General features: G+C 44.0%; 5 protein-coding genes across 5 annotated transcripts; 3 read left to right on the forward strand and 2 right to left on the reverse strand.

Moving 5' to 3' along the window:
• Positions 1-8,663: 8,663 nt before the first annotated feature.
• Positions 8,664-18,489, reverse strand: UTP15 (UTP15 small subunit processome component). The gene is made up of 12 exons (XM_035553530.2): positions 18,217-18,489; positions 17,708-17,800; positions 17,437-17,621; positions 16,107-16,285; positions 15,170-15,295; positions 14,413-14,548; positions 13,294-13,378; positions 11,053-11,202; positions 10,770-10,871; positions 10,414-10,547; positions 9,842-9,900; positions 8,664-9,326 (listed from the first exon to the last, which is right to left on the reverse strand). Exons 1-12 carry the CDS (start codon positions 18,304-18,306, stop codon positions 9,103-9,105), a joined length of 1,563 nt encoding a protein of 520 aa, XP_035409423.1. The 5' UTR covers positions 18,307-18,489; the 3' UTR covers positions 8,664-9,102.
• Positions 18,490-18,509: 20 nt separating this feature from the next.
• ANKRA2 (ankyrin repeat family A member 2) lies at positions 18,510-27,002 on the forward strand. Its single transcript, XM_035553529.1, has 9 exons — positions 18,510-18,686; positions 18,937-19,333; positions 21,425-21,583; positions 22,940-23,005; positions 24,349-24,446; positions 24,615-24,740; positions 25,117-25,183; positions 25,275-25,355; positions 26,441-27,002. The coding sequence occupies exons 2-9, from the start codon at positions 19,045-19,047 to the stop codon at positions 26,494-26,496; spliced, it is 942 nt and encodes a 313-aa protein (XP_035409422.1). The 5' UTR covers positions 18,510-18,686; positions 18,937-19,044; the 3' UTR covers positions 26,497-27,002.
• An 11,590-nt stretch (positions 27,003-38,592) lies between these two features.
• Positions 38,593-45,221, reverse strand: BTF3 (basic transcription factor 3). The gene is given in 7 exon segments (XM_035553643.2): positions 38,593-38,957; positions 39,495-39,551; positions 42,027-42,228; positions 42,440-42,498; positions 42,501-42,552; positions 44,842-44,910; positions 45,067-45,221. Coding segments are annotated over 7 exon segments (618 nt in total). The 5' UTR covers positions 45,199-45,221; the 3' UTR covers positions 38,593-38,910.
• A 9,161-nt stretch (positions 45,222-54,382) lies between these two features.
• Positions 54,383-55,786, forward strand: FOXD1 (forkhead box D1). The gene is made up of 2 exons (XM_035553600.1): positions 54,383-55,553; positions 55,638-55,786. Exons 1-2 carry the CDS (start codon positions 54,383-54,385, stop codon positions 55,784-55,786), a joined length of 1,320 nt encoding a protein of 439 aa, XP_035409493.1.
• A 3,623-nt stretch (positions 55,787-59,409) lies between these two features.
• LOC126913653 (translation initiation factor IF-2-like) lies at positions 59,410-60,693 on the forward strand. Its single transcript, XM_050716474.1, has 2 exons — positions 59,410-60,064; positions 60,428-60,693. Exons 1-2 carry the CDS (start codon positions 59,868-59,870, stop codon positions 60,672-60,674), a joined length of 444 nt encoding a protein of 147 aa, XP_050572431.1. The 5' UTR covers positions 59,410-59,867; the 3' UTR covers positions 60,675-60,693.
• The last annotated feature ends 9,642 nt before the right edge of the window (positions 60,694-70,335 follow it).

Below are 70,335 nucleotides of genomic sequence, written 5' to 3' on the forward strand. Positions count from 1 at the left end.
TTGAAAGTGAAAGAGATCATTGCCTGAAAATCTTAATAGGTTTATTCAAATTCACAAGCTCTGCAGAAATATTTTTCCTTCTAAAATCTTACTTCTTCCTTCATCTTTCAAAGTGTGTAGGTGAAAGCCTGAAGCTCAAACAAACAAGTTCCACTCTCCTACCAATAATATCTGCACATAAACCAAGAACACAATTTCATTTCCAAAGCTGACAGATTCAGCTGGGAAGTCTTCTCTCTGACTTCTCCAGAATACGGCCACATGCTGAGATGAGACATAAAACTGTCATGGTACAGCTCTGTGTTTACTGACTCTTTCCCAGACAAATTTAGTCAGCATATTGTTGCACAGAGCTTTCCAGCTGCTTCCCCTGCTAAATTAGCCTTATCTCCAGCAATCGAGGTACAATTTTCTTTACTTAGTCCATATCATAACTAGTGTGCAAACAATTCTGCTAGCAAAATTTATTCACATTATTATGTGGCTAAATGTGTTGCCTGTAGGTTGTGCAAAGCACAACAAAGTACAGCCATTAAAAAGAGAGAGGGAAGGAGAGAGAAATAAATTTTTGATGTCAACAGTCATTAGATATTCTGGTATTCAAAGAATTGGCTTCACCCTTCAGAAGGGTGACTACCCCACTTCCCAGCTCTCCTTTAACCATTAAGGTAGTTTAGCAGGACCCACTTGCTAACAGCATCCATCTTAATGATGCAGAGCCTTGGAGATACAAGTCACACACTTCAACTAGTCAATAGGACATCAATTAAAAAGCTGTAATTTCTGAAAAATTTCAGCAAACAGCATTGAGGAAAAATCCAAAAAGCATTCCCAAGAGGTGACAAGATGCTCTAGATACAGTATATTGATGCAGTAATACTCAAGGTGCTACAGAAGAGAACTCAGGCACTAACTTTCACTGTGATAAAACTTCTGCCTGCTGTTCTAGGTAGCGTGCTAGCATCTGAAACACTTGTAGGAGGCACAGAGAATGTATGTACCAGCTCTAAGATTACCATATCCCCCCCAGTCTATAAACTGAAAATTTAGATGTTCAGGTGCCAACTGACTGACACAAGGACATGCAGAGATCTGGCTTTCAGCTGGCAAAGCCAAAAATTGGAACTGGATCTTCTGAGTCACCATATTAGTCATAGGCTGTCCTTCCTATATCCTGGTACAAATTCTTGTTCAACATGTTATTCAGATCAAAAGAACGGTGAGCCATTTTACACACCATACCCTTCCGAAGCAGCCACACAAAGGAACTATTCTTGGGGGGAAACAATAGGAACTTCTCCTGAATAACAGCAGCAGCTTCAGACCGAGAAAAAGAATACTCCTGTGTGATATTACGTAACAAAATATTGGCAGAAATGCCCAATTTACACGTCAACTGAGAAGACCAGATGAGTTTCCTGGTAGCTATTATTAACGTGATCACTTACTTTATTGCATTCAATATTCAAACATTGTTGTGAAAAAAAGAAAAACACTAAACTACTGAGTCTTTTCACCAGATTTTGTCCTGACATTTTTTATACCAAATTTTCAGAACATAGTTCGTTTTTCAACGATGTGGAAAAGTCCCTTTTAATCAAATGCCTCCTGAAGTCCTATTTCTGTAAAGCACAGCAGAGAGTAAATTATTTCTATAAAAGAAAAAGAAATAAAGTATGTCATCTGCTGGGCTTCTTACCACGTTTGCATGTCTTATAACGATCTGTGAAAACTACCTCCATTTTTGTATAGCACCAAATGCAGATGTAGGAGTAAGTGCATAAGAATGCAGAAGGTTTTCAGAGACTTTTTTTTTTCATAAGAACTACCGTTCAGGTTGAAAATATATGCAGTTCTAAGCTGCACACACCAGTGCCATAGAACAAAAAACACTGCATATAAGCATTTCTAAATCTGTTTCTAGGAATGTTATTGTTAGAATAGCTTTCAATTCTTTTATTTATTTAGTTAAAACAGTTAAAAAAACCTCCTTTGCTCCTGCTCATGGAGGCTAAGGCTTTCGTCTTTAAAACAAGATACCTTGTTAGGGACAAGAGCTGAGAAAAAACAGCGGCTCTGCAGGCAAAATAAGGAACAAACAGAAACATAGATATAGATGTTATAGTTGTAGATACAGTTATAGCTATTGATAGTATAGACATAGATGTTATAGATACAGTTATTGCTATGGATAATATAGATGTTATAGAAACAGTTACAGATATGGATATCATTACGGATATAGCTTTGTACATAGTTACAGACACAGGCAGAGCTACAGATACAGTTAAAGTTAGTTATAGTTACGGGTATAAAAGCACCTCCGTCTCCCCCCCTGGGACTTCAGCAGCCCCCCTTTCCCACGGCACCGCGTCCCGGCTGCCAAACGCCGTCGCACCGGGGGACTGCCGGGGTTCGCCGCTCGGCAGGTGCCGCCGGGGGGCTGCCGACCCCGTCCCAGGGCTGGTGCCCCCCCTCTCGGCCTTACCTGCCCGCGGGGAGAGGGAAGGAAGCTCCGGGCAGGGAGGGGATGCCGATGCTGGTGCCGGTGCCGGTGCCCAGCCGCGCCCCGCGCGCACCGCCCAGTCGGGGACGAGCCCTGCGCGGCCCCGGCGGCCCCTGGGCGGCTCTCAGAGCGCAGCGCTGCCCTCTGCCGGCCTCGGAGCCCCCAGGGGCCCTGCCCCGGCCCGTGGGACCCTGCCACCCGCGCAGGGTTCGTGGTTTGAGCTGTGCTCGAAAAGGGGGCGGCGGCGCTGGCTCCCCGCTGCCTTCTCGCACAGCCCGGGCAGGGGCAGGATGGGGCGCGGAGTAGCCCAGGCTTGGGCTGGGGGTAGGACCGGATCGCAGTTTTCTCGTGCAGCTTAATAATTAGTTCACGCAGGGGGACAGCGTACTGCCTGTGCAACAGCAGCACTTTTGCACGGTGCTGTGGGGATGAAAAAGTTCATGCAAGTGCTGTCAGTAATGCAGGGGGAATTGTTTCGCTGTGAAGCATCGTCTGAAGCATCAGTTATACAAGTCCTCTGAGGGTATCACCTAAGATGAAAGTGTGCTCTTGCCGTGCTTGTTTTATATCCTGTACTCTTTTTCCACACCCAGAGGGACAATTGCAGGTCCTGACTTCTGAACTCTCCTTGGCCAAAGGCAATAATATGAGCACAAATATAAATCAAGCAATAAAAAAAACAAACAAAAAACAGCAATAACAACAACAAAAAAAAAAGTGTCATGATCTGCTGTTCTTCAGAGGTAAGGAAAAATAAATAAATAAATAAAATAAAAGCTGGCATTTCAACAAGGAGTAGAGTAAATGCTAAGAAAAGACAACAGTAGAAGATGGTTTGTTCCCCAAGATTCACTGGGTATAGAGGGTAAGGACTCCTTTCAGAGGTCTAAAGAAAAAGTTTGAGGTCAGATATGCAGTTCTACTCCGTGCTTCACTGCAGAGGGTGAAGCAAATAACCTACCTTTCTCTCTCTTGTGCATGCACACACACACACACACACGGAGTCTGTCTCAGACCAACATTTCCATTAATTTGATTTCCATTTAAAATAAAAACCATTTAAAATGAGAATATTAAACACATTAAACTATCAACACAGATTGGTACTGTAAAACAAACAAGCAAAAAAACATGCACAGGAAACAGCAACACAATTGAGGCTGACATTTTCCTCATCTGATGTTAGAAGGCTCACATGTTTCATGTTCAAATAAAAGAAAAGATGTACCCAGGCTGGTAAATACAGTGAAAGCTCCTAGTTAGCAGCACAAAATCACCACTAGACTCAAACTTCATAATAAAAAATTCAACTTTCTCATTATTATTTTTTTTGTCATTTTACCAGATGCCCTCATTGCAATTTTAGTTCTGTAATTCATTTTCATTCACTCATCTAAATGCATGATAGTCTCAGTAGGATTTTTTAAAAGGTAATATATTTGCTGCAACAGAGCATAGGTAGTGAAGATAGCCCCCTGAAAGAGACAAAGAAGCCAGTAAAATCTGGCTCATCCCTGTGTTTTAGGGACTTTCACAGCTTTACACAGTGTGTTTCCATCTTTAAAACTTGAAAGTTTTCATTTCCTTGCTCCATGTAGCTTATCATGCAAAGTTCTGCTCAGAGTACAAGGAAGCAGGAGCTTTCTGTGATGCACCTATTAAAACAAATCCACTACTGAAATTGCAAAGGTGATACATCCACTGGCTACAGGTTAGTGGTGTCTGGCAGCTAACTCACAGCACCTTTTCTCTACAGCCAGCCCCCAACATACTTTACTGGAAGCATCCAGCAAGCTGTCCACCTGTATATTACCCAAGAACAGAAGATAAGAACAAGTGCATTTGCAGCAGCTGTAGACCCTTAGGATTTCAACTTCCTATTTTCCACACTGAAAAAGTTACAAAAGTAACTAGTTAAGTCTTGTAATTTATTTTACATAATTTGCAACATAGCCTCATGCTAAGATACCAGCCTAGATCTCAGTTCCAGAGGAATCCTCTTGTGGATTTCCATCATGCAAACAAGCATCTAGGTAAGTTTGTCGTGTGTACATATATAGGTATGCAATATGACAAGTAGGTTTTTCTTGACCAACTCGAATATCAAAGCAAGGAAAACACATACACTTCAGAGACTGTCTTTGGATTATACTGAGCATCCTGACGTTAGAGTGACAGCCATTGCCCAGGAGATGTACATCATTGACTAACATTTACTCATTTCTTCTTGATGTGCAGACCTATTTCTGCTGCAGTAGTAAATGTGAAAAAGAAAAAAAAGAAAAAAGGTCAGTATTATCTGCACTTTGTAGAAGAAGTATTTGAAGACAAAGGCCTGCTTGAGAACAGTGACAAAGGAAACAAATTGGCACATTGCAATATTTGAATAGATGTGGGCAAGGGTTTTTGGCTCTTTTACAACTTAAGTTCAAGGTGAACTTTTTCATTTTGCTGTTTCCCATCATAGAATAACGTTCTTAATGCTAGCATTTCTGCATATCAGTTATTATATGGAGCTTAAAGCAAAAAAAAAAAAAACTTCTTAAAGCCAAGAATCTTTGCCATTACTTATTAATTAATATGAATGGAGATATTTAAATGAATGCCTAGAATTTAACACACATGCAACAAATAATGTTACAAAATGGAAAGCATAGTCAGAGAGGCAGTTTCTGGACCATATTGTACCATAACTACTAAATAATATCCTTCTTCTGCCTCCCAAGTAACATAGCTTGGAGAAACTTCTCCATGTGAACTTCTGATATTGTAGTATGAATAAATTCTTACAGAAATAAGAATGCTGAAATAATCCTCTCCTGTAGACTTGAAGAGGTGTTAGTTGTGGTACAGTAAGATCCAGAAAGCAAAGCTACTCAAAAATAAAATAAAATAAAATAAAATAATAACAATAATAATAATAATAATAATTCATTTTACATCACCTACCTTCAGAGCATGTCACAGAAACTACAAACAGCTATCTAGGCAAGGATTAAGACCAAGACATACACTCACATACTTTTACAACATAGCGTTCTTATACATCTCTCCCTTCATTTTTAAAGGGGATTTTAAATGAGAAATTTAAACCAAAAATTAAATAGGGGGCTTTTGTTTCTTTAGTGTTACTTTTCTTTCTCAAGTGTAAAATGTGTGAGATCTTCCCTGAAAATTTGCTCTGCAGGTACAAAATTTGTGTTTTAAATACTGAAATGCAATATCCTATAAAATCCAATGTCATTTTTTTTTTTCTGTAAAAACTTTTACTTGTTTTGCATTATTTCACTGGAGTGCATTACAGGCTCCAACCAAGGAATGCCAGTGAAAGGTAGACGATGATTATCCAAGGCAACCAGAAACATTGCAACCGTAACCTGCACAAACTCTGAGCTCAAGCAGGCATGCAAATCTATATCAAGTATTTGGCAAGAATTGCCAGCATTACACAAGCATCATTAGAGACATTTAAACTTTTTGTTTGTTTTTAGATGCAGAAACATGAAAGAGTCTGAAGACTAATGATGGCTATTTGCTGGCAACACCAATGCCAAATTCACCATCCAGATGTACTTCTGCAATCTACAAGAGGTTGCTCCCTCTGAGCAGGGTCAAAAGATATTTTCGGAATCTATGAAGAGGTGAGTTATATTTTAAGTAAGATATGGCTCAAGCCTGCTTTAATGCACTTAAAATTTTTCCTGACACAATCCTGTCTTTTCTGCTCTTAGTGAACTCGAGAAATTTCAAACCTAAAACCAAAATCTCTGGCTGAAGGTTAAAATATCAGACAGTATAGATAAAGCTATTCTGCGTCAAAACCCTAGAATCTAGATGTGCAATCTGCTGCTTATAGTTGCACGTACATGGTCTGATTTACATTGTCTCAACTCCAGAATTCCATCAGTGAGTCAGCAAGAGTGACTTCTCCGCAAACTGCAACCTATTTAATTTGAGAAGGGCTGGAATAAGCATGTACCCTGAGACAGTAGCAGAAATAAATAAAAACCCTTCTATGACAGCTCACACAATTGATCATGGAAGAATGCAACCTGGTACATACAGAGCAAGAATATTTTCATCTTCATTTATATCCAGCTCCTCACGCCTACAGCATTAAACATTCAGAATTTGCTTGCTTTACTAGTCACTTCAATACTACACTTCCTGCAGCTTTACTCTTCCCCCTTCACATTTTACTGTTTCCTGTGTCAAATTCATTATGGATTGCATAGCATCCTTTTAGCAACCACCACTACCAATGGATCTTCACAGACAATATGCTGAGCATCATTCAGCCCCTTCTACTACGGGCTATTGTTACAGAATGTCAACAGGTTCTTTATTAGTAGTAATACGCCTTATTTTGACTCCTCACTGCGTAGGTACTGAAAAAAAAAAAAAGCCTCATGGGATAAAAAGACTACTAAACATAGGGAAAAAAAATCAGTATTTTTTCATAATAAACAGGGTCACAAACAACAGTCAAGTTTGACAAGCAGACTAGCTTTCACCTGAACAAATACTAGCCTTCAACACAAAGGCAGTGAATCCAGAACTCATGATACAACTTCTACTTAAGGAACAAAAATCAGTTTGCCTTTCGGGTAAAAATCTTCAAAACTTGATTTTAGTAGCCTTCTTAGAAATTAAGATCTTAAAATACCATATTTTCCCACCTTTGGATCAGATTTCTATTTGTGTAAATGATACCTTGGCAAGCTCATTTGACAGAATAACATGAATGGGAAACCTCATAATTAATCAAATTACTGTAAGATCAAACTTATCTACTATTTTAATGCAACTCCTTCCCATGCTGCTGCAAGCCACACATCAAACTTCAAGGCAATACAATGAATGCATAATTCAGATAGGAAGATCATCAATAAGAATTTAGACAACGATGTCAAGGGCTGTGGTCCTCAAGTCATAGAACATTAGGCTGTTGAGAGAAACATCCACCTTCAACAGGTACTACTGAAGAGTTGTGGAAGAAGGAGGCTCCAGGAAGAGCTGCTCACCCCAGAACCTTTATATTAAGTCTTCTAAAAGACACTACCTGATTAAGTCACACAATTAAAAGTAAGATTTCCTAAAAGACAAAAGAAAGTTCAACTCTATTAGCAGCAATAGGATAAAAAATAGTAAAGTAAGCACTGAGAAAATGAAAAAGCATTGAGAAATGTTTGAAGTTTGCAAGAACACGTTCCTCACTATTACCCATTATTATCTTAAGTCTTCAAAATATAACTAGCAAATCCCATTAGCCAGGAAGATATATTGGTCACATATTTTTTTTTTACAGCAGAGCAGGTACTATTCCACATTTTTCAAGTCAAAGACAGTAAAATTTTAGGTAAAACTCAGAAAGTTTTACCTGAATGTACTTAAAACTTGGAAAAATTTTCCAAGTTATACTGATAAACATTCACTGCCAACTGCCAGACATGCACAAATTCCTTTTGAGGGAAATTCTTATGGTATCCCAGTAAGTTTCAGCCCCAGGTGAAAACACAAAAACAGACCACAAATGAAGTTTTACCAAACTGTCATCCTAAATGTGAGTGGCCTTTGGTACACCCTTCTTTCCAAAGTACATGATCTTACTTCAGCTTCACTTGAAGTTTAAAAAGCAAACAAACAAAAAAAACCAACTACCCCAGCATTGTAATACAGAATTTGTGTGAATGTAGCACTTAGGGACATGTTTTACTACTGGAACTGGTAGCGTTAGGCGATGGTTGGACTTGATGAAATAGGGTCTTCTCCAACCTGAGTGATTCTATGATTTTATTCTATAAAATATTAGACTCTATTGTATAACAACAGTGACAGAACTAAGAAAAATCTCTTGGATTATATGTACCTGATGATTTCCTCATTGGTGTACAATTTATTTACTTACTACGTTAATTTATTTTGAATTCATGTCCCCTTAGATGCAAGGATTATCTTTTTTCTTGAGAATTGGAAGTCATAAACATACATCACTCTTTAAAAAAAGAAATGAGTTTTTCCAATAATATAGAAGCATATTTCTTCTACCATTCAAAAAAAAAAACCTACATGTACCAGTTCTTTTTATTTTGATGTTTTCTATGAATTTATGGAAGTTTGAAGTGCAGACAAAGCAATGAAAGAAAACACAAGACTGTCAAGTTATATCAAATACATACATGGTTTTATTCCTGTGTCCAAGTACCTGAGATGGGACACTAACCTTAAATAAGGATGATGACATGTTAAAATTAGACAAACTTGTAATTATTTTCTAGTAAACAAAAAGTAAAAATTACTAATTGTTCTTCCAAAATCAAATCATGACTTAGTACTGGATGCACAATACACTCATTAAAAGTTAAATAGCTTTGGAATAAAAGTTTAAAATTCAGTTGTTCAAAAAATATTACATGGAGAACCTTGAAAAAGTCCTTCTTCCTCTGTCTTCTATAATGTCCTCTTCAAAAACACATCCTGCAAGACAGAACTTGTGCAGAGAGGGGCTTATTTTGAAAGTCACTATTATAAAAACTTATCAGGAGAACAGGTCATCTATTTCAAGTCCATATAGTTTTTGTTGTGGTGGACATCAGTTAGTTACACATATCTTGATCCGGAGTATTTGTAAGACCATTACTTTTGTTCTCTTCTAGATACGTAGCTTTTTTCTTAGTCAAAGTAGCAAATAGTGCATCCATCATTCCTAAAACTTCTAGTAGTTCCTCTTGATAGTCAATCTCTCTTCCTATGGCTTCCTGAAGCCTCAAGAATTGTTTATCTACAACTGCTGACTGTCCAAGCACAGGCTGATAAATATCTGTAAAGAAGAGAGTCACTTAAGATAGACATATCTATTAAAGATGTAGAAATTATATTGGCTAATTAGATAGGCATTTAAAGAACCTGGCACTAATCCAACATTGTAGACAAATAAGACAACTTTGCTAGTGTTCTGAAAAACAGTGTTAATTATTGGTACATACCCACAGTAATACATAAGTCAACCTAACAGAAAAAGAAGTTTTTACTATATTGAATACTATTTTACCTCATTGGAGGAACTGAAGTCACTTGTACTACAGAAGTACAGAAAGATGAAGAACCAAAAAAAAAAAAAAATTTAAGAAACCATGAGGAACCTCACAGACAGTATCTGATTTATACTGTCTGCAGGATCAATGCTGTCTAGCAAAATTTCTTTTTGGATCATTTTATCGCCATTGAGTTTATAAACTAAACTATGTAGACGTAGTTTCTTAAAAGGGTAGGATTTTTCACCTTGTTTTCAAATTAGCTGCTGGACTTTAAGAGTCTTCCTTGTGTGGTACTTACCAGTGATCATATCTGCGACAGTTACCAGTATTGGAGTAAATCTAGGTTCAATTACACGCCTGCAAAATTAGAACACATCGCCATTGTAATGTGTTGAAAAATGAAAGTTACAAGCAGCTCTGTCATACTGGCATACAGATAACATTTTTCTTAGGGAAGAGACCTCACAGAACAGCAATCAGGGATATGAGTCAAAAAAGCTGCATGTGTTATTTACCCTCCTCTTTTCACAAAGACAGCAGGGACTGGAGGACTGGCAAAAGCCTCAGGTATGTTAAGACATGGGTTGCATTGAAAAGACAAAAAATAACAGACTAAGGGTAAAATGTGGGGCAAAGGGGCAAAACAGTCTCTTTTGGTGGCTTTCATAGTATCAACAAAATCATTCTGTGCTAACATGTAAACTGTCTCAGTACTACAGCCAAAATCCCAGACCTTGGCATCAGAAAGCAAAAGGCACATGAAATTTCAACCAGTGCTACAAACACGATCTCCTGAACCCCTGTGGCAAAAGCTAGTAAGAAATATCGGTCTCAAAATAAGTTGTCAGAGTAAGTAAGGTAAAATAATACCTTGTCACAAAGGTAAGGAGGAGACTCATTTGCTTCTCGTCTCGGCCTGCAAGTGCGCTCCTTAGTGTTCCTCTGCGGTTTAGTTCCTGCATAACTGCAACCGTAACTTCAGGGGTATAAAGCCTGATGTGTGGCTGAACACATAGAAGAAGAGTTTAGTATCAAAGCAACATCTTGATACAGAAAACAGGGATGGTATCAGTTTGCAAAAAATAAAATGAACAAAGGACACACAAGGAACCCACACAGTTTGACTACTTTCTAGTTATACACCAAAAGAAAACTAGTCCAAGATACAGAAAAATCCACTTTGAATGACAGCACACAACTTTGATCAGACAGAAACAAAGCCTTACCTCCAATACTGCATCAAGGGCCTTGGATGACTGAAAGCCCTTCAGTAGCTTGTCGTATTTCCTCAAAACACACTTTCCAGGCTTACTGACAAAGAAATCCTCCTAGAATTGAAATATAAGTTCAGAGTAAGACAAACACAATGAATTTGTGTAGATATAAAATGTAAACATACTACTATGGACAAGCTTGTATGTCTTTGTGTCTTGCCTCCCTTCAACTTAGTGCACACACACACAAAAAAATCTTGAGTGCTTCGAGATACATTTTCTCACTTCACCTTACCTGTTTTGGCATGTAATTTCTTCCTTTCACATAGGTTCTATATGCTGGTTGTCTCTTCTTTTGAGACTTTTCTTTGCTTTCTTCAGGTTTTCTGTGTTTAACATTTAGCACCCCATTGGTCATGCCTACAACTATAGTTTCATCTTCAGGCTAAAATGCAAAAATCACAGAGTTAGGAACCTAGTGTTTTATTTGACAACACATGCATTACTACTGTGCATATTTTTCAACTTTCACGTGTAGTAATAAAACTCAAATCATAGTATCATAGAAAAATTTAAGCTAGAAGCCACATCTATGGGGTTCTGTTGTCAAATTCCCTGTACCTGAAGGACCATCTTCAAAGCTATGAATCTAAGCAACATTATCTATCTAATAAGCCTTTAATAAATACCTAGAAGTATACAGTATGACTAGTTCAGCAAGATTCAAATACACATTAACATCCTTCTCACAAAACCACATGCGAGTATAATCTAGGATAGGTTGTGGGTTTTTTTTCCAAATGATGTACAACTGCTTTTGGATACTACATGCTATACAGCAGACATAAACACCACCTATGAGAAAGCTAACATGGATCAGCAGCATTTTCAGAAACAAGTGAAAGTTGTTCAAAACATCAGCCAGTGCTATATGTTCTATCTACATAAAAAGGTTAAATTTATTTGATGATAAAGGTTGTAATTTTAAATAATGCATTACAGAAAAAATACTGACTTTACATATTAAAATGTGGGTTCTGACCCATTAGTACTAATAGATAACTATATGAAAACTTTAAATATCAGCTGAATGCTCAACAGCTGTTAAGGAAAACAGCAAATGAAATTATTACATAAGAAATAAAAAATAGAAGGTCGTTATGCCATTAAATAAATCCATAATTTGTCCACATCCTACATCCTATGCAAGTCATTCTCAAAAATCAGAAGCAGAATCAGAGTAGAAAAAAATCAAAAAAAAACAAGGAGAATAAAAAGTTGGCTTGATTTGAGACAGAACTCCCTAGCACGGGAAAACGACAGCTGAGGAGGCATATTATAGAAGCCTACAGAATCATGACAGGCATGGATGGACATCAGTTGCTCAGTGTTCCTTAAGGATATCAAGTGACACTAGTGAAGGTTCAAATGGAACAAAAGGAGGCACCCTTGCTAACTGTTGTGTCAAGAGACATGGAACTCTTCGTCAAAGAATTTAGTGAAGGTTAAAATTTTGTACAAGCTAATGGAGAGACTGAACAGGTTTATACTAGAGAAATTCTTTGAGTTACACAGAAATTGGTATCATCAGCAAACAAGTTTGGAAGAACATCAGATATGCAGGTATGGCATGTGTTTTGCAGTTGAAGCAGAGGCTTGAAGCATGTTTTCTGTGGTTCTGTGAAAGATATGCCCCAATATAGTCTTCACCTAATCCAAATTCATTCAAGACCTATAGCTCTAGTTCTCTGGGGAACAAGGTAGGACATGCAGGAAGATTTTCTGTCGCCCTTAACCCTTGCCCTTCCTCCTTGGTTACAGAAGATCATGACAACAGTAAAGTAGCAAAGACCTTCACAGTCCCTTTTACATACCCTTTACTGGTTATATAGAAGAGTGACTGCATCATGACAGTTCTGCTTTAAAAAAAAAAGAGGTGCTGGCCTTCAAATTTTTGCCCAAACAGCCAGTTATCCATTGGAACACTTTGGAGAAATAAGGATCTTTGTTTTCTGTTCCCAAGACAGTAAGACAGCTGGTTTCGCAGACCTTTCTTTATGCTCATACCCCAGGCCCTCTCCTCTTCTTTTCCTCAGACCATTCTAACATCAACAACTTCTAAGACAGGTTCATCCTATTCTAGATCTTCCAAAGAAAGAAATAAAACACTTTTTCCTTTTATCACTGCCATACAAGAAGACTTGGAAGGTTCCTGAAAAGCAAAAAGATGTGTATACTCATCTTAAAGGACTTCCCTTCTAAGCTGCATACTTACCCAACACTATATATGGTGCCTGATAAACACACAATTTTGTATAGATCTATTCGAGTAACATCTGGTTACCTATTTTAATCTATTATGTTTTAAACCTCTAAATGCAATTTTTACCCAGGAGAAATACAGTCAGTGATTCTAGTTCACATGTTCAGCATTCTTGTGAAACATCTAATAGCAATGAAAGCAAAAATCAATTACTTCAGAGACTTAAAGCTTGTCAACAATTACCCTGCCTATAAAAACTTCTAAAGTACTTACTGACAATGCAAGACTGAGGATAGATGTTGCATAGTTAAAGCTGTGGACTACTTTGTAGGAAGTCGTACTGTAAATCTTCACGTGCCTGTATAGGAACAGTGACGATTAAAACCTTGTTACTAATGCCTTCACAGAAACTTTATTGTTCTCAGCTTCTAGGAGATCATTTAAAGAAACTGAATATTTAAGCAAAGCTTTCTTCAGACTACTAGCAAGCTTCTTTGTTATTACCTCTCCTGTAATAACAGGAAGGTTCTAGCAAAAGATTCAGAAAAGAAAAAGAAAGGATTACTTACCCTTACACTAAAAAGATGAAAACAGTGAAAAAGGCACAAAAGGAAACCAAAGGCAGATGTAAAGACAACCTGACTTCAGCAACACTTATTAGGAAACGCTAAGACAGTGTTCCTCCTAACTTGTTCTTAATTTTAAATGGAAGATTTACTGATAATTTCTGGAATTAAATCCATGGGTATTTTTGCATCCAGCTGCCCTTCAATGATTCGTTTGAGAGTAGAAAATCCTTAACAAATGAAAAAGCTAAACACTATCTTACAAGTATGAACTTTAGTGTTATAAGCATTGAACAACCCATGGCTACATAGTTAATACAACCCTTCACAGCTTATGCTTTGTGACCATATAGCTCGAGGGAGCCTAGGAAGCACAGCATGGAGGGAAGGCAGGGAGTAAGAGAATAGACCACGGTCACTTCAGACCACTTCATACTTCTAATGTCTTAGAGACAACAGATTGTATAACTGAACTCAGCAACAAAAAAAATAAAGAAAGCACCCTTGCAAAGGACTTATTTCACCTATGCACCTTGGGTACATTCCTTCCATTCACAGAGTCACTTTAAGGGAGACAAAAAGCAACAGCACGGATACACCAAAAATGGGCTCTTTTAAAGGTAAATGCTAACCAGTATTGAACTGCGTTGAAGTAAAATAAGAACAGTTTTCTTATTGAGACAGCAAAGGTCAATTCAGAGGTTCAAAAAAAACGAATGCTTATTCAGAAGTTCACCCCATGCGTTACCAAATGGCGCATGCAACTCTCACTGATGCTCAGGTTAATAAGAGAAAACGGCAAAACAAAGTTCCAAAATAAACCAACCTGTCCAGGGATCCTGATAATAACCTTTGTCCAGAGCTGTTCAGGCATAAACAAGTTACAGTTTTATGATGATTTTTAAGTGAAACTAGTAATTGTCCGCCTTTCAATACATCCCAGACTTTGACATAACGTCCTCCTATGAGAAAGAAGCACACAAAACAGTTGGACATGCACATGTTTATGCTTCTCTGAAGACGTTTTCACACAAGTGACACAGTGCTTCCTTTGTAACAGAGTTTTCTGCACCTGCTTGTGCTCTCCATCCATTATGGCTATACCCTGGGACAAGACACATTACAAGCCTGTTCTTTTTCAGGTGGTTTTGCAGGCATAGCTGAATGGTTCAATGTATTCCTTACAAAAAGGATTTAAACACTACTGGATCGCAAGACTTCTCATGCAATAGCAAGAGACTAAAAAACATTGCTAAGCATAATTTAGAGAAATGTACAGCCACACCTTTCAAAACACTTCTTAAATACGTTCCTTCAGGCCACCACTGAGCCAATAAAGTGCATTTCATCATTAAAAGTGTACTACTATTTTTTAACTAATTACAAGAGAAGCAAATCAGAGATAAGACCCCTACCTTCAACATTCAGATCAACACCAGTTCCCAAGGAAGATCCTTGAGAAATCTAGTCTTTACATACTTACCACTTCTTGGCCAAATTAAAGCATCACACAGGGAAGACGGCAGCTGAAACATTTCTCAAATTGGGCCCAGCAGAAAACAAAGTTGATTTTATTTAAGTACCTGCAGACACTAACAGTCCTCCTGAAGGGAAAAGAAGCACACTCTCCACTGGGTGGCCATGTTCTATTGTCATGACACTACTTTTTGTTCTTGCATCAAACACTTTCACAGTGTGATCATAGGAACCTGCAAACAACACCATAAATAGCTTCAGTTTCGTAATTCAAGTATTTCAAGAAGTAAAATGGTCACGTGTTACGATCTAAAGGAGCTCCTGACAAATGGAAACAGTCAGTCTTACACCATACATTTAAAATGCCTAGTGGTTTACTTAATTTATAGCCTTCTGGCAGCATAAGGCTTCCAATTCTAGTCCTAGCCACGTGTCAGGTCTTAAAAGTAATTTAATTCTTAACTTTATTTCCCTTCCATTAATCAAGTGTATTAGTAACAACAAATACCAGAAAACATGATGAAACCTACTGTCTTTTGCCCCCTAAATCAAGGAACTCTCGATTTTTCACAGCATTTTAATTTATAAATTCACAACAGATTAATAGAAAGTTGCTCGTAGAAAAAAAAAAAGGCAACAGATCTTAAAAACTCGTAAGACATTTCATTTCTGAGTCTGCAAGTTTTAGGCTGTACAAATTGCGGCGGAACTACTGCTCTCTTCCAGAGCCCTGATAAAACACTTCCATCAATCCCAGTTAAAGGATGCATTCACAGCATCTTCAACTTTCAAAGGCAAGTCAGAATAGCCCCATTAACCTTAACAGGCTAAAGCAAAAATATGTTAAACACTTTGCTACCCTACAAACACCAGCATTAACTGTGAAAAGCAAGTAAAAAGGAAACAAGATTGGCTCTGAACAGGAAGATTGTTGATGTTTAAAATAAAATACACAAGATGCTACTGTATTAAAAATTTACTGTATTTTTTCTTCGGTTCTATCAAAAAAAAAAACAACACCATGCATAAAAAATAAAATCAAACCTGTTATAAAGACATCTCCATTCAATTTACTTGCACAGCCACATCTCACATAGTCTGTATGTTCAGTGTATGTCACAATTTCTGCAGCACTTGGAATATCCCACAAATTTGATGAATAATCATCACCACCAGAAAATATTCGGTATTTATCAGAGAGGAAGCCCACCACATGAACAGCTCTAGAAACCAAAGTGCACAATAGCCATTGTTAAAATATATTCTTATTTCCACAAATAAAGAGCTTGCTGAAGGGAAGGATTCTCTCTAGTCTGAAAGTGCAAAGTATTTACCACTGGAAATTAGCGAGCCTCACTTCAGAAGTTAAAAATAGTTAATCTCGTACAGTTCCAGCCAGAAAAGGATCTTGCACACAAGATGCTAATCCAAGCACTGCCATGATCTGCATTAAGAGTTTTACAGATCTACTGGATGCTCATTCAAGAGCTGTAAATTCTGCATTTATTACTTGGAGGTCTGTGTACTAGCCCAGTCCTTTTGAAATAATAACCTTTAAGCTATTTAAAATAGTAAGCCTTAAGCAAGACTGTGTTGGACACTCTCCTTGTCCTTTAGGAATTACTACCAAAATCAGTATTATCATTTTAACATCCCAACAGAGAATGACTTTGACAGGAAACATAGATACTTTAGATTTTATTAAATTAACCTAGGGATTAAGACTTCAAATAATACCCTATCTGCAGCCAGAGAGCTCAGATAGGTAGAAACACAATCTCAAGTTCTGCATGGGTGCTTTCCTATAAAAGAGAGTTGTTGTTGTTATTACTCTAGAAAGATAAAACAGCTTTAGATCTTCCAGAGCACAGCAATCTGTTTAATCTAATTATTACCATTGTCCTCTTTTCACTCAAAGATCAGGATTCCTCCTCCAACTTCTTCCACACCCAGGGGCACAGACTTTCCTTTTTTTCTTTTTTTAATTGTTTTTTAAAGTGATTCCTGCTCTTCCTCACATATTTCTTCACAGCTTTTCTAACCACTTTTTACAACTGCTCCTCCCAGCATCAAATAAAATTTGCTTACCAACACCATGCAGTCACAAGACTGTGTTTCCACAACATATCAGCAAACATCTGCCTTAATTAGAATATGTATTTATTCTTCCATGTGTCCAATTCACATTTAGAGTTAAAAACAGTATCATTACTCTAACCTGGAATTCAATTTTAAAATCTACTTTTCAGTAAGACGTGCAGAAGTTGCAAGCAGCACAGATGAATACTACTCAGATTTTCAACAACATGCTAAGCAGACATACGTAAATACACCAGACAAGCTTATGCACACAAAGAACAAAACACTGTCTTACTTAGTATGACCATCAAATTGCCTCAGGGGTGCTCTTCCACTAATATCAAAGAGACGAATGCTACCTTCCTCGCTGCCAGCAACAAGCAGTTTGCCATCATCCCTGTATGTGGCACAATAGGCAGCATCTTTGAAGCGAGAAAACGTTTTGATAGGTTCCTGAGAATAACGACCATAAATATGGATCTGGCAAAAGGAAAAGATAGTAAGTTCATTCACATGACAGCAGTTGAACAACAGCAATATGAAAACATCAAAAAAAAGCTACTTACCCTTGAGGAGGCTGTAACAGCATAGTTATATGGAGGAACTGGGGAGAAGTCGATTTTACTTACTGCACCAAATTCCTTTATCTGAACAGGCGTCTAAAAGAGTTGTAATTAAGACGATTAAACACACATAAGTATCAAAAATGAAATCAAAGAATCTATTCTTATTATAGAGCTCAGAATGATATTCAGAACCAAATTATCTGTGAGTGCTATCCCATGAAGCGTCTCTTCTTCTGGGCTACTTTTAACACTATTTTCCACTTTATAACAGACCCAGGCACTATAACAGACCCACTAATTATGACTTTTATTTGAAAAAAAAAAAAAAAAAAAGAAAAGAAAGTTCAGTCAGGGAAGGTTATAAATAGCTTAATTGCCCCCGGGTAAGCAGTAAGCATGACTCGAGGATGTTAATTTCATCAGCCTCGCGTTACCCTGGCTCTCCCTGAATCCCCCCGGCGGGTTTCGGGGCGCCGTTGGAGACCCCCCGGAGAGCGGCCGTGCCGTACCTTGTACCCCCGCCAGTACAACGTGTCCTGCGTCACCTTCTCCCCGAGCTTGGGCACCGCCGGCACCACCACCGGCTTGTAGGACGCCATGGCGGGGCGAGGCGCTGAGGAAGGCTCGGTGAGGGGAGGGGAGGGGAGAGGAGGGGAGGCTCGGGGAGGCTCGGGGCCGCCTCAGAGACCGCGTTTCCCGCCCTTCCGCGCTGCCGCCGCCATGTCGGTCCCCGCTCGCACCTCGCGGAGAGGCGGTGCGCTCTGCGCACGCGCGCGTCATCGGCGGGCGCCGCCTGCGGGCCAATCGCGGCGCGGCGCGCGAGTGAGGCGCCACTTCCCTCCCCTCCTTCCCCCCCCCACACAGAGCGGCTGTCGCGACACGCCTCCCTGTCGTCGTGACTGGGGGGGGGCTGTCGTGGGTCGTGGGGCGCTGCTCGGCTCGCACCGCCTCCCGCGGCACCGAGGGGCGCGCAGCCGCGGTAACTTTTGCTTGGGGGTCTGTGTGCGAGGGGGGTTGCGTGGGCTGGGGGGGGGGGTCGGTGCTCGCTGTCGCGGCTGTCGTGAAATGGCGCCTCAGGTGGTTGGGGGGGGAGGGGGGCAGAGTAACCGTCTGGTAGCCTCATACAGAGGCTGGGCCCGTAGCGCCTGGCAGGGTTGCGTCCTCCGAGGCTTTAACCAGCTAAAGCTAACGCCGTGTGGCTAAACGTTGTTAACCCGTGTTCGCCGCAGGTCGCGCAGACACCCGCATCTCTCTGCATGCGGCTCGGCTGGCCGCACCCGCACCGGGCGGATACCATGGAGAGACCCGCAGCGTAAAACCTGCGCCTGACTGAAGCCATGGCGTCCTCAGCGAGCTTAGACGCTGGGGCGCAGCTGATTGTGGAGGAATGCACCGCTAGCTACAGCCTCCCCCCCATGCCGGACATCAAGGTGGAGCGTCAGCTGGACTCCAGCACGGAGGAAGGTCAAATGCAGAGCGTCACCATGGGCATGAAGTTCATTTTGCCCAATAGATTTGATATGAACGTCTGCTCGCGGTTTGTGAAGTCTCTGAATGAGGAGGACAGTAAAAATATTCAAGATCAAGTTAACTCCGACCTCGAAGTGGCATCTGTCCTATTTAAAGGTTGAACTTTATGGTACAAATTGTTGTGTCTAGACTGTTTCATCGTGTTAAGATGCTGCATTTAAAAAAAAGTATCTGCCATATATGTGTAATCATTTCTAAGATTTGTTCTGCTAGCATTTTTTATATATGTCTTACTGATTATTACTGTAAAACTAATTTTTCCCAAGTTTATTTTATTGCACTTTTTTAATTTAAAAAATGATGGCACAAAAAGTCTTTAATTTATTAAGACCTGATGCAGATTATGAAAACAAGCTTGCTTCTTCTGGTAGCAAGCCCTATTATAAAGTCATACAATATGCTACACATTGTTGAATATGTGTCTTTACAAAACATTACTAAAAGTACTATATGGTCATTTCAACTACAGTAGTGTTCTGGATCATGTTTTATCTTTTCACTGGTATGATGTCCAAATAACAGGTCTTGCAGTTTACTTTGCCCTGTGAATATGGATAGACAAAGCCCGTCTTCATTGTAGCAAGTGTCTTGCTGATTCAGTTTCACACTATTTGAAGGTTAACAGTGCTGTAAATCTGTAAATTGTTCTCTGTAGCTAATATTTAACCATTGCTGTCCAGCTTCATAAGAATTGATCTATACTTTTTAATAGCTGAGCACGTTGATAGAGAAGGGAGTTAGGGTTTCTTTCTGTTTATTAGTGGTAATTATGTTTTTGCAGTGCTTGCTTTTATATTTCAGACGCTTAGTAGTTTGTTTTTTCATGATATTGAATTTGACCCATTTCCTATAACAAATACAAACACAGACCTATTGTGGATTTTCATGATTTCTCTGATTTGTGTTGTTTGGCTGCAGTTCAGCCATTGTAATTTTCAAACTTTTTTGATTTGCAGGCCCTTAAATGCTTTCTAGTGGAGCTGCAGACCTGAACGGCAAATTTAGACCCATCAGCAATAGGGTTGTTTTTTCTTAGGTAACATTTGTGAACCCCTTAGAAGTAGTCCTGCGGATCCAGAGACCGCAGGTCAAAAATCCCTGGTAGGTCTCTTAATTTGATAACCTCAGCTGTAGCTGTTTGATCGGCAAACAGAGTGTAATTTTATTTTCATCCTTTTATCCTGTACTTCTAATTGGTTCTATTCAGAAATTTGCACTTGGGTTTATGACCAAGAGGTTCACGATAGTGTGAATTCAGTGTGTGTGTTAATTAGCTTGCAAGCACTGATTACTGGTGCACACTGGTTTCAAATCAGTTTAGCGAATACTGGAATTTAATCCTTCAATAGGTCTTTCCAGTATTCAGTCAGCTAGCTTCTTAAAAATTATTTGGCTTTTCAGCTACTTCTCAAAATCAAAAGCTATTGTTTTGAGAATTGGAAGCCAAGATGCTCTGTCTATTCTGTAATACCTTGCTATTAGATTCTGATACAAAGTTAGAAAAGTCAGTACTGATAAAAACAGTAGCACTGTGTGACTTCTGAATTCTAAGTGGTGGCCTGCTTCTGCATTTTCTGGTAGCTAGTTTGGAAGATCTTTGTTCCTACTGGATAAATATTCTTAAGACATCCATAATGTAGTCACAATTTTATTCAACAGGAGTTGAAAAGGTCTTAGTGAAGAAACACAGTGAAGGTCCACCCATGAAGTGACCTTCACCCAACCAATGAAGGTTGAGTCTATTGGTGAAGGAGTAGGTAGAGTATTGAGCTGAGTGGCTCGTGACTGCAGGACTGAATGAGGCTAACTCATGTTTTCGTTGCACTGGAGAGTGCTAGTAAGAATATTGAATGCTAAATGGAGCCATCCTACCTGGTAAATCCGTGCTGCATGTGTTGGGAATCTAGGCAAAGAATTACCACTCTTAGACAACAAACTGTTTCTGGGTGAAGTTACGCCATATTTAACATATGGTTTATCAGTATTGCTTTATGCCAGAAATGAAAACAGCCCTTTAATCAACTTGCATGATACATGGTGGAAAAAGCACATGCCACAAAGCTTACTTAGTGTAGGTTTGAAAGATCTTGTGGTAGCGCTGTTTTCTACTTTAACTTAGAATCTGTGGCTTTCTTTTTACTTCCTTTCTAGCATTAAAACTATGTCTGTTTTCTCTGTTCAATGTAGCTGAATGCAACATCCATACTTCTCCTTCCCCTGGTATCCAAGTAAGGCACGTTTATACTCCATCAACTACAAAGCATTTCTCACCAATAAAACAATCAACTACCCTAACTAACAAACATAGGGGAAATGAAGTGTCTACAACACCTCTGCTTGTAAACTGTAAGTATCCTTCTGCCTAACTGTTAATAATATTTTGTGAACTGCAAGTTAGATGCTTGCCAGATTTTTTCCATTTTTCCTTTGTGTGTGTGTTGTTGTTGTTTTTAATATAGGAAGAAAACATTGAAATAATCTTGTCTAATGTTACAGGGTTCCAACCATAAAATAATGCATGTGCTGTACTGAGCTCATGACTGAGGTGTATTTTCCAGAAAGGATCCAATTCTTGATTTGAAAAGTATAGAGAAAGATTTTTCTGATCCTTTTAGAGCTTCAAGCTATTATTTATGATTTTTTTATTCATGACTTTCAAGCATTTTCTCTATAAACTACACTCATAATCTACTTAATCTCCTATCAACAGCTTTCTTATAAAATCATTTTTAAGTCTTGACTGTGCATCTTTCTTAAATCAAGCAAGACCAATGTTTAAAGAAAAAAAAAGCCTGTTTGCATGGGAAAAATTTATCTAGAACTGTATCATGTGCCTCAGCCTGACTAAAATAGTCAGTCTTTCTGAAATAAATCAAACTTTCATGCAGTGAATAGAAAGAGGACACTGAATATTTATGTATGTGTAACCACTAGCTAGTTTTCTTGCTATATAAGTCAGATAAATTGCATATATTTCCTCCTGAGCACTTTTCAGACCTGCCCCTATTTGTAATTGTCAGAACCATGCATCTGTGCAGCATTTACTGTGGGATCAGCGAATTTTTCTTTGTAACTCCTTAAGAATTCTGCTGCCTTTAATGCTTGGTACTTGTTTGTTTTTGTTTTGTTTGTTTTTGTTTTGTTTGTTTTTGTTTTGTTTGTTTTTTTTAAAAAGCTGTAGATGTCATTTTGTGCATAGTTCTGTAATGTCTGATCCGTTCGACATTGTAGTGAATAAGGGTTGTGTTAGGGGCATCAGCTAGCAGCATGACAGGTTTCGTGGTAGCTTGTGAACTCTTATAATAATTAATGATGTTAGAAATGTCGCTTTTAAACTGCACAGCCTTAATTTATCAAAAGATGCTTATTTTCATTTGATAAATGTTCTTAACGTGGTCTTGGGTTGCTGACCAAACAGCAGAGAGGGTAGTATGTTGCCTTCAGAGGAGTCAGTGTAGGAAGTATCTCTGTTTTCTCGTGTAATTTATACATTAATTAAAAATTACCAAAACCTTTGAGACATTTAAGAAACATCTCAGTTTTTGACATAGTGATTCTAGTTCAGAGTATAAGATGAAATCTATCCACGCTCTTAAATCCAGATTATGTACAGCTCAAGCCAATGGAGGTATGAGGCCCAGCTCCAAACAGCAGAATGAAAACTGGTGTGCGTATCACCTGCTTTTGCTTCCCTTTTTGTAGCTTTATCAGTTCACCAGCTGGCTGCTCAGGGAGAAATGTTGTATCTGGCCACGCGTATTGAACAAGGTGAGTCTAAGGAAGGTTAAATAACATCCTCTTTATCTTCGGCGCATTTATAACCTGCTGCACACTTTTTCCCCAAAGCTGCATTAAAGATACCTCCGAATATGGTACAAATTGAAGGATTTTTTAGATATCTATTCTTTGTAGGTGTGGACTGTTGTTTTACATGAGTCTTCTATTTACTCACTGCTATGATTTGGGTTTAAAATGAAACATTAATATTAACAGGAGTTGAGGAATCCCTTCCTCCCCCCACTCTCCCACTGTATAGGTGATCTATGGAGATGAGGGATTAGAATCTGTTGGTTCTATCAAAAGAGGTAAAATTCTTTTAAAATCATTTAAAACACATTCTATTAATCAAGGCTTTCTGATTCTATTTCATTGATCAACATAGAGAGCTGTGTGTTAGGTAATTTAAACTATGGACCACACCTGCAGTATAGTAGCACTACTCATTCAAAGTTGTACTGTATTCTTCAGTGTCTGCAATTGTGTGTCCGTAATACATTTACAAAATTTCTACTCTTCATGATATTTTAAACTGTTCATAGTTTATTCTTATTCTGATATTACTAACCAGCCTTTCTTTTAGTCCATCTCTCATGAAACATTTATAGAAAGCAGGTATTAAGTAACTCAATCCACATACTTTTGTTAATGCGTCGTCTGTATCGAAAGCAAACTGATTCTGCAATGTTGGTAATGGTTAAAATTATGGTGCTATGATAAACATGGGATTTTTAAAGTATTTAGATATTAAAAAAAAATAATGTCACCTACTTGTTAAAAATATGTATATATATATATATATATATATATATATACACATATATTCTTTTTTTCTTACATCAGCTCTATAAGTAGAGCTCAATATACCTTAATAAGTAGACCTTCTATAAAACAGCCAATTGATTAATTGAACTTTGGGAGCAATGGGGTTGTACTGTCTGTATTACTTTACAAGCTAATTCTTTACAAAACTCTTGAAAGAGTGCTTTCTACAGTGTAGTACAGAATGTATTATTTGTTTTTTCAAGCAGTACTTTTCTCCCAGATTACAGACAACTTGTAATATTTTTAAGTAAAAACAGCTTGATTCGTAGAACTTAAAAAAAAAAAAATCTTAGGTTTTACTTCGGTCAGTTGGATTTTTTTTCCTTCAACAAGGATATTTGCACCATCTCTGGGATAGCAATTTGTTTTAAAATTTAAGATGAGAACAATTTTCAGGGCACACTGCTACACCAGTCCATTCACAATGAATATGTCAACACATTCATTCTACCAGCTCTACAGTGCATTAGTGAAAGGGATTCATAAATTGCATGTTTTCATTTAAACAGAAAACGTAATCAATCATAAGGATGAAGAAGGATTTACCCCTCTGATGTGGGCCGCAGCTCATGGGCAGATAGCAGTAGTGGAATTTCTCCTCCAGAACGTAAGGAAAAGAGCACACTTACATATCTTAATTTACTTTGTATTTTATTTTGCCTTTCTAAGTTTGTCAATGCTGCTATGTGCTTAGAACTTTTAAAATGAAGTTCTCTGTAAAAATGTCACTTCAAAAAATTCGGTTCATTTGCTTTTCTTTTTATTACAATTTTAGGGTGCAGATCCTCAGATTTTGGGGAAAGGGCGAGAAAGTGCCCTCTCACTGGCTTGCAGTAAAGGATACACAGATATTGTGAAAATGCTGCTTGACTGTGGAGTTGATGTCAATGAATATGACTGGGTAAGACTCTAGACTGGATTTACATCTGTGTGCACTTAGGTCAGACGCTTGAAGCAGGGCACAGCATTGGCTTGGGTTTGAAAATTGTTATACCTCTTCTGAAGTATCTGACATTCCCCGAACTTACATGGGATGCTTTTTGATAACAAAAGAGAAACTAGCCCTGCTAGTTATCACTTCTTGGTAAAAAGAGAATGAGGCTAATTCTGTACCCTTGTAGAACAGTGAGCTTACAGTCTAACCAGTAGATGAAAAAAGATTGAAGTTGTAAAGGACCAAAACTTTCTGATAAATGGAAGTATGCTAGTGTGCTAAGGAATTACAGTTGCAGAATGTTTGGTTGCTAAGTGTCTAAGGCTTTTTTCTGCTTTTGCAGAATGGAGGAACACCTCTGCTATATGCAGTGCATGGGAATCATGTGAAATGTGTAAAAATTCTTCTTGGTAAGCAGTCTATCCAAACTGAATTATCAGTAGTGATGTGCTATCAGTTAGCATGGTTACAAATCTGACTTTCTTTTTGTATTTTATGTAGAAAGTGGTGCTGATCCAACTATTGAAACAGATGCTGGTTATAATTCCATGGATTTGGCTGTAGCCTTGGGCTATCGCAGTGGTGAGTATTGGAAATGTATATTCCTTGATTTTTATTTTTTTTTGCTACTCCTTGTTTATGCAGCTGCTGCAATAGCCTAATAGAGTTTTATTCCTTATGCAGCTGTATAAAGATCACTGTCCTAAAAGTCTTAATATACCTAAATGTACCAGCACAAAATGAGCAGTTTTTCTTTCTTGTTCAGAAAACCAGGTTCCTACTGAGAATATGTTACTGGCATGGATCTGCATCTGTGGGCACAGACAGCAGTGTATAGGGCTGATGCAACCATGATCCAGGCATGGGGAACTAAGCTGCTCCCCAACTCTGCACAAGGAATCAGAGTTGCACAGGACAATGCTAATAGAGCTTTCAGCCCTCCTGAACCACTCACCCCAGTGCTCTGTGTGATTGGTATGATGTGATGTAGTTTGCAAAACCTTCTGTGCTGGTCATACTAGCTCTAGTTCATCTAGTTCATCATGGAGGCAGACAGTAATAGTGTGAGAGTCAGTGAATTAGTCTACCTTATTTGGCTCCGGAAAACAAAGAGGCAGAGAAAGCTCTCTTGTTTTTCCCTTATGCTGCCTTCATTTTGAAGGCTGTGAAATGTCTGTTGTTACAGAATCTGGAACTGAACCAAAAAATGAGCATACTGCTGCACATGTAGTTTCTCCAAGCAGAGCCCTGTGCTTATGGACAAACCAGTAACTTCACAGTCCTACACATCTGGGTGTAGGACTCATGCCAGAATTCAGTCTCAAAATGTTCCACAGAAGTAGTTTCAAATAAGTAAACATTCTTTTCCACTCTCCATGTAGAGGCTTTAAAATTTGCTTTCCATAGCTGTCTGCCTATTCAAACCAGAGAACAGATCATCATCCTCCAAAACTGTCTGCCTTACTGAGTGTATTGTTTTTTAATTATATGAGGCTTTTATTTTCTGAAGGGCTGCAAACTCCCTTCTCAGAATGAATTTATTCCTGTCTGTTTTTGTGAAATGTTTGTAGAGGACAAGTCAGCATCTCCTAAAACAAAATAGTACATACCTAAAGACTTGGAAAAAACACTGAACACTGATTAACCAGACTGTTTCTCTACTTTAGTTCAACAGGTTATTGAGTCACATCTATTACGGCTACTTCAGAGTATCAAGGAATAAGAGCTGGCTCTTCTGTGGCTGTCAGTTCTCGTCTTGGAGATTTAGATTTCTTTTTAGCTCTGTCATGAGTGACAAGGGTTGTTTTGTAAATTTACCTCAGTAAAACTATGTGCTGTTTTTAGTTAAGCTTTTAAATATGCTTCCTCTTTCATAGAAATGTTTGGTGTCATCCTTTTTCTTGAAGATATTTTATATAACTTTGAAAGAAAAGATTGTTTGTCTTGCATGAAAAAAAAAAAAAACAAGTTTGACCGTGTAAATGTTCATACGGAGTGCATTGGGTGATGCTGTGCCAAGAGTACTACCTGATCTTGTCATTGATATGTATTCACGAGAAGACAATAATTTAGATACTGAGATATATCACCATAGAATATAGATCTCTTTACTGTTAGTGGTACCTGTTTGTGATCGTTTTCAAGATCCTCAGTTAGTATTATTGTGTCAGCTTTTGTCTTTGTATGATTTTTAAGAAGTTATTAATAAATTGAAAGACTTTGATGGTAGTTTGATTCCTGTTAGATTTCTTTCCACATCCCTCTGCCTTCCTGTTGTATTCCTGAAACAACTGGACCAGAGTGGTCTAGGTAGAAACTTAGCTGATATAAGGAAATCCAAGTGCAGAATACCTAGCTCCTAAATATCCTCCCTGCAGTGGCTGAACAGCAGACAGTGTGGGAACAGAAGCCAGAAAGTGCTGCATTCCAGCCTTCTTCAGCTGTTGTGTGCTCTGTTGCATGTCCCAGTGTAGCTGCAACAACTGATTTTTGCAAATGGTTGAAAAAGCAGGCAATGTTAACCGATTTCCTGGGACTCATGCACTTAAAACTACAATGAAATAGGATATGATACTTTAAATAATGGAAAAGCTTTTGCAACAGACTTTTCAGAAGTTTTTCCCCCTGACAATACATATGCATCCCCCATGCATTGTTCACATATGTTTACCTAAGCATTTATCCATTGTGTCCACTAGAGGTCTGGCATCTGTACACAAAAATACACCTCTGAGCCCCTCCTTTCTTAGTCTATGTGTAGTGAGTGCAATCTCCAAATTGCTCTCCACCAGCAGCTCAGAAGATGTGAATGAATCCAGGTAAGTTACAATAGTAAAAATACAGCTAGTATCTCAGATGTGTTTTTCAATTTGAAAAATCATTCCATACAGAAATCAATACTGTTTACAGTATTGGTACTGCAGTCCCAACCAAAACTCCCAACTAGGTGGCTGGGGTAATCCAGCCTAGTTCTTTGGGTCAGAGACAGAGAAATTATGGATTCAAAATAGTAGCTTTTTTATTTCAAAGTGACTGAATATACAGTAGGAAGATGTGCAGGGGAAAAGAACAACAACACAAGATAGATTAAACCTGAATTTGTGGCCAAGTTTTTCTCTGTAATGAAATGCGTGATCTGTAAAAGATGTAAATCAGGTCAGAATTAACCTCTGCAATGTGTTTGTTTTTGTTTTGTTTTGTTTGTGAGAGAACAGAATACCCATTTCTTTCTGAAAGCTGAAATCTTGAGTGTAATGAAACTTAAAGGAGACACTTGAAGCAAGAACTTGTAACAACTTGCAGGTGTTGGTGAAATCCTTGCTATGTTTAACTATTATCTACCTTTTTTATGTAGGAATTTTTATTTATTTTTTTTTTTTTAGAAAAAATGTACTATAAGTAATTTTAAAACAATATGAAGTGGCATTTGCTGTAAAGTTATGTGGTGGAAATACTGAGATTCAAAAGCCTGGGTAAAAACAAATGGCCTTCCATGTTGATTGAAAACATACAATGCAAAGTTTTCTTGCAATAACATAACCTGAGCCATTTCTGACTGATTTCTAAGGCATCCTCTATAAAAACATGCTGTTTCAGTATGCATAAGCAAAAAAAAATCTTTTTGTTCTTTATTATTTATGTTACAGGAAAGTAATTTTTTCTAAATCATGAACATTCAGTACCTGCTTTGTATTTTTTCTTAAACTTCAGACAATACTGAGTTTATACAAAATAAATTGATTAATGGTTATGTATTACCTGAAAATGTATACTAAAAAATGTTGGGGTTTTTCAGATAAGATGTAAAGATGCGAATTAAGACAGTAAAATGTAATTTTTCTTCTTTTCGCTGTAGAATTTCAAACAACTGTCAGATAACCACTAAGCATCCCACAAAACTGAGTAAAACGGTGAAGATGATCGTCCTTGAGAAACTTTTCCTGCATTAAGAGCCCTTTCTATAGTGAAACTTTATGCTGCTAAAGCAATGATCTTGGAATTGAAATTTTCTATGGCAGTTGTGAGGGTGCTGTGGGGGGAAAAAACAGCAGTATTTCACAAGCCAGGTTTTGAAATATCAGCCTGCTGATTTTGAGTGAAGGATTTCTGCAACCACTGATGGCAGGGAGAAGACACTAGGAATTACCTTTGAACGACATACTTTAGTCTGGACTTGTCATTGTTTTTCCTTGCCACAGCATGCCACAAGACCTGAGGAATTTGAAAATTCTGAGATCAAAATCTAACTCCATGTTGATTTTGTAAAAATCACTTGCCAAAGTAATTCTTTTATGGGAGCATTAGAGTATTTTACATTTAAAGGTGAATGATACATACTGCACTTCAAAGTGTTAGCAAACAAGTCTTTTCTGAAAAAAGAAATTTTTTTTTGCCAAATTAAATGTGCAGCATGTAATCATAGATGTCATGAACAATGCCTCACAAAGCAGATTGCCTTGCACAGCTTGATATAGCAGTGATAGAAAGAATAGTTCAGAGCTGTACAAAGTCTTTGTCTCATTCATTCACATTCGACTTTGCAAAGTATTCTGGTCTATTTAACAGAGAGAGTGCACAACAGATGAACTCCAGTCTGCAGTGCACTGGGTAGGACGCTTATCAGAATTAACATTCATTTATGGCTGCTGCTGGCTGCAGTAGATTGGAAGCCTTACAGTGAAGACAGCCTTTATCTGTCTAGCAGGGAGGTAAATGAAAGCTGAAAAAGAAAGAACAGTTCTGTTCCTAAAGATTAATAGTATAGATGAGAATTAATCCTACCAAGGGAAAAAAAAAAAAAAAAAAAAAAAAAACTTTACACATAAGTTTTCAAAAGCTCAGAAAAAAAATAAATCTGCATTTGAACAACTACCAAGGACAGACAGTGAAGAACAACCATAAACAGATTGTTAATAAATGATTAAAGGAAGTTAATACGTTGTCTTTAAGGTGATTCCTGAAGGAACATAACATAACTTTACAGCTACGCGTCTCCACCCAGACAGGATTCATTCAAGTGACGAGTTAATTAAGTACAAATCTAGCATTACTATTTGCATGTAAATGTGATGAGAATTTTGTAAAACACTCCCCTGTCCCAGTTTTCTCCAGGGCCAGTTACTAGTTCCACTCTGTTGCTTTCTTTGTTCATCCATCTTGTACTTTGAATTCCCTACTTGAGTTTCTGTGATAGCAGAGAGCAGCAACCTCCTGCCAGATCTTCTCAGGGTAGCGCCTCATCTCTCTTAAGCCTGTGAGTTTTTCCTTGGTTTAAAAAAATATCAGGATCTTACACTTCCTCCTCATACTGCCCAGAGAGCTGATGCCCGCAGTGCAAAGTCAAGGACAGGACAGAACCCTCCACCTTTTCCAAGATCCACGATGGGTGTGCTCAGCTCCCCACAGCGGCTCCATAGTCAAACTCCACCTGAGCGGCAAACTTTCCCGTGTGGCACTCCTTCAGACAGAAACCAGCAGATGGTTTCTAGCTGCTACTCCTGCAGAACGAAGCACTCGAAGCACTCTGTTGCTTAGCTCCAAAGATGCAGAAATCGGCCATTCAATCTTATGCTTACTCAGCTGAGAAATAATGTAGTGAAGCTTCTATTTATGGCAAGCATTAGTTTTGGATTTCCAGGGCTGTTTTACTGCACCATAATCTTACATTTTTCCTGTAGCCTTTAAGTAATTTTGAAGTCCATTTCTTTAACTCCTGGTGATGCTACTTAACTCACAGCCATAACAGAGGCCAAAATTACTGCTTCTTCAACTGGTTTATGATTTCTTGGAACAAAAAGGCCAGAAGTAGGGCAACCACGAAAGTTTATCCTAACTCTAAGAAACTCACATTCACTGCTGTATATAATCCCTAGCATGAGAACTGCATATTCTCATGAAAAGACTAAGGGATGAGAGAGAAAGGGAGGCAGAGACCAAGAGAAACAGACAGAAAAGGGAGAAAAGAAAGAGAGAGGGAAAGACCATTTGTATTTACTGTGATGGACTAAAATCTATTGTGCATTTTTCATGAGGGAGCTGATTGTTAGGGGCATTCCAGCAGTTTGTCCTGACCATTGTGGACCAGATTGTTTTTTTCTCTTACAACAATAGTATAAATCACCAGAGTGCAGACATAGCCTGTCACTAGACTGATCATCATTAGTATTGTTATAACAGTTCCGCTTGCATGCACCTCCTGCTGTGCAGCAAATATGCTTTCAGGAAGTATACTGCTCTGTCTGGCAATGAATGTATAACTGGGTGAATAAGAAATCCAGTCACTGGGTGCTTTGAAGATCAAAGATATTGTTAGGGGCTAGTCCTTAGGAATGACGTCTGAATAGATCTTTCTGTTGAGGTTGATTTGTCACCAAATTAAGCCAGCAGTTCTTTATGCATATAGGACTGTAGAGCATGTCAGTCTTCAGCAGATGAACACTGATGGAGTCAACCATACACACAAAAGCTGGCAGATCAGGGAAGGTTTCAGAGCCCAACAGAAAGTGAGATGTAAACTGGGTATGGCAACCAGGGGGATTATAGCTATGGGACTGCATCATATACTTTATTCTTTTCCTGCAAGAAGCAGCCTAAGTAATCTCCAAATAATCCGTAAGAATAAATAAATAAATAAATCCTGACCTGCATCATTGGGAATATTGTTTCAATTCTTCACATAGACCAACTGCATGCCCTTTTTTTTTTTTTTTATAATTTTTATCAAAACATGGCAAATACAGAAACATGACATGCTTTCCATATCCCTCAAGTATTTTTAGTACATCAGCATTTCTATTTCATAAATGGAAAACGCAGTTTACAGGCTAGTACCATTTTCATGCAGATCCCAGCATTTGTCTCAAAAGTATTTCAGCAAACCTATTATACCATCTGATGGCTTGACTCAGCCTTTCTAAATCACCATTAGGTTTACCATTGGGATGGACCTAGGCTGTCTTAAGCATTTTCGTAGATTCATAGAATGGCTTGGGTTGGAAGGGACCTTAAAGACCATCCAGTTCCAACCCCCCTGCCATGAGCAGGGGATGCTACCCACCAGACCAGGTCACCCAGGGCCTTGTTCAACCTGGTCTTGAACACCTCCAGGGATAAGGCATCCACAACCTCACCGGACAACCTGTTCCAGGGCTTTATCGTACTCTCAGTGAAGAATTTATAACCTACAGGCTCAAAAAACAGTTGCTTTGAAAAACATCATAAGAGCAGGTTGCCTAGCTATTCTCTACCAGTGGTATGAGGTTTATCAGAAATATTGGGAAAGATCGTAAGCCTAACAACATTGCCATTGTTTCTAAAAAGGGTTTTGTTTATAAGTATAATGCTTGCCTGCTTACATGTGTGAGAAAAATCTCAATTTTTTTTTTCAGATAGAATATTCTGTGAAGCTATTTTATTCATGATTGCAAGGGCAGGCATCCTGCAAGGAGGAGGGCACAGTAGAAAGTATATCATAACCTGATTCCTGTGCCCAGAGCTTTGCTCAGCTCCCCACAAAGAGCTACCCATCCCCTCAGGCGTCCCAAGCTTGCGGACGTACAGGGGGCATCAGAAATGGCATCAGGCCGTTCTTGCACAAGGCTTTGGGCCATGCAGAGGGAGGTCTCTAGCTCTGAGGAAGATTTCTATCCTGGCCTTGTCATGAATGGCCTTCTTCAGAAGCCAAGGAAGATGGTGGCAGAAGGTTGGCACTGGGGCCTGTCCTCTCCTCTCCTGTGACAGCAGTGCTGAGAGCGGCTGTCCAGGAGCTCCCAGAGTACTGCGAGGTTGGAGAGGGAGCAGCCTGGGCTCCCCCCTCTTCCCAGAGCCCGCTCGCATCGTGCCGCCGGCAGCACAGAGCCCAGGCCTGAGCAGGGTCATGCCACCCCAGCACCCTGCGGGCACCAGCCAGGGAACACTGGGAGAAATATCTCAGTTTTTCAGACAGGATCTTCCCTGAAGTTACTTTATTCACGATTGCAACGGTGGACATCCTGCAAGCAGGAGCACACAGTAGAAAGTATATCATAACCTTATATTCCCCATTACCCGATACCTGATTTCTCCCCTCTTTCCTCTTTGGCTGAGTACTACAGGTTCACAAGCTACTTGACAACTTTCTATACCATAGATGTACAATTTTATTTGACCAACCGTTAATTTCTCCTTTTCCATTTTTTTTTCTCCTTCTTTCGTGACCAGAGGACCCGTGATTTTAGTTTTTACTGTTTTCGCACTGCTCGTCCTGTTTTTCTTAGCTATCTTCCTTTTTTTTGGAACAGTAGGGCCTTCCCCTTATCTGCTTAACGTACTCCCCACTGCTATGCTACTGTCATGCCTGCACAATCACTTTTGAATATGCAAGGTTAGTGGAGTTTTCCACTGCAAAAAACAGCTTCTATTGCAAAAACACAGCTTTGTTTCTCACAGATGAAATGTGAAGATATCAAGAGCATCTACAGCCTTCTAGAAAGTATACTGTTGCATTTTTCTACCCCAGTAACTATATTTTGAAGTTTCAAGTCCCCCTTGGAGTTTAACTTAGTCTTGCTGATACAGTTGTCTGTCAAATATACTGTATTTCCTAATGAGACAGGAAAGACACAGAGATGGGGTAAAGCTGAAAAACAAAGCTAAAGCCCATGTTTTGAAACAAATAATAGCAATTTATTTTCAAAGTGTAAATAATTAAAATAGGACTATGCTAAAATGTGAGAAGCATATATAATGGGTGCAGAGTGTCTATTCTATGAACATGAGAGGGCTGACACACTTAAGACAGAATGACAATTCATCTAGCCTACAGCTCCTGACAGAGGTCAGTCTAGACATCAGTGTAGATACGCACAAGGTCACACCTAAACAAGTCTCAGTTTTGTATGCTGTTGGAAGAAGATGACTCAGTGAATCCTAAAACCTCTAGGCTACTCTGACTTCTACCAACAGTAAAAATAATAATAAAAATCCTTGAAGATCATCCCCCTGGGTAGAAGTTACTGGAGCATGAAATGCCACAGATGTGCATGGGTATTGTTTATCCAGATGCTGCGCACAACGTATGCTAAAGGCAAAACCCAGTTGCATAATCAGCTTGTTAAATTCCACTGTATGGTTACACTCTCCTCAGGAACTTCCCCAAACCATGAAGAACTGCACCATCTTCTAACACAAAGCATTGCAAAGCAGACAGAAGGGCAGTAAGTGAGACATCCCACTAATTCCTTGCCGCTGCTTTGGATGACACCTGTCCCAGGATAAACATTTGTAAGAGACACTTCAAACCAATGTGCCTGCCTCTCTGCTGTGACATTTGTTCAGGTTTTTTTTCACTTCAACTCATTATTAGTTTAGGTATGAATCCTACCAGCAGCCCACAAAACACTAAGAGAATATCTGACCCTGAAGCCATACACATCTACCTTTACATTTGTCTAATGCAGTTACTCTAAGTAACAGGAAAGAAGCATAACAGGACTAGCTGCAGTTCCTGGGGCTGTGGCTTAAACCCAGAGTTCCCCATGTTTCAGTAGGTGCTTCAAACACCTTCAAATCTTGCATTTAAAAGCTCTGTATCATTGCATCATTTTAAAACCAAGCCACTGCACTGAGGAGGTGCAAACATTTGGCACAAGTTACATGCTGTTTTTTCAGCAGAAGACTCTTAAGTTAGACATGGCTGATTTTTTTTTTTAGATTCCTGCTTAAGCCCACTAGATGTTATTAGCTCAGGTGCAACACCATAAACAATTATATACATCTCTAACCAGAGAAAATAAGACCTGTCAAACTCAACTTCAGTTGTCTTCTAAGTGGGAGAGCAGAACACTACCCACATCAACATTTTTCAGTACCTAAAAAAAAAAAAGCACAATATTACTCACTTAATTCAATAGAAATGCAGAATCGGGATTTTAAGTGCAGCAGGTATTTCCATTAGTATCTCCCAGTATGGTGCACATCACATCAAGTCCCTGACTAAGAAAAGCGTTATAACGCTTTTTTGGTTATTGGATATCAGGAGCAAAAAAACTGCATGCTGCATGATCAGTGATTAGTGCTTACACCACTAATTAACCAGTGATTTGTTCAGATCCATTAGTAACCCAAAAGACTGGGCAGTGACTCTCCTGTAAAAGTATTATTGAAAAAAAAATATATATACATATATATAGTATTACTTGCACTACACAAACTTTGTTAGGATGGCTTTTTCATTGCCAGAATACTTTTACTGCAACATAAAGACAATACACAAGCTTCACCTGTTAAATTGATTTCTTTCAAGAAAACAAGCAAACAAAAAAATATAGCAAGACAGTACAGCATTACATACTCTCTTCCTTCTGTTAACATTTCTCTATAAAAATAATCTATGCATGAAGTGACAGAAGGCAGAATATTAAGAGGGCAGCTGAAGACTTTCATGATGAGAATGCAAGTAGCTTTTACTACCACGAAACCACAGCATAAAGTCAATTGGAATACACAGAAATAATTATACTCCTGGCTCTCAAAGCTTCCACATACACCCACTTTAAAGTTCTCGAGGTTGACTCACAGTCAAACTAATCATGATACTCCCTCATGCTATGCACTGCTCAGCTCTGTAAAGTAAGCTTGATTCAGCTGCACTGACAGATCCATTTCTGTAAAAATACTTCATTCTAGCACCTGGTCTGGTCTAAGTTAGGATATTTCAACAACCAGATCAAAAGGAAAACATTTTCAGCAGCTCTCACAAATTGCTGGATGTAACAGAAACCATGGATCTGAGGAGGGATGAAGACTAAGTTCGGAAAACAAGGAGCCATGTTTCATGCGTTTCTGTAAGCCCAAGACTTGCTAGAGTACTCGTCAGGGTTGTAAAACACTAAGCTTAAAAATCTCTTCTTGACCACCATCTTGCCAATCATTTAAGGCTGTAACCTAATCAACATCAATATGGACTTCCCTCTGTCTTTACCTGTGGCTCTTCAATCTGCACCGAGTATTAATTAATTTCACATCTTTGAATCCATTCTCACAAATGGGATGATCTGCTTCCACATTGTGGTTTCTCAAGCACAATTATTTTTCCCCCAGCCTTGAAAAACATTAACTTTCCCCACCTTACCTCGAACATACAACACCTAACAGACACTTATTTTTCACTAATCCCTTGTCTGATTACATTGTTTTTCTTGACTGAGTACTACGGGCACATATTAATAGGCTTCAACATACACTTAGGTTTTTCAAAGTTTCTTCTCCCACACTGTGGACAATCTTTCTTGGGAACAACTGCAAAGCTTAACAGGCTTAATCAATTTCTTCTTTAAAACTTTCCTGTCCCACGGTGCTTAGTACTCTATATCATAACGTGCCATTTCAGTTTTCAGCATGGGTAAGGTCTGCTTGTTCTATTTGTACTGTACAGCTGTGTGATGTACAATACTCAGGAGCTACAACAAAAGGCCAAGTCATAGGCAAAAAGTTTTGTTGTTGTTTTTACTTTCATACTAAATTTGACACTGATGAAGCAGAGGTACAAGGAAACCATTTTAGAAGAGGTGAAATATTTATGTTGTTTTCCACACACAAAGCACTCATCATAAAACTTCACAGAAGTAAGGGTGAACTGCAACAACTCCTTGCACCACCAGCAAGCAACGGAATACAGTACTCAGGTATTGACTTCAGTGTCTGACTTACTAAGCCGTGAACATTTTAAAACAGCTCAAGAGACCTTTCTTGGTCACATTTGTTAAACATGAGCTATTGACTATGAGAAATTCTCACTGGAACACTTCCTAGGAGACACCACCTCAACTTCACAAAACTTAAAAAAAAAATGCAACCTTTAATAACTCAAGTGCTATCCTCTAGACCTTTAAAAATAGTGCTTTTAAAAATCATTATAGGGAGTTTCTTTTTACATATGCACACGCAGCTTAATATATAGTTTTACCATCTTCTAAAATGAATTGCTTTTCTGTTGGAAGATATAATTTTTAAGACTACAGGAGAGCCTTTAAGGAATAAGTTTAAGACAGTATTATGAATATATTATGAAGACATTTCTAAACATTCATTGCTAAATTGAAGAATTTCAGTAGTGCCCACTACTGTATTGGAATCTAGCTGTTACAAAGCTTAATATGACAGAACCAGAATGAATTTTAATCTGAAAAAGCTATGGGAACAAACAGGCCTTCGTTTTAAGAGAAAACCAAGGAGAAATGCCTGCATTTCTATTGTCCAAGATACGTGGAATGGAGATAAGAAGCTGTTTTCCTTGAGCAAGAATATACATGAATCTCCACACGAGTCCCTAATGGCACAATTATAATATGGTTACATAGAAGTTCAAGCTAATGAGAAACACTAACACAGTTATTTTCAGATTCTGGCAGTTAATGACAGACTAGGGAGACTATAACTAAACTCCTTACTGAGAGGAAATAATGACAACATTCAGTCCAGTGCTGAGTATTTAAGTGTGAGACATGAAGATTAGTATTAACAAGAAAGCTAATTCCATTTAGAGTCTGTTATAATCAAGAACATATTTTGACCAAGTCTTGATCCTTAGTCACAACTTAGGAATGTGTAAGATACACCAGTATTTCCTGATTGGAAGTGTACCTACCACCCATACTTCCACAGATGTCACGTGGCTGCCTATCATTTGAGTAGCATCATTTTGCTAATCAAAGTTCTTTCAGCAACAGTTGTTTCAGTATTTTTCAAAAACCAAGTATATGTCAGATAGTGGGGAAAAGGTTAACTGTCTAGATCATCTAAGAAAGGCAGTAAGTTCCTTCATGAGACAGAAGCCAGTATGACATTTCAGGAGCATGCGCTACAATGGCTTATAGTATGCTGGTCTTTAGAAATACTTATCTGAGTCACAGAAAAGACACATTTACTGATTTCTCAAAAAAAAAAAAAGCACATTTATTGACTCAACAGCTCTCAGGAGGTATAGTTTATCATCTTTCATGAGGTTGTTAGGTTAGGGCCACCACACCCATGTAAACACTAATCTGCTGTTTAGCTTTTTTTCACCTTATTGCTACAATTCAATTAATGTACTTTCTCATTTGGATTAATTCAAAACGAAGTGTAATTTACTGATAAAGTATTTGCAAACTGAGACAAGTAAACTGAAAGTGTTTTGTTGTTAACCCAGCTGTGTCACGCTCATATCCGACCGCTGTCTTAGTTCAAACCATACGAGCGGCATGGCTTGAACAAGTTCCTCCACTCTTTCCCAATAGCTGACTTACACCACACCAAACATGCTTAGCAAGTCAGAGACATCCCCACCCTTTCCCAGGCAAAACGCAAACTTCATGCTATGGCTATCCCTTATGAAAAAATTTGTCCTGCATTTTATCCTGCACAAGACAGGATGAATTTCTCCTCCAGCAGTATTTGCTCTAAAGAGACAATCTTAGAGCACTCAACCACTGACCTCTATCCAAAGCTTAGTTTTTGTTACAGAAGTTTCCTGATCTATCATTAACATCAAACACTCCTAAATGTAAAGTTGAGCCCTCACCCCTGGGGGCAATAGCTATGCAAAGGTTATACTGCAATTTAAGAACTTTTCCTTATAACCAAGAAACAAACTCTCTCATTCTCTGGAACCCAGAGAAGCATTATTTAAGAACCCCTGTTTAAGTCTAAAATGTTAACTTAAGCAAAGAAATTTTTAGAAGCTAGTTTTCTAACACCATGAAAAGAAGATGCTCTGCAGAAAAACAAGACCTCTTATAATAGTTTAATACTTACAGACAATTCTTTTCCTGCTTTTCTGACAAGAAGCCAGACCAGAAAGTTTATTACGTATTTTTTTATTGTATGCCAAAGTTCATTAAAGATGAGGTTTTGCTTGTATACAAGTTACTCAAAAATGTGTCTAGGCAGAGATTCATTAGCAATCTTATTTCAAAGCATAGGTTTGTTCAACCGGGCCACAAAAGTAATATTGTGTACAAGCAATAACTAGAAGGAGCTGCAGGTTCAAGGAGTTTCCAAATATTACAGATCTTGAGATCATCAGAAAATGAAGTCAAACAAAAGCAGTCAAAATATAAAATAGCAGCTCCATGTAGCTTCTTCAAGTTTTAACTTTATTCAGAAAGTGACAGTTAGTTCAGTTTGCCTCGTTCTTTGATGCTTCATCGAAGTTTTCAACAAGATCTGGAGAAGGAAAAACACCAAAATTAGAGTTTGACCCACTTCTGCTTTGCCAAATGTATTTTTTCTAAAGTTCTACTTCATATCAAGTGCTTATGAGGTTAAAATAAAAAAAAAAACAGCTTACAGAACACAGGTCAAATAACATAAGAGCTTTTTAGACTTCATTTTCTTGCTTAAGAACTAAGTTTTAGGTGGTTCATTATAAAGCACAATTCTAAAATCATTTAACTTCACTTGTACCCACAACTAAACAAAGTGATACTGGAAAGGTAGTTCTGTCCCAGACTTTTTACTGAAGATTAAATAATTATCTTAGCCATAGCTATTACTCCTACACAGGACAAAAATGCTATCCCAAACCAATTATTCATCTAGTCTAGCACAGTATCTGAAAATAATGAAATAACCTGTCCACAAAAGTTATGCAACAGTGAGTGACCAATCAATACTCTACTGTCCTTGGCCTAATGTTATGGTACGTAAGTCATCTCTCAGCAAAACTCATTTCCTTTTTCTCAGTATCATGTTTGTTCTTACCTGGAACTTCATCATCGTCATCTTCACCAGTAGCAAGTGGTGCTTTTCCATCCACAGCTGCAATAAGCAAGTAGTTCAAAAAGTGTTATTCTAGCTCACCATAAGCACCATAGTTACAGTGTTGTTCTGCTTTCTGCTTATTTCTTTTTAAACATTAAAAAAGAGTCTAAGCTAAGCTGCAATGCTCTATACGGTTTCCTTGCTGAATAAAAAACTACAACTAGCCTAAGAAGTTATCATTCCCTTTGTTACTGATCATGCTCAAAGAGATGATAGTTTACTAGTCACCATCTTTTATCTAAAGGTATTGAGTGCCTTGCATGGTAGTCATTTTCAGCTACATGGACAAAGACTTATTCTACCAATTTCTCTTGAAAGTATCTTTGTTTACCGACTACTCAACAGTTCTCGAGGTTTACCTATTTCATGACATCAGCAACTTACAAGGAAAAGGACAGATCTGAGTCCTTATGATCTCAGACACTCAAGAAAAACAACAGTGTAATTATGAAGCTGCAGGTAGATGCAGATGACTAGAGACACAAAGATAACTACTGTTCCCTGGAAAAATTAGAGGGATATGGAACTGGATGCACCATTTTACACTTACTTGTTTGAGGTAACCACATGCTCTGGTCCACTTCTCTGATGATGATGATTCAGTACCTTTACTACTCCCATTATATTTGCCAGAGCTACTGAGACTTAACCATGCCTACTGGAGCAGACCAATGAGTATCTCTCAAACTGCAGTAGCAGAACGCTAAGAATAGGCATCTCAGGTCCCTAGGTGCTTGTGCCACTGCCTTTACTGCTATTCTTAGCTGCACTACCTAGGCTAAGCTGTATTAAACTCTCCACTACCTCAGTTTTTCCTAATTAACCCTTCTGATTTCAAGAAAAGAATGAAGAAAAAGACAAGTTTATACCAGATGACCAAAATCACTGTACCCTGATTTCTAGAGAAGTAGATGAATGCATAAAATTTACTCAGAAAGGGCTTGTGACAAGGTCACCGCTAATCGTCCTTTTGTTTTTAATAGCAGAAAGCTGTTATAGCTTGACTACATCCTTAGTGTTAAGTAAGACATTTCAAAAGCAAACTGTTTTTATTTCCTCCTGAACTGTCTGCATTTTCTTTTCATCCCCAAGACCAAACCAAGTTCACTTCAACACCTGCAAATACGATCACTGCACACGCTTTACTCTTTGATGTCAGGTTTCCAAGCCTAGTAGACAATACTGAATGGAAAGTTTTGTGCAACTACCCTGGCATCCACCCAAAGCAGAAATAAACTGCCATTTACCAGATAATGCAAAGCAAGCACTTTAAACAAGCTTATCCACTATTAAAACTGTTCAACTTAGCTTGTGCACAATATACCCATCTTGTTATGAGAAGCAAGGCTTCAGTGGATCAGTTTAAGACCTTCGGATTCTCCTTCTTTTGAGTCCTACTACTATCACACAAAAGCCACGGAAAGAACGTTAGGAAAGAGGAAACTGAGCTTCATGGCCAAAGAAGTGGTTTATTTCCTCATGAAGACTACTTGTGGCATGATTTTTTTTTTTTTTTTTTTTTTGCTGGGAAATAGACTGGAGGGAAGCAGTATCAACTTGAGGAATGGAAAGAGAGGTTGTCTTTGCTGGCAGCAAAGCACAGAAATAAATGTAACGATCAAGTTCATTAATATCAGCAACTGGACATCATAAGCTTCTTGCATTTTCTGTTTAGGATGTTCCACATTCTATAAGCAACAGACTTAATATGTTTGAGAAGACACAGAAAGACCCTATATAGACACAGGGTCAACAAGCCTGTCTTACACTACCAATTCGCAAGCTCTAACAGCACCACCTTTTTCAAATACCACACTTAAGTCCTTCTTCTACTTTTCCCAGACAACCCGAGAGAACAGATGTTCAGGTTGTTTTACTAATTTAAGGCTGGAATAGGAAGTTGGTATATGTAGCTTAATTCTCATGCCAGTCCTACCCTACTCTACACACACAAATTACAACGTATTTTCTTTTGAGTATTGTGTAATTCCCTCTTAGCTACCAAAAAGCCCATGAAAAATGAAATACCTTCACCACACCTGTGAAGGTACAAAGCAGAAGCAAGATGTCTGTACTTAGGTCCCTCCACTCCACTTATATTTCCATTCAGTGCATCAAAACAAACATTTGAAGTTTATCTTTTTAAAGCCTTCCATGATAATTGATCTGTCTAGCTTTAAAGAGATAGGTATGTCAAAATATGGTAGCCACATCAAGAAGGAAACCACAAAATCAAGTCTCGCTGCCGCTTTCTAGTCTTAGACCAGCCACGAGATACACTGAGAAACAAATGCCTCTGCTTTATTTGGTTACGCTCTTTGCTGGAATTGAGCTATAAATAAGATCTAAGAGCTCTACTTCTTTATGTCATAATATGCTTGCAGACAGTAAGAGTGCTCTGAAATTCACTGCAGCTGTATAAATAAGTCCATGTCAGGTGCCAGCATGGAATGCATTCAAGTTTCAACTTACGTTGCTTGGGCAAGGCTTCTGCCAATCTCCTCAGGCTGGTCAGACTGTCAGCTCCGAGCTGATTTAAGATGCTAGGAAGCATTTCTGTCAGCTGCTTTGTCTCAGCATGGCCGGTGATAGTGAAAGTGTTAGCAGCCAGAGATGCCTGGACTTTAGGGTTATTGAAGTGAATGACTGTTCCTTGGTTGGTAAACATATTTACCTGCAAGAAAACAAACAAACAAACAAAAAAACATTATTTCAAGAAGTTTAGTGTGGTTTTTCAATTTAACTAGAAACTAGCTGATTTTTCTAAAGCTCAATGAAGACTTACTGATAATTTACAGACAGGTTTAAAACGCATCAAAATTAAATTGGCAAGTGACATTTTATATTTCTATACTGAAAAGCACTTTTTCATTTGAAGGAATTACCTCTTCAATACCAGAAATATTGTTCACTCCCAATTTCTTCAAAGAAAACTGAAGTTTTTATCATCTGCTGTGGCTGTTCTGTGGACAACCTTCTTCTTTCTGCGGGCAGTACCCTTTGCAAAAAAAACATATAAATTAATATTGAAACAGTTCTTCATAAACTGCAATCCTCAGGGCCACATAACTACTCTGTAGCCATCTACAAATCAAATTTCATACATCAAGTTCCACTTCTGTGTTGCAGTCCGGAAGTCCACCCCTCCAACTGTACTGCTGCAATCCTTCCCTCACAATAACGCAACCTCTAAATGCTTGTGAGAAGTGTGAGGTTTTAGGAAGCAAATCACCAGAGAAACTTTACAATTCTGACAGGGATTCTGCAGCATCCTACTTAGAAAAGAAGAACTGCACATTTATCATTATCTGTTGTCACTGGCCTAAAACTGAAGGCTGAGTACAGACTTCAGTTGTTTTCAAGGTCTCTTTAGATCACTGTTCTCAAGTTGTAGCCAGAATTTCATGAAGTCAGAGAACACCAAGTTATCAATATATTATTATTTTCTCACTCATAGGAGAGTATGAATGAGAAAAAGCCAATCATTCAATTTTTATTCCAGATATACATCTTCATCTGATGGACCTACACGTACGTATTTGAAGAACACTTTCATTTTGCCAAAATATTTATAAATACATGTTTTTAAAAATACTTGCACATAGTATTTCAGATCACCTCTGTTCAGAAAGAAAAACAAACAAAGGTTTAGTTCCCCAACAAACAGAGTTGTAGGTTTCTCCAGGGAAATAACTGTCCCATATTAGAAGACATCTACAACTATGAAAAAGAAGAAAGTATCATTCTAATACTTGCTGGAACAATCATAAGGCTTCAGTAAAATCCAGGGTAGAAATGGCTAACTACACATGAAACTAAGTCTTCCTAACTCAGCCTCCCATCTTCTATATGGTAACAATATGAAAACGTGTTGCTGCCTTGCTGCATAAATAAGTGGTTGCAATACCTTTTGAGTGCAAAGAGGCTGAAGTTAGAAAACTGGCTGGACACTAACATCTTTACAAAAACACCAACAGACAAATTCACATGAAACTAAAACTTGGAGGATTACAGCTCAGAAGTTTAGCCTTTTGTCTAGAAAGTGTGGTGTTCCTTTCCTGCTACTGTCAAGTTAGTGATCTGCTCTGCCGCACACAGCAATACAAAAATTTCTATAGTAATTGAGCCACATAAATTAGTCTCTCTGGACAAAAGCCCTCTCACTCAACTTTGAAAAATTACGTCTTGAATTAAAGGTTATGTAGGAACACGTGACACCCTCCCCACCTCAACATTTACCAGTATTAAGTACAGATATCAAACTTCACACAGTCTGAATTTCAATGAACATCTGCTACTTTAATCTCCATAGATTTAAGCTTCTAAAGATTATGTGTTTTTAGTAAGCAATTCTGCCCTAATCATGCTGAGACATGCTGTTCACGTCCCTCTACCTTTGTACTGGAAAGAATGGATGCAGTAGGCAACTGGTAATATACTATGCATCCATCTGCCAATCTTCTAAAAGGTAAAAAACCTGTAAAACACCTATATCGACTACAGCTGTAAGAGCTGCAATGTGAATGCTTATTCTTAAATGACTAGTGTTGGATATATCTGTAGTCAATACACACATTGATAGTACACACACAACCAGCAATTCAGCAGTTCTCTGCTTAACTAGTAATCCACATAAACAACATGCAAGATCACCAAGCCAGTTAATGCCGATTTCACCCCGATTTAAGACCGTTTTAATCCCCAGTCAAAGGCAAAAACTTCAATGAAATTCACTGGAAACTCTGTCAATAAGAGTTCTGCTGAATAGTTCTTATTCCAAGATACCTCTCTTATTCCAAAATATGCTCATCCAAGATGAGCATATTTCCTCAGGAATAAAGTTACTAACAAATTACTGCCTTAAAAACATGAACTGTATTAAAATGTTTGCCAGCACATGACTATGGTCAAGAAAGTTTTTTTTTTAAATTTTCAGATTATAACTAATCACACAGGTACGCATTGTCAGATGTCATGGCAACATAAAAGCACCTTCCAAGCACTTTATACCTTCCACTTCTACGGTGGTAAAACGATGCCACACACACAGAAATTCCAACTTTGCCCTAAAACGTATGAGTACGGCCACAGTCAGCTCCAAAGGTCTGTGACCTAGCACACCGCCACCTATACCCTGCTATGGAAGTTCACCTGGGCTCTCTCTCTGTAAGGCCTACTTTCTCCTGCCACAGCCCGTACAACACCAGAGCCTGCAGAGCAGCCGCTCGGCCACCGCGCCCTGCCCTTACCGAGCCCTCCCACCGCCCCGCGGGGCGGCGGCACCTACCTTGCCTCCGATGCGCACTTGGGCCTGCAGCTTGGCGAGCTTCTCCTGGTTCATGATCGTTTCTTTCATCTGCGGAACCAATGGCACCGCCCGTCAGGCACGGGGTACCCCCGCAGCCGCCCCAGCCCCGCAGCGCGGCCCAGGCCGCCACCGCCCCCCCCCCCACCAGCCACCCCCGTCCCCCCCCCGAGCCCCGACCCGAGCCCCCCCCCGTCCCCCGGTCACCTTCCCGGGGCGGGCGCGGCGCTGCCGGAGCCGGGCGCAGGGCACAGAGCGGGCCGCGGGCGGAGCCGGGAACAGCACGCGGCGGGGAGCGAGATGGCGGCCGGAAGGCAGGCGGGCGGGAGGGCCGCGCATGCGCAACCGCCGCTGCCTCCGGGCCGCCGGGGGGCGCCCTAAAGGGAGGCGGGGGGGGGGCGGCAGGCGGGGCCTGGTCCGTGCTGTCCTTCCCTTCCCTTCCCTTCCCTTCCCTTCCCTTCCCTTCCCTTCCCTTCCCTTCCCTTCCCTTCCCTTCCCTTCTTCCCTTCTTCCCTTCCCTTCTTCCCTTCCCTTCTTCCCTTCCCTTCTTCCCTTCCCTTCTTCCCTTCCCTTCCCTTCCCTTCCCTTCCCTTCCCTTCCCTTCCCTTCCCTTCCCTTCCCTTCCCTTCCCTTCCCTTCCCTTCCCACAAATCCTTCCCACTTCTTAGAGTATTTATTTTTTCTTCAATAAAACCAACCACCCAAACATGCACGTCATACTTTCATTCCTCCTTCTTCTCCCACGACCATGTTTCCCCATAGAATCTTTAAGGTTGGAAAAGACCTCCAAAATCACCTGGTCCAACCATCACCCTACCACCAATGTCACCCACTAAGCCATGTCCCTAAGCTCCACATCCAACCTGCCCACGACACCTCGCCCTGGGCTCCTCATGGTCCACCCAGGCTCTGCAGCGTGCAGGGGGCTCAGTCCCGTGCTGTACCCTAGGGTGCAGGTCCAGCCATATGGAGGAGCAATGCAAGAGAGAAGACACTGCTCTGCAGGCCTGCCCCTGTCATCACTGCAACCATACCCCCTGGGCCTCCTGGCATCAGCAGAAATATCACTGATCACGCAATCTCACCACGTGTTTTAATGACTTTTAAATCAGTTCTGTTTTGGAATATCCTCGGGAAACTACTCCCCTTGCTCTTGTTTCCATAAGATTGTGTTAATAAATTTATCCTTCTGTATTCGTTAATACTAAGGCTCCCATGTAAGTAAGCTCCAGCATCATGGTTTTGTCCAGGCTGTGCTTTGGCTTTGTTTTGCTCTAATGATATCTCTTCACTACACCAGAGCTATTAATTTCTAAACAAGTTGCCTAGCACAGAAGACTTTGCTCGCTGTTAAAGAGCAAACCAATCACTCTTGTAATTAGTGAGAATGAATAATGAACACGGGTCGACTCCATCTAGTGGCGATAAATGGTCACAAAACAGTGCTGACTGAGAAGGTTCTGCTAAATGCAAGCTGTGCCTCCCAGCAAATTTATGTCGCCTCTGAAAATTAGACAACGATCAAACAGCTGTGGGGAAGGAATGCTGAAATCCGGTCCAACATATCTACACATTGGAACAGTGAACAAGTTTGCTCGAAGATGAATGAGAAAAAGCCCGTATTACAGCTTATAAATTCATTAATTTATTGTAAGATTAAATTGGCAATGTACCTGCAACAAATAGGAATATAGCCAAGATAAAAATAAGAAAAGGGGGGAAAAAAAAGAGTCACTGCAGGCTAATGAAAGTAAAAGCAATAAATACTTCAATACTACAGCTTCAGATTTATCACAGTCTGCCATCAACATATAAGAAAGTTTTCAGAATTTCCAGGCCAGTTGATGATTACAAACATGTGAAATGTATTAATAGGCTAAAAGACTGAAGTGAAAATGAATCACAGAAAGATTATTCCAAGATAGAAGATGTAGAAAGTGTGGTTCCAGCTGTCAGCCTAGGATTAACTGGGCTGGAGGTATGATCTCATATTCCCTCATGTGAGATTTCAAAGACAAATTATGCTGAAAACCACATCACTGAGTTATATCAGGAATCAACCGAAGCAGTTCAAGAACTGCAGTTCAAGAAATTCTGTTAGATTTGGTTACATTTCCTGGAACAAACACCAGACCTTCAGAAAATAAACTTTGCATCAGAGAAAAAGTATTTTAGAATGCTAAAATAGCGTTGGCTTGTTTTCTCCATTCCTTTTTGTGTAATTGCATAATGAGAAACATAAACTTAAACCTGGATTTACTTGTAGCTGAACAACTTCTGTTGAGAAGTCAAATAGATCCAAAGCCCATAGTACTGAAACAGAGCCTGAGCTCTGGGAGCATGTTATGAGACCTGAGAAAGGGTTGAAACTTAGGACCTCAAAATCAGCAGAGAGCATCAGTTACTGAGGAAAAGTTCATTAGCTGCACAGAACCATAGGAATGGGAAAAGAGAGTGAAATGGTTGCTCATGAAAGTTGTCTCTTGAATTATGCAAAAGACTAAAGGCAAAAGAAAGGCAAACATTGCTGTGAAGGTAACAGAGGAAAAGCTGTCCTGAAAGACATGGACGGTCCTGTGTCAGTAATAACAGGGTATATTGAGATGTTAATTTAGTATTATATTCAGGAAATGAATCAGAAGTCATAAACAAAAATGATCAGGCTAAAATGAGGTAATATTTGTCCTGACTATCCGTGGACATAAAGAGCATGCATTCAATGTATTTTCAGGCAGAAAGAAATCTGCCTGATATTCAAAGTCTTTTGGAAAATGTTTGTTCAAAAGAAAGTTGTACTTAGCACTCAAGAAAGCCAAAGTACATGGCATACCAACAATTTTAAAAGTGATATGAATGGAAAAGAAAATGTCTCAGAAAGTCTTGATATAATTCATAAATTAGAAATTCATAAATGGTTAAGAGATACCAACGATATATACATCAAATGTCAGCCCAGGAAGACTGAACATAAGTAGAGTGTTGTTTCCATCTCAGATATTACAATGTTGTATCAAGTGCTGTTGAATGTATGTAAAAATCCATAAAAGACTTCAATATCAAGGAAGAGATAGAGCTCCTCATCAAGCAGTGTCCTTTTCTCACCATGCCTGCAACTCAAAATCAGCAACCCCAAATACCTGGCCTTCAAGCCACATCACAAGCCTTTTATGAGCCTCGGGCCGTCTCCCTGTGTATAACACCCTGCAGAGTTAGTCTAGAGATTAGTCAGAGAAGTGCAACATAAAGAATTCCTGCTTTCACTGTGCATGGTTCAAACAGGTGATACTGAATAATTGAAGTTGGTGTTAATCTGACTGGCAAAAGCTTGCCTAGAAAAGGTTTCATGTTAGGATTTTGTGGTAGGTAGAGTCACAATGAAGATCTTGCTGGAGAACAGATAAAAAGAGAGGTTGGTAAGGCCTGACCCAAAAACAGAGTGGCTCCACCCAAGGGTGGCACATTTAACCCACGATGAATTAGGACTAAATTTGCTGCACTTTCAGATACAGGATAATCAACATACCGCCTTTGACGTGACCGTCTTGCTAATGTCTTGGCAGCTGCATGGCTGTGACTCATTCCGGATTTTGCTTTTGGCTTTCCTGGCCTCTTGGGTCAACTTGGTGCTCGGCAGGAGGTAAGTGATGGACGCAGGTGGCCAGAGGAGGAGAGGCTGGAGGGGGGCAAAGACCTTCCTCCTTCTGCAGCAGCTAGCTGTTAATTCTGCTCAAGCTCTGGCAGGAACACACCACCCCCTTACTTTATGTGAAAAATCAATCTCCTCTATCTTTGACCACAGTATAGATAATCCTCAAAGACTTATAAGTGGAAGCAGAGCATACCTACCAGTATTCACTGTTCTTACAAATGGGTCCATACTCCTTCAGGGCTTACTTGCATTGCTACAGAATTAAATGGAAAATATGTGAAATATCTGATGCATTAATTATCGGATCTTCCTCTTAATTTGCCAGAACACGTTTACAACAAAGAATTCACTGATTATGTAGAGAATGTCAGAGAACAGTTAAAAACAAATGTTCATTGCCTCTTGTAGTAAGAAAATGAGAAAGCATTGGATTAAAAGAGCAGGTAACTGACTTAAAGCAAACAAAAAGAGACACTTCATACCACTTGTGGTTAAAGCTAGTGAACATTTCACTGCAGAACATGTTCAGTGGTGTAAATGTACATGATTTCAGAAAGTGTTTGTACTATACACAGTAGAAAAATCCATCAAAGGCTATTACATTCAAATGTTATCTTTGGCTTAAAAGAGATCCTGATGCCTAGATTTCTGGCAGCTATGAAACAATTTTACACACTTGTCTTGTTTCTGTACTCTTCCATAAACATCTGATACTGGCTGGTGTTGAGGACAACTTCTGGTGCTAGACGGGTGCTATATCTAACTAATATAAACTTATAACTAACTAATATAAATAATATATCTAACTAGTATAAACCTATAAACTCTTTTTGTGTTCTGTTAAAACAGAAGTGCAGATGTATCCTGAGAAATTGTAGTCAAATTTTGCAGGAAGTGAGGGCCCAAAAGAGCCTTACAGGAACTGAATTTCATAAATCACCGCAGAAATACTTGCCATGCAAGAATTACAGAGCAAAGGAAAAAGAAAATAAATAAAAAATGTCAGTGGTGGTAGGGTCCCCTCCAAGGGTGACAAACTCTTTTTCAGCAGTCAGTGTGGCAGGAAGCCCCACATTTTACTTCAGCCCTCTTCAGCTTTTCAGGTGCAATGCATTGTTTTGTGGCCTGATCACACAGACCCAGTTTATAATCCTGGCCTTTGAAGGATGCTTAAGGGTAAAGTTGTCTTCCCCCAGAACCACACAGCACTAAGCCAGCATGGGAGGAGGGAGATAAATGTGCAAAAGAATTGTGGGGCTAAGCTGTTGGTCACTGTGGGCAATGGAAGCCATAGCTATTGCTGCAATGGTCCCTGTCAGACACACTGTCCTGTTGTAGCATCAATGGTGGAAGACATTTTTTTTCCAGGATGCAAGCCAGGCAGAATTCGGTCTGATCTTTGGCCAGGGCAGTAACGTCAACAGAAACTGCACTTTTTTTTTCAGGAAATTATTTTATTTAAATAATGGAAAGGTCATTTCTGCAGGGAAGAATTAGATCTGGGTTTGGAGAGGTACAAGGATATGTCAAAAAATCTTCACATTTGGGGCTGCAGTTTCTCAAGGTGCAGCAGGTCCAGGGCAGGCTCTTCAGCAAGGGGGAGTAGTGGGTGGCCAGGCTCTACCTCTCTTTCTCCAGGCTGCGTGGGCTCGCCCTCACATATCCAAATGCTCAGCAAACCACCCAGGGATGTGCACTGCCCACATGGCACTCTACAAGGCTCTGACACCCTGCTGCACCATCAGGGGCAGCTCCAGAAAACCTGGAATGGCCCAGCCAGCCTGCCAACCTGGCTGCATGAAGGTGCTGGCCAGGCACAGGGGGATCGCGGGGGGAACCATGCCCCGGGGGATCGCTGAAGCTCCTGTCCTCTCTGCCCTGCAGGAGCCCTGGTGCTGGGGAACCTGGGGAACAGGGGCAGGCACCGGTTCAGGTAAAGAGCAGGAGCCACCCGGACTGCTTGTAGAGATTACCAGAGCGGTTTGATTCTATACATGATAAAACGCACTGATAAAATGCGGGGTGCTCCGTATAGGCATGTAGGAATTGTGTGTATGTTTTATTTACTTATTTATTTATTTTTATTCATTAAATAAAATAAATATTTTGCTTACTTTTTTGATTAAAACGAATATCAATAAACCGAAGTAGCAACAAACACACGCACGCCCGTCGCTCACATCTCGGCTCCGTACCCCTGCAGTTTTAGGTGCGTTTCGTGTTGCCTCGCTCACAACCGGCAGGGAAGCACGGCAGGCAGCCGCCGCCGTCCCGGGACCACCGGGGCGGGCTGCAGGGCTCCGGACAGCCTTTGCGGGAGCGGATCTCAGGGTCCCTCTCCGGAGGGCAGGGGTTCAGGTCGCCCCAAAATGCTGCTGTTCCTTAGGGTCTCGGCAGTCCCCGGGCGGTGCGTCTTGCGCCAGGGCCCCCCGCATCCCGGAGCGGCCTCTGCCCGTCGCTCCCCGCCGGTAGGTGGCACCCCCCGCCCGCGGAGAGTACCGCCCGCAGCGGAGCGGAGCCGGAGCCGCTCCTGTCCCCAGCGATGGGACAGGGGACAGGACAGGGAGCGGGGACAGCGGGAGGAGAGCTCCGGTGGGGAAAGGCGTCCGCCGCCGCCCGTCGAGGAGCCGCCGCTGTTCGCCTGCCTTCCTCTGTCCTTTCTTTCCCTTGTCCGAAGGCACCTGCTAGGTTAGGTGGGGAACAAGTGGGAGAAGCCGTTCCGGCAGCACCATGAGAAAGTCGCGACGTGCGGGGACCGCGGGGACACCAGGTCTTAGCTGTCCGCCCCGGGGGCTGACAGCCACCCCGCGGCTCCCCTGCGGAGACGGGAGAGCGCTGACAGCACTGCCCCAGCCTGCCAGGGGGTCCCCAAGCCCCCCGAGGGCCTCGCCGCTCCCGTAGGACACGTCCAGGAGGACCCGGAGTGCCCGCGGTGCTGCGGGAAATCGGTGCTGCCACAGCCGTCCGTGTCACCCGCCCGGCGACACCGGCTCCAGCAGGAGATGGCAGGCAGGTCCGGCTCCTGCTTCGGTGTTGTTTCTGCAGCGGTCCTCCCTATGCATCCTTTCACTCCGTTCTTCCCATTTACAGCTTGGGGGGTTGCTTTCCCTTCTTTCTTTCTTTCTTTCTTTCTTTCTTTCTTTCTTTCTTTCTTTCTTTCTTTCTTTCTTTCTTTCTTTCTTTCCCTCTTCTCTTCTCTTCTCTTCTCTTCTCTTCTCTTCTCTTCTCTTCTCTTCTCTTCTCTTCTCTTCTCTTCTCTTCTCTTCTCTTCTCTTCTCTTCTCTTCCTTCTTTCCTTCCTTCCTTCCTTTTTTTCTTCCTTCCTTCCTTTCTTTCTTTCTTCCTTTCTTCCTTTCCTCCTTTCTCTCGCTCTTTCTCTCTCTCTCTTTCTCCCTTTCTCCCTTTCGTTCCTTCTTTCCTTCTGTCTTTCCTTCTGTCTTTCTTTCCTTCTCTCTTTCTCTTTCTTTCTTCTTTTTACCCAGACACCAGGAGATGAGCAAGAATAAAAAGAAAAAAAAAAAAGAGCGAAAAGTAAAAATGGTAACTCTCCGTAAAGAGGAAAAACCTCTCTCAGGGACGAAAAGTTCTCTTTCTGCATTCTTTCCAGTAACTTGCCCTAGGACCCTAAAGCTAATCCAAAATGTCATTTTGCTTTCAATTATCCGTTAATCTCGAGTGATATTATCAGTCTTCCCAAAGGGAAAAAAAAATAATAGTCAATACTACACTACCGGCTTTGGAGGTTCTTTTTCTGCTCCCCCCTCCCCGCCCTTTCGTCTTTTTTTTTTTTTTTTCTCTCTTTTAAAACTTCTGGTGGCATTCTCCTGCCGGCGTCTTACTAGCGAACAAAATGTGAATAGGATTATTTGGAAATAGTAGAAAGGATTATGCTTTAAATCCATGAAACTGGGTTTGAAACAGGGTGACTCGAAGCTTTGAATTAGCACAATATGTAGACAACGCATTTCAAGAAAATGGTGTGTTTCAATTGTTTGAGAAGTGAGATTGGAGAAGTGAGGACGCTAGACACCGGTCCGACGATTTATTTCGGAGCACGAAATACTTTAGCGCTGCTCCGGTTCTAATCGGATTTCAGTTGTGGGTTTCTCTGACAGACCTAGGACGGGTGTGAATTTTCAAAGTGTTTCTTTCTAAGACCCCGCTGATTACATTTATAACCAATATTTTTATTTATTTATTTTCTCCTGCGAGCCCTCGAGGAAAGGGTCTCTCCTCTCCTCTGCTGTCCTCGCATCATATATCACCTGAAACTGGGAACAGTGGAACTTAATTGGAAAGCAATCCTTTGTGTCACTTTCTTTGAGTTGTTGCCCTCGCGCTCAAAGCAGAATCGGCAATTTAAAGGCCGGTGGATTGTTTTCCTTTGCATAAGAAAGATGTAAAACTAATTCTCTGTTAATGTTTCCCATAATGGAGGGATCTGCTTCTCTCCCCTTAAAAACAATGGCTTTACAAATAGACTACGAGATTAGTGGTGTGCTTTGGAGACGGTTTTCCGAGAGTTTGGGAGGTCGACGTCTAGAGATATTTGATTCAATTCTTAAATAAATTGAGCTCTGGAGGAGGAAGAGGAAGGAGCGGGCAGAGAAGTTTCGAAAACCATCCCGTGGGCAGAAGTTTTCATCTGGAGTTTGTTAGTTCACCACCTCCTTCATTTGAGGTGGGGGACACGGGGACACTGATTTGGGTAGGAAACTTTATTTTAGAGGGCTTGGAGACACGTGCCGCCCGACGCCCCTTCTCGCCAAGGCACTGCACACCTCAGCTCTCCAGAGGCCTCACCGGCAGCGGGGCTCTCCCGCAGCCCCCTCCTCAGGTCGGCCCCACGCCGCCTCCCCACAGCGGTGCTGAAATCTGGGCGAAAAGGCGTTTTTCCTCCTTCCCACGGGAACACGACCCGCTCTCCAGGGGCAGCGCAGGAAGGTGCTGAGCTCCCACCACGGATCCTGCAAAGATGCTCCAGCACTTTGGGACAAACTTAATTTTTTTTTTTTTTTTTTTTGGGGGGGTAGATGTCTGTATTTCCCCCCTTTTCCACTGCAGACCGCCCGCGGGCCGGCTCAGCCCCCCCCGGCCGGGGCAAAGCGGCGAGGCACCCCGAGGGGGAGCCCGGGTCCGCACTGACGCCGGGAGCCATGTGAGGGCCCCCTCGCTATAAGGCGGGGAGGAAGGCCGCCCTCTTTGGGACTCGGCCCCAGCCTCCTCACCGTCTTTCCTCGGGCCCGGCAAGCCGCCCCCCTCCGCCCTCCCTCCTTGCCTCCCTCCCTCCCTCCCTTCCTCCCTCCCTTCTTCCCTCCCTCCCTCCTCGCCAGCCTCCTCCCTCCCTCCCTCCCTCCTCCCCGCTCCCCTCTCCTCCTCCCAGGACTAGGCGCGCTCCCTCCAGCCCCGCATCCATTAATGTCTGGGGGCTGAGGTGAGCAGAAAGAAGGGGGGACCCGGCTTGGAGGCGCGGCGGAACGGCCCCCCCCGCCCCCCAAACCCCATCCCCAAACAAAAACAACAGCCCCCCAAAGAGGCGAAGGCAGGGGAGGGGGCAGAAATCCCCAAAGCAGCCCCAAAATACCCCGCAACAAAACCCGAACCGCCCGCCGCCGCCACCGCCGCCACCGAGCGGGCGGCGGCAGCGCTCTCGCGGCGCGGCGGCGGCGGCGGCGCTGGGAGCCGGCGCGGCTCGGAGCGGCCCGCCCGCACCGGGAGGAGGCGGCGGCGGCGGCGGCGGCGGGGCGGCTCTCGGCGGAGCGGAGCGGGGGCCTGGCGGCGGCGGCGGCGGCGGCAACGGCAGCGGTGGGGAGCGCGGCCGCCCGCCCGCCGCGCCTCGCCGGCCGCCGCCGATGCGGTGCCCCGCGGCCGCGCCATGACCCTGAGCTCGGAGATGTCCGAGGCGTCGGCGCTGGCTGAGGAGACCGACATCGATGTGGTGGGCGAGGAGGACGACGAGGAGGACGACGACGAGCCGCAGCCCCGCCGCCGCCACCGCCGCCGCCGCCGCCGCCGCCGCTCTTACGCCGAGGACGAGGAGGAAGAGGAGGAGGAGGAAGAGGACGAGGAGGATGTGGGCGACCTCCACGACGATGCCCTGCTGCCGCGGTCGCCCGTGCGCGGCGGCGGCGGAGGAGGAGGAGGAGGAGGAGGAGGAGGCGGCGGCGGCGGCGGCGGCGGGGCGGGCGGCGGGGACGGCCCCGGCGGATCGCGGCCCCCCTCCCGGGGCGGCCCGCAGAAGGCGGCGGCGGCGGGCGGCGGCGGGGCGGGCGGCGGAGGCGGCGGCGGCGGCGGGGCGGGCGGCGGCGGCGGTGGCAAGAACAGCCTGGTGAAGCCGCCCTACTCGTACATCGCCCTCATCACCATGGCCATCCTGCAGAGCCCCAAGAAGCGGCTGACGCTGAGCGAGATCTGCGAGTTCATCAGCGGCCGCTTCCCCTACTACCGGGAGAAGTTCCCCGCCTGGCAGAACAGCATCCGCCACAACCTCTCCCTCAACGACTGCTTCGTCAAGATCCCCCGCGAGCCCGGCAACCCGGGCAAGGGCAACTACTGGACGCTGGACCCCGAGTCCGCCGACATGTTCGACAACGGGAGCTTCCTGCGCCGCCGAAAGCGCTTCAAGCGGCAGCAGCTCCCGGCCCCCGAGCTGCTGCTGCGCGCCGTGGACCCCGCCGCCTTCCTCCCGCAGCCCCCTCCCCAGCCCCCGCAGCAGCCGCCCTGCGCCTACGGACCCTACGGCTGCGGCTACGGCCTCCAGCTCCAGCCCTACCACCCGCACTCCGCCCTCTTCGCCTTCCACCACCCCTCCCCGCCGCCCCGGCAGCCCCCCGCCACCGCCGCCGCCTCCGCCGCGCCGCCGGGCCCCTTGCTGCCGGCGGCGGAGCTGGTACGGACGCCCTTCGGCTACGCGCACCCGCTGGGCCCGGCGTTGGCGGCCTCGCTGCACGCCGCCAAGCCCGGCAGCGGCGCGGCCGTGGCCCGCTCGCCCTTCTCCATCGAGAGCATCATCGGGGGCGGACCCGGACCCGGACCCGGACCTGGACCCGGACCCGGACCCGGCCCCGGCCCCGGCCCCGGCCCCGGACCCGGACCCGGACCCGGACCGGGACCCGGACCCGGCTCCGGCTCCGGTCCCGGCCCCGGCAGCAGCTGCGCCTCGCAGTCGGCCGCAGCACCGGGGCTGTCCCGCCCGCTGGGGACTGCCGGCGGAGGCCTGTCCCCCGCCGCCCCCCTGCCCGCCGCCCCCGGCTTCGCGGGCCGCATCTCTAACTGTTAAGGGTTTCGGAGTCTTTCCGAAGGTAGGATCCGGGGTTATCTCTTTTCTTCGCCTCTTGGACGCCCGGCGGACGCGGCGAGGAGCGGAGCCGCGGGGTTTTGCGCGGGTTTTTGCGCGGGTTTTGGCGCGGGTTTATGAGCGATGGGGATCGAGGGTCGTCCTCCGCGGCCGGTGGGCCGCCCGGGACCTGCCCTAATGCACAGCCAGGTCGATATGCTGCATGGGCGGACGGTCATGCTGTTGGGAAGTTACTCGCTACTCCTTAAAAAATAAGAAAAGAAATAATAATAAATAACGTCTCTAAACCGTCAAAGTTCAGAGATTCTCAGGTCTAGGAGCTTACAAACAGTAACTTACAGGAAAAGGAAAAGGCTTGAGGGAGGACAGCAAAGCAATACTTTTTCATTTTAGTACACTTGTCTCATGTACTTTTATAAGAGAAAAGAAAAGTTTAACATGTTTACACAGAAGAAAGTCAAGATTATCATTTCTTATTTTAACCTGTGTTTTGTATTATAATAGACTTACGGAGTTTTTATTTTGTACTTTATGCGTATTCTTTACAAGGAATATTGTTAAAAAATTACTGGCAAGTATTATTGTACCATTTTAATGTAAAATTTTTACACATTTTCAAAAATAAAATTTTTAATTTTCAAAAAAAAAAAAAAAAGAACCAAACCAAAATACAAAAGGAGCTCTGCCACACAGTTGGCTTCAGACCCTTTCGTCCTTAACACTTCTCCCTTCTCTAGGGCATCAATATATTTTTCCTCGGGATTCATAGCACAACACTCAAGGAAATTTACAGTTTGAAATGTATTATGACTGGACTTGATCACGATGAAGATCTAAATATGATCTTCACAGTCAAGCCATCGCTAGTCCTAGCAGAGAGTAAGAAAGAAAGAAAGAAAGAAAGACAGAAAGAAAAGAAGGTAAGAAAAGAAAGTAAGAAAGAAAGAAAAGAAAGAAAGAAAAAAAGAAAGAAAGCTCGAGCAAGAACAAAAGAGGGAATAACTAGTAACAGGTCTTTCTAGTGGGATTAAACCCTAGTCCTGCAAAGTACCAGTCAGAGGATTGATTATAAACACTGTTTTAAGCCCTTTTTATACTTCTGGGTGAATTCTAAATCATAACTGCACCACGGCTTGGCATCATATAGGCCCAATGGAAAATAGTAATGAGGGGCATGTACGGAACTTCAGAGATTTGTCCTAAACTCTTAAATTTCTATGACGATAGTACAGACATGTGTTTCTACTTTTACACATAATATAAAATGAGCATTGGAATATACTTTAGTGATGAGCTGATTAAACGCAAGAGCTATTGAAGTCAGGAGACGTAGGTGTACGAAACCAACCGTGTAAGGAAGCTTTTTCGGTTTTGAACTCTCATTTTCTCACGCATAAGATCAATAGATATCTATGTCATAGACTGAAATTATTTTTTAACCTAAAAAGTCCGCCTCAAATATTTCGAGCTTAGGCGTGAAAAGAGAATCGAACGTTTTCACAGCAGGCATGTGGAGGCTTGCGGTGGGCTCGGAACGCCAGCTTTTCAGATCAGGAGGGCGTTCTTCGAGTAAGACTGTATTTATAGAATTTAGTATATTGTGGGATAAATCATGTGAATTTTCCTAAAACAATACAAAAAAAAAAAAAAAAAAAAAAGGAGAGAAGTCCTTTAGTGCTCTTTGGTGTGGGGAAGGAAAGTCTATATGGTTATACACTTTTACGTCTCGAAGTACCTCGTCGCCTTAGTTTTCAGTATTCTTGTGGACAGAAAAATGATGGTTTTCAGTTTTGTTGGTAGCAATGCAGGGTTAAAACAGTGGTTTTCAGAAAGCGGAAAGACTGGACGTATGATCTCTGCTGGACTCTATTTGCAATATGTAGCTGGAGGGCCTCTTTGGGTGTCCCAGGTCCCTTAGAGGACAAGTACGTACCGTCCTGTTTAGTTTTTAGAACAGAAGGGAAGAGAACCCCGAGGCTCCGCGTACCTGCACCCTGGGGAGAAATCAGCGTTATTCTCCAGGGAACCAGAAACTCCCCATCCCCGGGCCCGCACCCCCGCCGGGGCTGGCCGAGGGGGCTCTGGGGGTGCCGAGCCCTGCTCGGGCGTTCCTCGGGCTTGCGGCTAAAACTGAGAGGGGCGAGTCTGGAGAGGGAAAAGGCGGCGGCGGGGGGCTGCCGGCAGCGGGGGGCTGCCGGCGGCGGGGGCTGCCCGCGGTCGGTCTGCTTTCTGGCTGCTCCCGCAGCGGCTCGGGGCAAAGAGGCCGTGCGAGCCCTGACGAAAGGAGGCACATGGAGAAAACAGGCTCCGGATCCCCTCGCTGGCTTCCTCACGAACCCCGGCGAGCAGGGTATGATGCCCCGTGCGCCCAGGTCGGATCCGGCCCCGGCCCCAGCCCTGGCTAAATAGCTCAGGCGATGGGATTGCGGCCGTCCTTCCCCGGGGTCGGCAGGCCGGTTCCAAAGGCGTATATATATGTATATATATATATATATACATATATATGTATGTGGCAACGAGACCGCTAGGCCCCTCGGTCCTTCCTCATTTTATGCCATGCGCGCACAGGGCCTTCGCCTGGGAGCTGAGAGCGAAGCGGGAGCCTTCCCGGCAGAAGGGCTTGCAAAAAGTGCCGCGGCTTCATTTCTCGAGCGTCGAGGAAAGGGGTCGGGGGATTGGGCTGTGGCGATGGGGGCAACCCCCAGCGCTTGCTTTCCCCCGGTTCTCTGGGAAGCCGCCCGGCCTCGCGCCCTGCCCGGCGGCGCCGGTGCTGCGCCGGAGCAGGTGCCGCAGCCCTCCGGTGTGCCGGGCCGCGGACACCCCCTGGCACCCGCGGTGTCCTCCCGGATTTCCAGGGGGACAGAGGGGATGTGCGGTCCTCGGAGGGACGAATCCCGGTGGAACAATTCTTCCAAGATAGGCTGGGCCCTAATAAACACACTGGTGGGACAAACATGATGGTGTCGCCTCCTCCTCCTCCTCCTCCTTCTCCTCCTCCTCCTTCCAGCTACAAAGTGTGGATTCATTAACCCGTCTCCTTTTCTCATCATATCCCCGTAGGGCTGAGAGACGAATTACTGAAGCTGAATCGGGAGGGGATTGCTCTATATGGGGGCTAATGTTTCAATCAGTTCCTCCAGAAGGACCACACAAAAAGAAACTTTTTAGTTTATGGAGCTATTATGCAGAGTTTTAATCTAGGGATAGATTTAGCCAAATGTTATCTATTGGGAATTTAATGAAGCCCTTATGTATTCAATCGCTTTTTATGCCACACACAGTGTCTCTATCCAGAAACGTTTCTTTCTACATATTTCTTTGTTTCTGTTGGGTGATTTATATATTTTTAATTAGTTTTTCTTTAATTATTTCTTCTCAACCATCTTGTATAACGTTTCTCTCAAGCGGGACTGCGTTAGGTCCCTTCCCACATCCCCTATGAAAGAAATTTCCCCTTCCCTCCCCTGCTTCGGAGCTGATTACTTTGCACGTCCGCACGCTGCGCCCTTCCCGGTGGAGCGCTCCCCCCGCGGGGCGCAGAGGGGGCCGACATCCCTACGGCTCCGCCGGCACCGGGAGCCTGGACGAGCCGCGGGGCCTCCCTGCAATGCTCCCCGGCACTGCAGCATCCCCAGCAGCAGATCCTTTGGGCCATTCGCTCCTGGTCATTTTTCTGCTGCAGCGAGAGGCAACCCCAGGCAGCCGGAGGGTTCTCCGAGGCGGCTGCTGCCCCCCGCATCCCCGCAGGCTGGTTTCAAGCACCCAGGGTCAGCCCCATCCCGGGTCCCGGAGGGCAGAAGGGGAGGCGATGGCCTCACCTGCTCTCCGCTGCTGCCTTTCTTGCTGTGCTGGTGGAGAGGGAGGGCGCACGGCGGCCCCCGCCGCTGCTGGGGCCTGTGCGGGGGATCTGTTGGAAAGTGGTTCTGGTTTAATGGCCCCTTGGCACGGCCCGGAGACTCCGCTCTGTATGTAATACTTTCCTTCATTACTTACAGTAAGTACTTCAGTAGTCTCTGATAATATTGTATTTGACAGAAATCATGGAAATTATGATCATGGCCAAATGCTCCCTGCACGGGAACTTGCTAACCAAAGCAGATCCGTTTTCCAGCTTGTGACCAGCGTCTCCCCCTTCCTCTGCGAAGTTTCTCCCGCTTCCTCTTCGGCGCGGAGCCGGGACGGGCCGCACGCACCGGCGGGATCCCGGTGCCCAGTGCCCGGTGCCCGCCGCGTGTGCCCGCTGCGGGCGGCTCCCAGCAGGTAGGTGTCCGCTGGCCCTCCGGCACCCCTCACTCACCTCTCCGCTCACCCGCACGCTCCGCAGTGCTCCTTCTCCCTTCTCTGCACGTCCTTTCCCCTCTGCCACCCCACCGCGAAAGCCACACCGAGCAGCTGCTCTCCGCGCATATATGCCCACACGCGCGGGTGTGTGGACGGGTGTGCAGGAAAATGGCACTCTCGATGCTAACTAGCTGCTTTCGGATCGCTGCCGCGGCAGCAAACGGCTTCGTATTTGCTCTGCACAGATGGCCGTCCGTCGACTTGTGGGGAGGCGGAGACCTGCTCGGTAAACCGCCTGTCCTCTTTTCTTTTTTTTTTTTTTTTTTTTTTTTGCTTTTGTAGGAGAGAAAAACCGCCGCCCGGCACGGCTTGCCGCGGAGATCCGGATTCGACCCTAAAAAGAGAGAAGAGGCAAAAAACCAAGGGGCTTGGAGCCGCGCAGCCCGGGGCAGGCAACCCGACGGCAAAACCCGGTGCAGCACCTCGGGCACTGCGCGGCCTCCCAGGAGCGGGTGCTCACCGGGACCGCCCCCCGGGAGCCACGGCGGGGACCCGGCGGACGTGGGGCCGCGGAGGACCAAGAAAGTAGAGCTAGAGTGGGCCGTACTCAGGATTTATTATTATTATTATTATTATTATTATTATTATTATTATTATTATTATTTAATGCAGGGTCTTGCCAATTTCAGAAATGATATCGCTGAAGTGAATTTAGACGGAAAGTGTTTTTTTTTTTAATTCAAAATAATTAAACTTGCCCTTTCTCTAAACCACAAGAGACCTGTTGAATTGATTCTAAGTTTCCCTCTCGTTGATGGAGCAAAACGGCATGCAGAAGTCTGCGGGGCCCCATATTTAGATGATAAATTATACAATTTATGTTGGAAGCAAAAGGATAAATAGAGATTTCGGTTGTTGCATTAATTCGTTGTCCGAAACTGGGAAGGCCTTCTCCACGCTTAATCCGAAGGTATTTCTCTCCCCTTCGAGCACTAGAAAAGCATCTGTGTATATCGAAATGCGCGTGTACGTTCAGGCGTGTGTACCCGAGACCCGGTGCGGCTACCGGGACCCGCTCCCGCACATCCGCAGCGCTGCGGAAGCCACTGCGGCAAGTGTGTGCAGCGTGGAAAGCGCCTGCAGTGCCTGGGGACACGGCCTCCCCACCGCGGTCTGCTCCCCTGCGCCGGGACGGGAGGGCACATGCACACCTGTACGCCCAGAATACATTAAACCCATTAAATACACACAATCAAGATAAATGAGGTGTCTTCCTCAGGTTTTCTTTTCTTAAAATAAACACTGTCACGTCTGCTTATTCAGCAACCACCAGAGGAAACTGATAGCTTTCTAATATTCGTGTTTAGAGGGAAATTCCACCTGTTGTCTGCAAGACGTGTGTGCGTGTGTGTGAAGACAGGCAGTCTCTTCGGATCAATAGTTCACGTTTAAAGGAACCACGGTGAAAAAATAAAATAAAAATAATAGTACAGGGCAAAGTGAGAGGGGACAGGTGACTGGTTTGCCTGAAACTCGATGAGATCGAAAATTACGGGCCGAGAAAAATAATTCATTTTATGCAATCCAGCCTGCCCCTGATTTCACAAAGTCCCGTCGGGGGCAGCTCGGTGGGTTCTGTCAAGCTCCCCTCCGCGTCCCTGCAAGTTCCTCACGTCTTCTCCGAGCCGACGGCCCTGCATGTGGGGGACCGCACACGAGCGTGTGTCCTTTTACTTACTGTCCCGCAAGCACTCGGCAGCCAGCGGAGCCGGTAAAACCAAACCGCAGACCTCCTCCCCGCTGCCTCCGACTCGTCTGCGAGGAGCCGAAGGGCGGCCCTCTGGAAATTGCCCTCTTTAGAGGCTTTCAGCCCGACTCCCCTGCGATGGCTCTTCCCTGGGTTCCGGGACATCTGTCCGGACGAGTTTTTGGGGGGGTCCCGGCACGGCCGGATCCCCGGGCCGCCCCGCGGCACACCTCCGGCCCGCACACCGGCGCGGCGTGGGGTACTTGTCTGCCTGCTTTTGAACCGACTCCTTTCCCGTCCGGGAAAGTCCCCCTTCCTCCCCACCCAGAGGAAGTCCACAACAACTTGCTGACAGGCGGGCAGTCAAACCCAGCGCTCCCACAAGAGGTTTCCAACCCAGCCCCGGAATTACTGCTCCTGCTCTTTGCACAAACCTCCGCGGCCCCGTCGGGGCAGCGGGAGAGGAGCCGGGGATCCGCGGGGAGCTCCGGGTGGAGGCGGCCGGCTGCCCGGTGCCTGTCCCCGGCCAGGGTTACGCCACCGCACCGCCGGCAGAGCAGACTTGAGCTGCCGTCGAGGGAGCGGGACTGGGCGCACAGCCCGTCCGAACACGGACAGGGGTTGTCATGCGAGAGGGGGAGGGATGCGGGTTGCGGGGTGAGGGCCCAGCCGCCCCGACGGCGGGGACGAGCCCGGGGCCCCCGTCGGGGCTCGCTCCCGGCGTGGCTCTGCCGTGCCGTGGCCGGCGACGGCCACCTCGGCAACGGAGCGAGTGAGGGCCAGGACTGCCCCTTCTCCTCGCCTTCACCGCTCGGGGCGTGGGGCGAACCCCAGGGGCCGGGCCAGGGTGAGCGGGTGCCCTTCTTCCCGAGGCAGCCCTGGCGAGGGCGGTGGGAGACCAAACCAGCCCTTGGGCAACCGGGGAGGGGGTTTGAGGGGGCTAGGGGTGGGAGGGAGGGGGCGGGGAGCCCGGTCCCGGCGGTATAAATCCCTCGGCAATTGAGTTCTGCACCTTTGATTTGAAAAATCGGGTTCCTTGAGTGGAAACAGTTGACAGGAACCTAAAAGGATTAGCTGCATTCCACACAGGATCATTTTTACTGGTAACATTTTGAAACGATTGATCCCTTCCAGACCATAAACAATGTCCAGAAAAATGATCTAACTAGACTTCCATTGTTTCCTTTTGTCTGCGAAACCCCTTTCGCCGGCAGTTTGATTAGGGACTTTGACAGGGTGGGTCTAATTTTCTCCCCCCTCCTTCCCCGAGCGGAGTATTGAGTTGGAAATGGCTCACCGCTTGGTCTGCCTGCCAAGGGGGGCGGGCAGGTAGGGGGAGGCAGGAGCCACAGAGCGGGTGGGGAAGGGGCTCAGTGGACGGGGGGGTGCCGAAAGGAAAGGTGGTGGCCTTTCTCTTCGGTGGCCGCCGGACTTTCCCCTATGTTTTGACACCTGCGCGCACTGCCCCATTGCTCCTTTCCCTGATTTATTGCCCAATTAAAGGTTCAGCGTCCCTCAAGCCACCCGCGCTGCATCCCCCCGCACCTTCTCCCTGCATCTGGGCATATTCCTTGCCCCGCACCCCGAACAACCCCTGCCACTCAGCCCAAAACACACGCAGCTCCCGCGGCCCTCCGCGGGTCCCTGAGCTCTCTGCCCCCACCCCGGAGCCGAGCAGGTGAAGACCCGGGAAGTGAGACGCCTCTCCCCGCCTTCCCCTTCCCCTCCTTTCCCTCCACGCATGGGTGATTTTGGGGCCCGGTGTCCGAGCCACAAGCCGGCCGCCCCACAGGGGTGGCCCCGATGGCGCGTCCCGGCCCGGCGCGGTGCAGTGCGGTGCTGTGCGGTGCTGCGGGACCCGGATCCTCCATCCTGGGGGCTGCCAAACCCACTGAGGCAGAGCCCGGACAGAAAAAGGCGATTCCGCCTCCAAGTTTTGTACCCCCCCCCCCCCCAAAATTAAGAGCAGCTTCTGTCCCTCGGATTCCTCGGGATTTGTCCTTCGTGTCAGGCTCCGAGGTTTTCTTTCTTTCTTTTTTTCTTTTTCTTTTCTTTATTTTTTTTCTTTTCTTTTCCTTTATTTTTCCTTTCCTTTATTACTTTTTTCCTCCCACAGAGAATAAGCCGCTCCCCAGCGCAGATTGGCAGCATTGAGCATCTTCCTAACTTAACTCTGTCTTCCTTGCATCTATCAATCCACCTTTCTAATTAGACTAATTAGAAGATATGTGGAGTGTTGCTGGGCCCATAGACTAAACTGCTTAGGGCTTGTGAAAGGAAGACTGAATGCCCGCCATGGGAGGTGGCCATTCAGGGGGGACGGTAACAGTTGCTACATTTATCTCCTGCCATTGAAAAGAGCTCTGCTTAAAGCTCGATTAAAATGTTTGGAAACTAATGCCACCCTGGATCCCTCTCTAATTAGAGGGCCTGGATAGATCACCCTGATCAGTCAAAAGGAACTCCTTCCCGGGCCTGGGTTTTCTGTTCAGCAGAATTACTTCTCTCTACCACCACCCTGCCCCCACCTTGAAAAGAGAGAAAAAAAAAAAAAAAAAAGGAGAGAAAGAGATACCAGCTACAAAAGCGGAGGAGAGAAAAAAGGCGTGGGGGGCGAAGTCTTCCCTCCTAGGCGTTATGTTTTCCTCCGGCCTTCCTGCTCGCAGGCCCTGGTCTCTCTCTCCCCTCGGGGTTTCTGCCTGATTTCTGAGCTCTGGGAAGGAGATTGGCGGGGCGCTGAGAGGCTGTGCAGGTGCGGAGCTCGGCGGGCAGCTCGCCGCCTTGCCCTGCTGCCATCCCGGCTCTGCCGCTCCAGCCTGGCTCGGGAAGCTCCGTCGGGAGAAAAAAGGGGGCGGAGGGCCCCGTGGAAACGTGCCGCTAAGCTGGCCAGGGCTCCGTCGAGCAGCGCAGAGCCGGGAGATGCGCGGGCACCATCGGCAGTCCTCGTAGATCTGCGGCACCGCTTCTTCCCCGTGTGATATTCGGGGGATATAGCGATTTCGTACTCATAACCGGGAACGAAGGACTGGTGCTGACGGGGGAAGGGAGGATAAGAATGTTCTTCTTCATTAACACCGGTCTGCTACGCTCAGATGCTTTAATTTACAGGCTAGATACGACCAAAGTGCCTGAAAAGAGCTCGCACTCACGACTTGGCAAAGCGGCCAGCCCCCGAAAACCCGTGCCGGAGACGGCCTGGGGCAGCCGCATCCCCATTGTGCCCGCACACAATGGCACGGGGGCCTTTGTCTGCTGCCCCGTCGGTGCCGCCGCCGTCGGGGCCCCGTGCGAGGCCGGAGCCGTCCCGGAGCGGCGGCCCCGGGGGCTCGGGTTTGGTGTTCGCAGCGCGCCCCGTGTCAGCAGGGATGGGTAACGCTGGGGTAGGGTTAGTGCCGTTTCTTTTTTATAGCGGGATACATTTTTAAGGAACGGTCTGGTCCCCTCCCCACCTCCCCAAACACACTCGTATCGGCCAAGGGAGAAAAAAAATGGTATTTTTGTCCCGGAGTCCCGTTTTCCTTGTCTTTCCTCTGGAAAGGCTCCGCTGGGCCTCGCTGAGCCGCTCTACGAGTGGGATGTCGTGGGAGGGGACGAGAATTGGAGGACCGAGTCGGTGTCCCCTTCTTTGTCCCTGCAAGCAGACGGCAGGAGAAACAGACAGGGAAAGGACTGGCTCTGAGCCGGGGTGGGCAGGCAGGTGGGAGGCGGGGGCAGCCCCCGAGGTGTCCCGAACAGAGCGTGTCGCCTCTGATCCTCGACAGGACGAGTCCAAAGGACAAAACCGACCAAGTATTTCCCTTAGGAGTATATAGCCTACAATGTATTGTTTTTATTTTATTTTATTTTATTTTATTTTATTTATTTTATTTTATTTTATTTTATTTTATTTTATTTTATTTCTATTCCCAGCTCAAGGGGCAGATCTGCTCATCTGCAGAAGGAGGATCTCTTAGCGAGATCTCCCCTTCAATTAACACTCCCAGAGTATCTCGCCACCCTTACCACTGACCTAACTCGGTGATACAGCCCCCCTTCTCTGCTCACGGAGTGCCTTCCTGCCCGCACACGTCCACCACGGGCAGGTCCTGGGGCCCCGCACCACGAAAAGTTGTTCCGGGGTGCCCAGAGCCCGTCAAGAGAGGGTGTCCGGCCAGCAGGACCACGGGATGACGTGGGGGGTAATTGAGAGTTTGATGAGTTGTACTCAATTTCATAGAGTTTATTTAGTTTTAGAGAGCACAGGATCTTCCCAGGGCCAGTATCTGCATTTCTGGAGCCCCAGGGGAAGCCCTGGTGCCGGTGACCTCTCTCTTTCCGAAAACAAGTAGATGAGGATGGAGGATGCTCCCTGTCCAGACCCAGGGGCAGCTGCAGCTGTGTGCCTGGTAGTCGTCTCAATCAGCAGGTGGCTGAGCTGTTTGTCTACATTTTACATGTTTCACATTGTTTTCCTCGTGGGCGTTATACGACAAGTTTCCTTACTAGCACTGGGAACATTTTTTATATCCGAATGGGAAATTCTTGCAAGTAGCATGAACATAGGGTCAAAGCTCTGGGCCAAGAGGTTTAGCTGAAACCTGCACCCGGCGCTGATCTGCCCCTGAACTCCTGCGAGCCCCAAACCCACGCGTCCCTTGCGCGGTCGTGGAGGAAAGCAGAGAGCTGTGGGGGTGTCCTGTTGCGTCTCTGAAATGCCGTCTTCTCCGAAAAGAGGGGCCAGGAGGATCTGTCCCGGGGATGGGTCCCGCCTCGGAAAAGCGAGCCCGAAGCGGCGGCACCCCTCGCGACCTGCCCGGAAAGCACGCGTGTCGTCCGGCTGTATCTCAGCAGCAAGAGCAGGAACTCTCCCCAGATGCTGATGGCAGAAAGAGATAAAAGGGGAATTAAAATAAATATTTGTCCTCCAGGAATGGAAGTTATTAAATTAACACCCGAAAGTTTGCGCGTTCTAATGAGTTTTGTCAAACATTATTTTTTAAAAAGAAGGATCAAAATACATGAAGTTTTGCCTTTGGCCGATGCAGTGGAGCGTAAGAAAAACCTATTAGCGTACATCATCGAGCCACGCACGCCACTGCTAGACACGTACCACAGAAGGTAAATAGATTATTTTGTTTAACAATGCTGACAGCTCTTATGGAGCAGAATTGGGGAGATCTAAATATTAATAGATTCATTCAAGTGGAGCAAAAGTTACAAATCATTAGCTGAAGAAAGTTGGCTTCCAGCCCACATTCTATACGGGCATGAGGGAAGAAGCGTGATAACTGTGCTGTTGCCGTCTACAAAAGGGCAGTTTTTGTATATAATTTATTTAGATGAAGTGTGCAAAATGTTTTTATTTGTTCTACATCTAGCTGCCTCACCTCTGTGTGAACTCCTCAAACTCAGATCTACTCCAAATACTTCTGCTCCCCCTTCTGCACACTTCCCTCCAACGTGTTTGCTTTGGCAACTTTCATGTTCTTGCAAACAATTCTTCCAAAGATATCAATCACTCTTGCACCCAAAGAGAAATACTGTACACTCAATGCGATGACAAAATGAAACATGTTTGAAGCAAACCATGTGTTCCAGTGTGCCAGGGATTATGTTATTTGTTCAAGGAACATGTTCGGAATATTTTAGGCTTCTGTTACTCCTGTGATAGTAAATTTTATTGTCTGCTGTTGGGATTTATTATTTTGGAGACAACCGAAATACCTTTTTACAAAGGGAGAACTTCTAAAGCGGGAAACCTGCTCTGCTCCGCGTTGCTCTGGGGGAGTTTATCGGCCCGGGGTGTTTTCTTTTCTAACGCCGCTTGCATTCGGAGCCTTGCAGAAACCGCGGCAAGTGCTTTTGGCCCTGGCTCCCGGCCCCACGCGTGCCCACCCGCACCCACCCACACCCAGGGGATGCCCCACGGCTCTCTTCCGCGACCCCTGTGGCTCCCCTCTGCTAAAGGCAGAGGTGAGGACGGCGGGACCCCCCTGCCCAGCACTCGGTGCGTGGGTTCGCAGCCTCTGCCTCGTGCCGGAGTCCTAATTTCGCACCTCGCTTTTGTAATTTATTTATTTTTTTCCACCGTTCCGGCATCGCTTCCCGGGGATCGCTCCCACCCGACTCCCGAAGCCGTGTCCTTCCCGGAGTTTGTGAGACGGGGACCTCCCGGGATGCTGCAGGGCAGCCCAGCTTCCCTCGTCGGCAGCCCTGGAAATTCAGCCCCGCATCTTCCCGCAGCCCTGCCATCGCTCAGGTCCCCGGAAAGACCAGGCTGCCGGAAATCAAGCGAAGAATACCAATTTCCCCGAAACTCCTTGTTCAGCTTCCCTTCGCATGGCTCCCGCTTCGCGTGCGGCCAGGCCGTGCGGAGACTCTTCCAAATGGAATAGATCCGACTGCATCCTGCAGGAAAAGAAAACAGGCTGTAGGTCATCACAGCAATAAAGAGGGTTTTGATGGCCTGAGCTGGCCGGGAGCCGCCTCGCCCGCAGAGCTGTGCCCGGCTGGCAGGGACGGAGAGGGGGCACGGCTGGTGGAGGGGAGGTCTCCGCCGCTCTTTCGGGCAGGGAGGGGACAGGACGGCTTTCCAAGGGCTAAACACCCTCGATGGGAAAGTGCTTCTCACGCTTCGGGGCGATGCTCAGCCAGGGGTACAGGACCCTCGGCACTCCTCAGGAAAATCACGCTTTATGTGCTTTTTAACGGGAGAAGTAGAGAGATGCAAAGTTGGGTACAGGAAGCTTTGCTCCTCCTGCACACGTTTCTTTTTCCCAGTGAAGTCTTGTGCATGTGTGCATGTGTTAGCCCCGCATGAGCACACCGGGAAGGAAATTCTGCCCTGGAGTGGGTGACATCTTCTCTCCTCACGGCCCGGCCTAGGGGCTCTCGGTGTTCCGTGTCTGGCTGAGACTCTCTTGGGCTCTGAGACTGCTCTCGGCAACAACTTTACGGTGTGTCACAGCCCTTGTCACCACGCTGCATATCGCCTCCCAGGGCAGGTGAGAACGAGTGGCGAGGAGTGCCGGGATGCAGCATAGCGCCCGTTTTGGATGCCGCCCACTTCCAGCTTCATTAACATACGTGTAAGGCTGTAAAGTCACTCCAACCCCCTAAATTAAAAAAAAAAAAAAAAAAAAAAAAAGGCCAAAAAAACTTTGCAGAGGAAAGTAGCCTACTGGAGGTGTCACGAAAGGGCAGGAGGCCTAAAAGGAGACCTAAAAGTGGTGGATTTCGAGGGGGACAAATGCTGAGCTCTTTTGCTCAGGGGGATCTGGAGCAGGTCATGGCCGAAAAGAGACCAACACCAGAGAAGAAACACCCGGGGGAAGAAGGCAAATATGCAACGTCCTTATTACTGGAAGCACGGCCAGCAGCAGCTTCCCCGGTGAGCTGCGGTTTCTCTCGGCGCTGGCCTCTTCTTAGCGACCCTCAACACCCAGAAAGTGTTCCAGGGAGAAAAAGGGCTCCCCGGCCTGCAGAAGCCGTGCTCGGGGACCATTTCCAGCTCGCCCGGTGGTTCCCAAGGCCAGGGCATCAGCGCCGGCTTCTCCGGCAGCCCGGTATGCCGCTCAGACCTGCGGCGGGACCTCCTCCCCCTTTTTCCAGGCGTGCTTTCTGGTCCTAGATCTTCGAGCACGGCGAGGACCCGGGGATCGGGCTGCATGGATGTGCTTGTTTTCGGGATGGTGGCTAGGTACAGCCAGTGGGTGTATCTGTTTTTTTTTGGTTTTTTGTTTTTTTTTTTTTTTTCTCCCAGGCATTGCTCAGCTTCCTTTGGCTCCGAGGAACATATGGTGAAGCATGCCGGAAAATGCAGAGAGATGTGCTTGTGACTGTTCATTTCATCTACCAGGGAAACTTCTCCCGAATGACTGATCTCCAGAGCCCGGGCAGAGTAATCTCAACCACATTTGGTTTTATAGCAAATTAATACTGCAGTCTATAGAGTTGAACGGGAAGTCGAAAGCCAAACCAAAACCCTTGTCAAAATAAATACTCATCATCAAATATTTTGATTATTTAAAAATGTTTTAATAAGTGTCTAGCATTTCAAAAGAAAATAATAATAATAAAAAAAAAAAGATGAGAAAGAAGCGGAGGAACAGCCCGAGCGCCACATGCGTCGCATCTCATCCCAGGGCGAGAGAAGGGACGTTATTACCCTGCATTGTGTGAGCTCCAGGAGCAGACCCACGGAGCTTTATTCGCTGTTACCTCGTTTGGCGGCTCGCACGACGTGCAAGCCCCAAGATGGGTGTCAGGCAGCGCATCGGGAAGGGCGCGGATTAAAACCAGGGCCCCGAAAACACCTCGGGGTGCCCGAGGAGGTGAAGGTGCCTTTATGTGCGGGCTCTCGGGGTGTCCCGGGGTGGTGCTGGGGCCCCAGCCGCTGCCGCCCTCCCTGCTCCCCGGAGAAGGGGCGCCCGGGCTGCCCCCACCGGCGCTCTGCCTTCCAGGGCTGCTATAAACTACCCGGAGACCTCTCGGCTTTCTGGTTCGCAGGGCTGGAAGCCTTAAA

This window comes from Cygnus atratus, chromosome Z, assembly GCF_013377495.2.
Source record: "Cygnus atratus isolate AKBS03 ecotype Queensland, Australia chromosome Z, CAtr_DNAZoo_HiC_assembly, whole genome shotgun sequence".
In the NCBI taxonomy this organism is placed as follows: Eukaryota; Metazoa; Chordata; class Aves; order Anseriformes; family Anatidae; genus Cygnus; species Cygnus atratus.

Excerpts from the sequence above, each read along its gene's own strand:
- FOXD1 (XM_035553600.1), top strand. The coding sequence starts at position 54,383 with ATGACCCTGAGCTCGGAGATGTCCGAGGCGTCGGCGCTGGCTGAGGAG. Across the intron at positions 55,554-55,637 it reads ACCCGGACCCGGACCTGGAC|CCGGTCCCGGCCCCGGCAGC; the intron begins CCGGACCCGGAC and ends CCGGCTCCGGCT.
- UTP15 (XM_035553530.2), bottom strand. The coding sequence starts at position 18,306 with ATGGCGTCCTACAAGCCGGTGGTGGTGCCGGCGGTGCCCAAGCTCGGG. Across the intron at positions 14,549-15,169 it reads AGGACTGTTAGTGTCTGCAG|GAGGACGTTATGTCAAAGTC; the intron begins GTACTTAAATAA and ends TCTTTCTCATAG. Across the intron at positions 10,548-10,769 it reads CCCTTGATGCAGTATTGGAG|CCACACATCAGGCTTTATAC; the intron begins GTAAGGCTTTGT and ends CTATGTGTTCAG.
- ANKRA2 (XM_035553529.1), top strand. The coding sequence starts at position 19,045 with ATGGCGTCCTCAGCGAGCTTAGACGCTGGGGCGCAGCTGATTGTGGAG. Across the intron at positions 19,334-21,424 it reads GGCATCTGTCCTATTTAAAG|CTGAATGCAACATCCATACT; the intron begins GTTGAACTTTAT and ends TGTTCAATGTAG. Across the intron at positions 24,447-24,614 it reads TGGAATTTCTCCTCCAGAAC|GGTGCAGATCCTCAGATTTT; the intron begins GTAAGGAAAAGA and ends TTACAATTTTAG.
- LOC126913653 (XM_050716474.1), top strand. The coding sequence starts at position 59,868 with ATGCTCCCTGCACGGGAACTTGCTAACCAAAGCAGATCCGTTTTCCAG. Across the intron at positions 60,065-60,427 it reads CTGCGGGCGGCTCCCAGCAG|GAGAGAAAAACCGCCGCCCG; the intron begins GTAGGTGTCCGC and ends TTGCTTTTGTAG.